Here is a 72,089-nt window from a genome sequence, read left to right on the forward strand (position 1 = left end):
TGAGTGGGTTGCGTTTTAAACGTGATTGTAGCGCAGTGGATGATGCCGGCTAAAGAGCATGCTCAGGACATCAATCTTTGGTTGGTAAGGCCAATTGAAGTTTACTTTTGAGCGTTTCTTTGAGTAAAAACTTGTTTTGATTTTTCTCATTTTTTATATCAGGTGTTTTTCCTGTGGACTTTTTGGTTCTCAAAAACATTAGTCTTTGGTTTGTGTTATCTTGGAACTTCCTAGGGTTTCAGGTGGTCTTAAAAAATTTTGATTTGACTTTCAAAAGAGAAATTTACCCAGTTAAACCCAGGTTAATCTGGTTTGGGTAACTTGGGTTTTTCATGTTCATGTTATTAGTGCTAAGTTAATAGCTAACTGTGTTAGTTAGTTAAGCTTAACTCTAAATCCTTCTTCCAACCGGGATACGAGAAAATTTGAAAGGTATTAAATTGATTTAAAGTTCTTATCAGGTAGTTCGCCCACACATAAAAAAGATTTGTTTTATTCCTATCTTATTACTCATTTTTAGAAAGTTTTTACATTGTATGGAAAACTTACTGCATAAGTTATACTAATTTAGCGCTAATGATAAAATTTACTTCTTTATTGAGAAAATATTGCAACTCAATAGCATTATTTACTAAAAGTTTTGGCTAAAGTTTTATTTGGTTTTTTCCTATTTTTAGGATTTTTTGGTGGAATCAAGAAGAAAATTGGTGAGAGAAAAAAAATGTTGAGAAAAATTTTCAAAATAATTAGTAAGAAAACAAATTTATAATTACCTGAGGTCGGGGTCAAACATCTAGTTATTGGGAAAGCTAGCTTCATTAGTAAATGATTGCATGAGAAGCTTTGCGAGCACGCTAATTTTTTTTTAATATGTAGGAGTATCCAAGGAAGCTCAAGTGCTCGGTTTATTTTACTTTCTTTGGGAGTTACTGTGATTTCGTGGTGATGAGGTTATAGATTTTATGGTTCAATTTCAGATTAAGAAAATGTTCGAAAAGTGGTATCCCTACAGGCTGGATATAATCATGCGGCTTGATCATGGGACGGGAGCCTTCAATGGGGAAGTTATTTGCGAGGGGGCAAAGCATATATAACTGGCAAACTGGTTTTTAGTTACGGAGGATGCCGTGAAGTTAAGTATTTTCAAAACAGTTATTGAACCTTAGAAATTGGTGTGAGGTGTAATCAGAGTTAATAAACATGTCTCGGGAATGAAGCTTTTGTGAGGGGAAGCTTTGTAAAATGTGTCTTTGTATGTAACGATACTAAGTGTGCGTGAATTTTAAGCTTGTTTTTAGCATAGCTTCATGCGAGCAGTTGACGTCGCGTTTTGTCGGGACAAGCAAGCTGAAAGTGATTTCAAAATTTTCATCTTTTGTGAACTAAGATTCATTTTCTGTAGTATTTGGAAGTGCGTTGGTAATAACATGGTCAAACTTGTTATTAAGGCCGTCTAGATCAAAAATGTAATCAATTTTGAGGTAATACTTTCAGTTACTGTTGGTTAACTGCTGTGTCTGTATCATATAGTGAGTCTTTGATATAGCGTATGACAGTGTGGTCGTAGTGTGCAATAGGAAATTGTTTAGATTTTCGTGCAACAAAAAACGAATAAGTACAAGCAATAGTCCAACGCTAGTGAAGTCTTTAAGCTGTATAGCATTTGTTAGTAAGCGTAGTGCGTAAATTTGCGTAAATTTCGTTTAGTAAACGTAAATTTCGTCAGCTTCAGCTTTTTGAATGGATATTTTTGAAGATTAAGTAAAATTATAAAAGCATAACCATTACGTAGGATTCGCATTGATTTTGGGGTTCATGATTATTATGACAGTATTGAGGGAAGAATGGAAGATGCTTTTCAAGTAAGATTTCAGTAATGTTTTTGTATCTAGGGTGATTATTACGGAGAATTCCTGATAACGAATGTTAATTGATTAAGAATCGAAATGCTCTAGTGGGGTAATTTCAATTCATGAGGATGTGTTGTGTACGGTGGAAGTATTAGGAATGGATGATGTTGATGTTTCTGATGGCAAGGTTGATTGATCATTTGTGATTTGTCTGTCAGTATTATCAACTTGTTGCTGGTTTTGTTCAAGTTTCCCACCTGCAGTTGAGTCATCTGCATTCCAAAACTGCTGAACATGGGCACGGAGTTTTTTAAGTAGAGCAAGACTATGTGAATTCTCGACTATTCGTTCGTATTGATCAAATAGAGTTTGACTGAGTGAAGCGCCAAGTGAATAGGTTCCGTATTTTAAGTTGAATATAGTGTTGGTCATTGTTTTTGTTCAATGAACATTTTTTCTGCAATAGTGACTCCATACTTTGTATCCTACGACTGTTGTGATTGCGACAAGCAAAACCAATAGATTTGCCATTCCAAATTTGGAAGAACGTCAAGTTTCATCTCATTTTTGCTGCTCGTTTCTTTTGCTCCGCGACAAAATTTACATTATATATGTATATGAGCATCTCTTGGTAATTTCAATTCTAAAAAAGATCTTTGTTAATATTTTGTCGCAAAAACTTTTAGGTTAATTCTGTTATTTTTGAGAGTTACTCACAGTAGAGCTACTCCTGACAAAAATTGAGTGGGTTGTGTTGTAAACGTGATTGTAGCGCAGTGGATTATGCCAGCTAAAGAACATACTCAGGACATCAATCATCGGTTGGTAAGGCCAATTGGAGTTTACTTTTGGGCGTTTCTTTGAGTAAAAACTTGTTTTGATTTTTCTCATTTTTTATATCAGGTGTTTTTCCTGTGGACTTTTTGGTTCTCAAAAACATTAGTATTTAGTTTGTGTTATCTTGGAACTTCCTAGGGTTTCAGGTGATCTTGAAAAATTTTGATTTGAGTTTCAAAAGAAAAATTTACCCAGTTAAACCCAGGTTAATCTGGTTTGGGTAACGTGGGTTTTTCATGTACATGTTATTAGTGCTAAGTTAATAGCTAACTGTGTTAGTTAGTTAAGCTTAACTCTAACTCCTTCTTCCAACCGGGATACGAGAAAATTTGAAAGGTATTAATTTGATTTAAAGTTCTTATCAGGTAGTTCGCCCACACATAAAAAAGATTTGTTTTGTTCCTATCTTATTACTCATTTTTAGAAAATTTTTACATTGTTTGGGAAACTTACTGCATAAGTTATACTAATTTAGCGCTAATGATAAAATTTACTTCTTTTTTGAGAAAATAGTGCAACTGAATAGCATTATTTTTTAAAAGTTTTGGCTAAAGTTTTATTTGGTTTTTTCCTTTTTTTCGGATTTTTTGGTGGAATCGAGAAGAAAATTGGTGAGAGAAAAAAAATGGTGAGAAAAATTTTCAAATTAATTAGTAAGAAAACAAATTTATAATTACCTGAGGTCGGGGTCAAACATCTAGTTATTGGGAACGCTAGCTTCATTAGTAAATGATTGCATGAGAAGCTTTGCGAGCACGCTAATTTTTTTTAATATGTAGGAGTATCCAAGGAAGCTCAAGTGCTCAGTTTATTTTACTTTCTTTGGGAGTTACTGTGATTTCGTGGTGATGAGGTTAGAGATTTTATGGTTCAATTTCAGATTAAGAAAGTGTTCGAAAAGTGGTATCCCTACAGGCTGGATATAATCATGCGGCTTGATCATGGGACGGGAGCCTTCAATGGGGAAGTTATTTGCGAGGGGGCAAAGCATATATAACTGGCAAACTGGGTTTTAGTTACGGAGGATGCCGTGAAGTAAAGTATTTTTAAAACAGTTATTGAAACTTAGAAATTGGTGTGAGGTGTAATCAGAGTTAATAAACATGTCTCGTGAATGAAGGTTTTGTGAGGGAAAGCTTTGTAAAATGTGTCTTTGTATGTAACGATGCTAAGTGTGCGTGAATTTTAAGCTTGTTTTTAGCATAACTTCATGCGAGCAGTTGACGTCGCGTTTTGTTGGGACAAGCAAGCTGAAAATGATTTCAAAGTTTTCAACTTTTGTGAACTAAGATTCATATTCTGTAGCATTTGGAAGTGCGTTGTAAATAACATGGTCAAACTTGTTATTATGGCCGTCTAGATCAAAAATGTTATCAATTTTGAGGTAATACTTTTGCTGGGTCTGTATCATATCGTGAGTCTTTGATATAGCGTATGACAGTGTGGTCGTAGTGTGCAATAGGAAATTGTTTAGACTTTCGTGCAACAAAAAACGAATAAGTACAAGCGATAGTCCAACGCTAGTGAAGTCTTTAAGCTGTATAGCATTTTTTAGTAAGCGTAGTGCGGTTACGTAAATTTCGTCAGCTTCAGCTCTTCGAATAGATATTTTTGAAGATCAAGTAAAATTATAAAAGATTAACCATTACGTAGGATTCGCATTGATTTTGGGGTTCATGATTATTATGACAGTATTGAGGGAAGAATGGAAGATGCTTTTCAAGTAAGATTTCAGTATTGTTTTTGTATCTACGGAGAAGTCCTGGTAACGAAGGTTAATTGATTAAGAATCGAAATGCTCTAGTGGGGTAATTTCAATTCATGAGGATGCGTTGTGTACGGTGGAAGTATTAGGAATGGATGATGTTGATGTTTCTGATGGCAAGATCATTTGTGAATTGTCTGTCAGCATTATCAACTTGTTGCTGGTTTTGAAAAAAAATCACAGAAATATTATCTTATTGAGTGTCTGTCATAGGGCTCAGGATGACAGGGAGAGCGCTACAAAGATGGGAAAGCTATGGGGTAGCATCAGTCTAGGAGGAAACGGAAATTGAGAAGTTGATTACTGAAACTGAGGGATTTAACGGAGTAAAAGGTAGTTGTGAGTAGTTAGTAGTGGGATTCCGTTCGGAGTCGAGAAATTCATCGGGTTTTGTCGATGTCGGAGTTATTTAAGAGCTGTGTGTTTCAGAAACTGTTTAAAGAGAATCATCGAAGTGAAAGTGGGATGAGTTAGGTGAGAAGTTTGAAAAACTAGGACTGAATATTGACAAGGTAGAAGAAGTGAGGTCAGAAATGGAAGTGACATAGTGTTTTTGTTGGACATTGGAATGATAAGAAAGGGAGCGATGGAGAGATTCAAGTTGGCGGCTCATCGTGGGCTAAAACTATGAGCTAAAGGTTGTTCTAGGATTTGTTCAAAGTTTCGTCTGTGTTTTGTGGCTTCTAAGCAATATGCGGCATGGAGTTTTTGTTAATTTCATTGTTTTGATGGAGTTGTGATGGTAATGAAAATTTGGTTCTACAGTTTGTTTGCGGAACTATTTGTCTGATTATGATCTGATAAGTTTCGTGAAAGTGGTGATGCAGTTGGTGTAAAATGTGTGTTGTTTTGTGGACTATCATTTGTTTTTGTTTGTTTTTATCGTTTGTGTTTTTTTTATTAAAATAAAATTTCTCATTGTATTCATTAATTTGTGCTCTTATGATATTTTATTTCTTGTGGTAGAGATAATTCCAGAAACTCTTGCGAAAAAAATTCTTGCTACGCCAGCTCGTCTATTGACTTGTGTATGGATTGCAGATGTGTTTTATGTTCCGTCAAAAACAAAAATAAGAATCATATAAAAATAACCCTTGTATTTAAGATAGTCATTTTTTCTATCTTATAGGGCCATTTTCTTGCAATAGGACCATTCCTGCAAAAGGGCCATCCTAAAACTCACACAAGAAAATGCTAGCGATTTTTTTTAGTTTGAAGAAAACAGAAGATATTGATCGGAGAAATAATTTGTGGGCGATAGTTTTCCCCATTGAGATGAATGTAATCTTTCATTATCATTAAACTATCCACTGTAATCTTGTTTGTATCTGAGAAAACAGCTGTTTCATAGAGTTTCTTAAGGTTTTTTTCGATTGCTTATCTTTGTATGGTGTCCATTTTTGTGAGAAATTTTGGAATTGTTGCGTTCTGATATAATTTTTAGGTCAGATTTAAAGTATATTCCTTTATATTGTGGTTGGGTATTGTTGTTTCTAGCTTTAGCGCGTATACTTTCTGTTGATAGCTTTTTTAAGGTGGCATTAATGTGAGGTATGGTGTGACGAGATAATAACTATCTTCATCGGAATTTAGTTGTACTAAGTTTGGGCTACTTTCTGGTGGAGTGCGCTAGTTTATTGGTTAATACTTGAATCGTAGAGCTCCTCGTCGACTGCGTTCTTCCTCAAGGTTTTTTAGTGAGCTAGTGAAATTATAATATGATATCCATGAAAAAGTTGGTAGTAGAGAATGTTCATTACCAAATTGCATTCATTATTGGTTTTCTCCGTAGTTATAGGTGATTTGGAAAAGAAGGGAAAGTTTTCTACTAAAAATGCGAGTTTTTAGTATGACGTGGCTGATGATAGAGGAGTCGAGATGATGATGGGCGGTTAATGAGGAATTGTGGTGTAGTAATTGGGCGTTTACCTTTGATAAAAATTCTTTGTGCGCGTGTGGCGACAATGTGGACAGATGGGATGGATGATTCGGATGTTGAAGCGGAGTGGGTTAGTTGATGAATAGTTAATGAGTTAATGGTCTAATGAATCTGTGGCTGGTCAGTAAGAAAATTGTCTAAATCATGTTCTAGCTGATCATCTCTGATGGTCTTGGGACATCAGGTGCATTACTTGAAAAAAAGGAAAAGATAGATGTGGCGCTGGGCTCAGAATCTAGGCATTCATCGGATGTTTGGACTTCTGAGTTATTAAAACTAGAAATAGTATTGAAAACAATTTGGTTTGAGTCGTCAGATTTCAAGCGTGGTGAGTTAGAAGAAATGGGTAGAGGGAAAAGGTGAGGCCTGAAGTTGTAATGAGAGAATCGTGACCTTAGAGGTTAGATGGATAGGAATGGGAACGGTTGAGGTATCCAACTTTCGGCTCAACGTGGGCTAAAAAAATGATTGTTTTGAGAACAAAAACTTAAAATGTGCTGTTGTTCAACATTTTTTTTCGTGTGTATAATCGATGGTGGGTTGTTTAAATATTATATGAGATAGAGGGCTAACTTAGTGGTTGCTGTTTTGTGACATTCGTCCGGCTGTAGAAATTATATTTCGATAACTTTGTGGGATTATTGATAGAGTGTGGTTGTTTTACAAATTGTGTAAATGTGATGGTATTGTTGATGTAGTATTCGTATTGTCTTGTGGAGTATCGTATGCGTTTGTTTTTGAGGATAATTTTTTTTTATTCGCTTATTTGTGCATCAAGAAGAATTTAGTTAAAAGAGGTGGAAAAAATTCCCAAAAATAACCTGCGGTTTAAATTTTTGATACGCTAGCTTGTCCAATGACTTGTTTATGTAATGCGCATGTGTTATAGAATCTTTTAAGTAATGAGAAGAGAAACTCTATAATGTTAAAAATTACATATAATAAAGTCAACCTTTCTTTGATATAATAGGGCCATCCTAAAATGCTATGAGTTCATTTTTGATATTGAAAAAAAATTTAAAAAATCAATCGGTAAATTATTTTTGGGCAATAATTTTTGGGTTTCTACATTTGCGGAGGTTTCTTCATTTAGGTGAATATAAACTTTTTTGTCCTTAAAACATCCACTGTAGTCTTATCGATAGATGTCTGAAAAACCTGCTGTTTCAGCTAGTTTGCGGAGGTTTTGATCATTTGATTGTCTTTGGTTTGTATCCGTTTTAGTGGGAAGTTCATAAAATTGCTATTTTGGAAGGTGATGTATTATCTAATTTAAAGTATATGCCTATAGAATGCAGGTCTCTACTTGGGTTGCGAGCGATTGCGCGTATAGTTTCAGGTGAGAATTTCTTTAAAGTTGGCCTTAAAGTAGGGTATGGAGTGAGAAGATAAATTTTATCTTTTTTTGGGTTGAGTTAAACTTGAATATGGCTTTTTTCAGATCCACATGGGACAACTGTATCCCCAAAAAATGTGCGGCGTGATAATATGTCTGCAAAATGTACTTTATTTTCTTTTAAATAAAATAGGTATGCGTCGGTAGCATCTCTTATCTTCAAATACATAGAGTGGTGAGACTTTCTAAGAGCAAGCGTAGTACCAAAGAAGGTTTCCCTCACAATCATTGAAGTTAGAGCGGTTGCCTGATAATATGTACCCTGCACAAGCCATTTTGAGTACGGCTAAAGCGAGAGATTGTAAGATTTGTGTTCGTTCTAGTTCACATAAATGATGTAGTGTTTCGAGTTCGGAAAAAGACATTTCTTGAAAAATTCTGCTATTTGTGTAGTCTAGTTTCATATCGAGGTGAACGTCATAGTAAAATGCGCAAAATAAGTGTAAATCATTAGTGATACTTTTTTCATGTCAAAATTTATTTTATATTCGACAAGATTTCTGAATTTTGGGTTCGAAAAAGTGGTTTTGGGTATTTGCATGCCACTTCAGTTTCAGGGTAAAATTTGAAAACGCATTAGTTTTTTCTATACCGTGTATAATCCTATTTTGATTTCGTTTTATCTTGTTCGATCAGGATTTATTTTATCAAAGGGTATAGATTCTATAAAATAATTTCGGTGAAATTTTATCATTCTTGCGTGAAAACTAGCGACTTCAAAAGTGATTCATCTGCCTTCAGGGAACCAAACAGTGGTTGACTGTGTTCGTGTAGTGAGATCGCAATATCGATGATCAGTTTTACAAGGTTAGTGAAGGCCTTGATTTATTATATTGTTGTCTTTTGAATCTCGTGTGAACTGAAATTATAAACATTTTTTCTTGATATCCAGTAATTTTTGTGCTAGCTCTGTGATTTGTTGGGTCAAGTATACCAATATGAGTATCCAAGTCTTATCGTATTTATCGCTCATTAGCCGTCCGTGTGCGCCATGATAGGGATATTTTTAGTCGAGTCGTTGATTTTGTTCAAGTTGATGCTGATGTGTTGAGTCTGGGAAAAAAGTGAAAATTTACTAAGCTTGATTGTGTTTTTTCTGTTAAACTAATTTTGAGGAATTTAGTTCATTTTAAAAATTTTTGGTATGAGATGGAATAATCGTTCATTATCACTTAGGTAATATGATTCGTGATCTAGTCTATTTTTGTTTCCTTTTGATACTTGTGAATAGTATACTTTCTTTTCAGAGAATTCTCGTGTAAACTTATAGCGTACAAGAAATGTACCACGGGTTTTGTAGCGCGGGTGGGTAGGAAAGGTTTGTTGCGAACTGCTCATTCTAAATGTGCAAGAAGGTAAAAGATATTGAGTAATGACAAAAAGAAGAAGACATGTCTATGGTAGTCCTGAAAATGGGTTGTAAAAAGATTTAATTTTTCCTTTTACTGTATCTATAGTTCTTGTAAATTAATTATGTACAAATAGGGGGACGACGCTAAGATTGTAAGAATAAATGTTATTGCGATAGTGGTATTGGTTGATTTGTAAAAATAATCAGTTTTTTAGTTATTTGTAAACTTAAAACAAGATTGATTGTTATGACCATGTCTCTCCTTGTGAATATGAATGTCGTGTTTATTTTATAATTGGCTTAGTGCTAAACAAGGAATCGGGTGCTATCTACATTTTAACCAAATGAATGAGGCGAGGCTGCAAAGGTGTTTCAATCTAGTGGTAAGGGTTTGTTATTATTTTGTAGTTCTTGATATCTTCTACTCAAATGTTCTAGCAAAAATGTAGGGAAGGTATTTAGAGATGATATACTCAATAATAATGGTCTCGATGGTGGAGAAACTATTTGTGGTAGGGTTGATTAGGTTGTACCTGAAGAAAACTCATTAGCTAGGGTCGTTAGCTTTGTTTGGTTCACCGTGGGGAAATATGTAGTTCAACCAATACGTAAATCTTTGCAAAAATGTTGGCGGGTTGAACGGGTTTTCTTTTATTTGTTCAGAGGATGGCGTGGAACATAGAAATCTGATGTGAACTTTGGTGTATTCTCAGTTGAACTTACACTTGTATGTTGGGGATATTTTCTCTTGTTGTTATTAGGCTTGTGAAGGAAAGACGCAGGTGCTGAGGTTTTGTTGAATTGTACTAGTGATGTTATCAAGTTCCTGTTACGTCGTGGATGAAAAACTTGTATTTTAATCGGATTATTTCGATTTTTGTTTTGACAGTGATGTCGCGATCTGCTTAAGTCTTGTGATAGTGGTGTGTAGAGATTATATGTTTGTTCCTAATTTAGTTCACAAGTTGCCTTTTTGTGTGCTATAGTTAGTGGTTCTCAGCAATGTGCTTGTCTGTGTTAAAAAGTTTTTGCGTTTTCAACATATAGTTTGCGGGTAAATTTTTGAGAATAGTCTGACTGAGTGCTTGAATAGTCGATTGTTATGGGATATTGGCTCGGAATTTGGAATGGGTTAGCAGATGGGGAATCTTATGGGGGAATCTTATGGTGATTATGGTAACTAAAATTAACCGTTAAGGAGATATATGATGATGTAACAAGGCATTGATCAGCACATTAAAATTGATGAGGCAAATCTAAACAATTAAAACCTTTAAGGCTAAGTTTTCGATTCTGAGCTTTTCGAATTTTAATACTGATGGTCAGAACTCTTAATAGTTATGAGATAAAAGATGGTATAAACTGGCTTTGACGAGTGGTACTACATATAATGAGTCAGTGCTCGAGCAGTGCATTTTTGTCAAAAATAGTTTTGGATACTGAACAATTTTAGTGTTCGGGTCCAAAAAATCAATATTCTTTGAGAAATAAAACGAAGTAAAAATACGCTGATTATCCATACTACATATTATTAGACACAACTGAAATTTTTAAAATTGCTTAGACATAGTTTTCATGTTCAATCCTACGGTCAAATTTGAAGTAAAGGAGATAGTAGATGATGACACCTGACCTTGATGAGGCATGCTACATCTGATGAGGCAAAACTTGAATAGTGCCCATAATTTTTCTATCGTAGTTTTGGATGATCCGCAATTTCTTTGTTCATGCCCGTGTTCAAAGACTCCATATTTTGAGATATAACGTAACGTGATTTAATATGACCCTGATGATTCCTAATTTTTTTACCGGGCAAAACTTGAACAATTCAAGTAGTATTGTAATCCGCCGTGTGTCCTTAGGGGGGGGGGTCTTTTCGACGGTAGGGGTGTTTGGGGTCCTACCAAAAGTAGGGTCCAAAAGGACCCATCTTTTTTAAAGACCCCAAAGTACCCTGCCCGAAATAAAAAGACCCCTCTCTTAGGACACCCGACAGACAAAATACTTTGGTATTTATTTTCGCGCGGTGGTTAAATTTAATCTCTTCCAAACTTTCTCACTGTTCAACTAAATAAGTTTGAGACCTCATTAAAAACTGACCTGCTTGAGAAGGACGAAGGACGTGACAAATAATAAGAGGGTAAGAAGGTAAGGAGGACTTGATAAATAATAGATAAAATAACATATAAAAAAAAAGAAAAAATAAAATAAAAACGGAATGTTGACAGGAGTACGGATAGGAGAGCAGAGGAAAGGTTTACGGCCACATCCGCATGTCGTCTTCGGGATCCGACCAAGGGACATGAAGAATACTGACTAGACGCTCCATTTGAAATTTGAAGCGCCACTCAGTACTCTCGAATCCCGCACCCAGAGACTCGCACAGCCAGAAATTTTCCATGCTCCCCACATCAACACACACATTCAAATATGCCCTCCTTTTTCTCAAATGCATCCTCAATGTAATGCAGCTTGAAATTCGCTGCAGTGGTGGCCGGGGTAAACTCTACGGTCACACCAAAGATATTTTTGCCTTCGTGAGTTCCAGATCCCACATAAGGCAAATCAATGGGTGACCCCGTGGAGACCACCAAGGGGAGTATCCATCTAAACACATGAAAATAGGTTGAAATCATTAAATAGAAATTCTTTAAACTACAGTTCATTAATAAAGTCCCCTTAACATCCATTTATAACGATTATAAACAGTCAAACATTGGATGTGAAAATATCTTCTATAGAAGATAAGGACATGTTGATGAAAAACAAACTCAGCGAAATTAGTTTATTAGGAAATTGGCATACTGAAGATAGTGATAGTGAACGATTAAAATTCTCTGTTTTTTCAACTGGTTCTTGGTCAATCGTGAATAGTGTTTATTTCTCGGTGGAAAGAAGTGGCAAATCATACATTCAAGGAATACGAGCAAAGTTGTAAAGAACAATTTTATTTGAGCGAGCTATTGCAAATAACCTGGTGCATTTTTGCGAAGCAGAAATATGGAAAAGCGACCGATCTATTGATTGTTACTTATGAAAATGTTTTTGATTACTCGTATGATTTTGAGTCAATTCTGATTGAGAAAGGACTGGAAAATAAAATTCGACTTTGTTTCAATAAACTTTCGAAATACCGAAAACTACCCGTGGTTTACTTAAACATATATCAAAGAGATATAGGAGTGAGTAAGTGGTATCTAGAAGGTTACTTTCATTTCCACTGGCTTGAAATTCAGCAGGTCGGAGAAGTGCTAGAAAAAATAAAAAATGAAATTGGAAAAACGTAGAGTTACTTCAAAAGACTTGGAAATTATTCATGAAATTTTTATTACTTTGAAAAAAACCTATCCGGAAAACACCAACCGTCGAAATTATTTCTTAGCTGCATGTTCACTGTTCTTCTTCTCAACTACTAATGATATAAATTACGATGTTGCTATCAAGTTGAGACCCTATGGCGGTCTGATCGGTATAGACAGTTCTTCTTTGGATAAATATTTAAATGATTCGAAAATTTTACGAATGCATGCTATTTTACACGATGCCGCCGGTTTTGTCCGCGAAGTTCATAACACTGGTCCCACATACTGCTATGTTTTACCATGGAAATGCAACAGTAGTCTGATTGGTCACTTGAGTGGAATTACGTTTTGTTTGTATATCAAACTGAAGACACCGAAACTCTACCATTTATTAGAATGCTGAAGGAAAGATCAGTTGTGTTAGATTTTGAGGGATTTCGACACAAGAAAAACACATTTATAGTAAAAGAATTAGCTATAACAACTTCCGACTACAGTGATTCCCTAGTTTTTCTACCTCCAGTTAATTTCAATTCCCTTCCAAAATCTGAGCAAAAAGCCTAGAACTGGCTGACAAATTATTTGCACGGACTTCATTGGGATAGCGGTGATTATTTATACCTGAATTTGAACCAAATCATTCAAAGTTTTGTCTTAAGAAACCCCAATGCTGTATTCTACGCCAAAGGAAAAGAAAAAGCTGATTTTTTATCCAAATACTTAGACCGCAAAGTTGTGAATCTTGACGATTTGGGCTGTCCACGAGTCGAACAATTATATTTCAAGAATTTTGTGAATTGTAACAAACACCTACCGCACCATAACTCTAAAAATCAATGTGCATTAAAAACGTCGAAAGCGTTCTATGATTGGTTGAAATGTGAGTGTCAACAACGAGCGTCAGGGGAAAGTGGAGACATACATATCTCCAAATTCAGTTCTTTGTGCTTGGATGACACCAGAAAGTAACATAAAGATTTCATTGACCAGGATTGAAAGCATTGATTGTAGAGGCCAAGTAGTTCAACGAAAAGAACAAGTTACACTTTCTGAAGAAGAGTCGGCACTTTGAGGAGGTTCTTCCCCGTGATTGACCAATTCATCTACTTTCAACGATTCAAATACATCGGTAACGTTACCCAGCAAGCGCGGTCTTTGTCTTCCCAAGCTAGTCTTAGTGCCCAAACGTCAACCAGGAGTTCAAATGGATCTAACCAGCAGTGAACTACCCAATGAGATTCAAAAAATAATAAGAGAAGATTCTGAGAAGAAAATTGTGTATCATGCCAAAACTGATCATGTCCCAGCCAATTATGTTTTGGAAATGCACTATGATTTTGATGATGATAATAAACCGAGTGTCTATACAGGTTATACACGATATTATATTATACTGTTCAGATGCTTAATTAATTTTTTTATATATGTATATATATTTTTCATTCTGCAAGTTCGAGAGTGAGAGAAAGCGGCAGGGAAATTGAAATGAATGACACAGTAGTTGACGAGACTGATGGAACTATAGTTACCGATTTTGTGTATGACGAAAATCATATGGAGAAAAAATCATTCAAATTTTGCAATAACGTGACTGTACCACGATCTGAAGTAGTTTTCATGTCACAAATGGTGTTAATTCTGATTTTATTGGCATTTTGTATCTTTAAACTTTCATTAGCGCAGTTAACTTGTGAAGAAACCGCAGTTTGGTTCTCAATTTTATCGGGTTTAGTTGCTTATGTATTACCAAATCCAAGAATATGAATAAAGTTATTGATACATCTACGAGACATTTTTTAGCCATCGTGGGCCCCTCGGGTTCTGGAAAAACAGAGCTTATATTCAAATTGTTGAAAGGAAAAACATTTTATCCCAAATTTCAAAGAGCCCTATGGTTTTACAAAGAGATTCAGCCTCTTTATAGTGAAAAATCCAATACCCACAGCATTGATCTAACTTTCATAAAATTCAATGGCTTTGACAGTTCGCGAAACCTTGAAAACATTCTTCTAGTTTTTGATGATTCATGCGAAGAAATCTATAACGATAAAGACTTTGTCAAACTTGCAACAGCAGGAAGACACCGGGGACTAGATGTAATATATGTTAAACATAATTTGTTCCAACAAAGCAGATGGTCTCGAACAATTGAATTAAACACATCACACATCATTCTGTTCAAATCACCTCGTGATAATCAGCAACTTGATCATCTTGGAAGACAATTGAACAACACAAAATTTTTGAGAAACTGTTATCAGCTCGCTACAAAAGACACATACGGTCATCTTTTAATCGACTTGGATCCGCGTACATCCGATTGTTTGAGATATTGTTCAAACATTACACCATCTGGTCCCTCAATTTTTTACTTACCAATAAACCAGGCAGAGGTTACACCTCTCACAAATGAACGCGAAAAAATTATCTATTCTGCAGCACATGGTACAATTGAATCCCAACCAGCTCCGAAGCTTCATTAGAAAAACAACAAATCCTCAAGTTATTTCAGTTATATGTGAATGTAGTCAATGGCAATGTAACTGTTAATATTCCAAACATTGAAAATTTCGAAGTGGCATACAAACTTTTAATCAGCCGAAAAACAAAACTTGAACAAAAACGAGCAATTATTCTAAAGAAACAAGGTTTCAACTTGATCAGACTGATACTTTACTTCTGCTACAGATACTTACCATCAGCATAAAACATGGCAGCAGAAGAGTTTGTTTTAATTCCAAAACATACATTTATCCGTGAGCAGCCGCATGCATCACAAGTGCTACTTAACAGTTCAATTAAACACAAAAAGCCCCAGTTATCTTACTTGAACCGCATGAGACCTCTAATACCCACGAAGCAAAACTCAGTATCGACTGAAACTCTTCCACTACTCCTTCCACCAACACCTCCCTCAACGCCTCTTGTTGACCCTGGGGAACAATCAACAGGACTTTTTACAGAAGATGGGACTAATCAATATCAGGAAGGTGGGGAGGAAGAGGAGAAGCGGATTGTGGATGAGAAGGAGCGAAAGGATAATAAAATAAACTATGAACGCATTCTATTACAATTGCAAATAATGGAGGATAAAAAATTCACGAGAGCTAAAAATATCCTGGAGGTTATCAAAAGCTCAACTCGAGTCTCAACAAACGCCATGGATGAAACAATTTATGTTGACAATGTACCAACCGGTCTCAAAGCAGCATCGTTTTTGTATGATATACAACAGCAAACTAAAATACTACACAACCCTGCTTACATAATGATTTTGTCCGCTCTCGAACTTACCGAAGAGTCTGTTATTAACAAGTATGCCAAACACGCGGTTCAGTCAAAGATTAAAGAACAGGCCCAACGAAGAACCAAAAGTCCAACCAAATCTCCGTCAACCTCGGGCAAAACAAAAACTCACGACAGTAGTAAGCCATCATCAAGTTCAAAACAAACCAAACGACTCAAAACAAGAAAGAAAGCCACCACGGAAAGAGTCAAAGAAAGAGAGAAAGACGAAGACGTCACTGAATCGTACGGTACGCCCTATAACGATTCAGTTTCTTCAACTTCAGAAAAGACGGAGACGAAAAGTAAAAGATGGGAAACCTACACCAACTGAGGAAAAACTTTTGAAAAAAAAGGTACACAGATAAAGGACCAGCCTTGTTCGGCAGTGTTAAAACTTTGAAGGCTACAACGGGCATACCAAGACGAAAAGTTAAACATTTTTTACATACAGAACCAGCCTATACAATATACCGAACAGTTCGCCGCAAAATACCTCGGCTTAAAGTGATAGTTTATGACATAAACGAAGTATGGTCAATCGATTTGGCATATGTTGATAAACTAGCAAAATACAACAAAGATATCAAATATCTTTTAGTTGCAGTAGATTGCATGTCCCGTTATCTTCGCGTGCAGCCACTGAAATCAAAGTATGCCACAACAACTGCAGAAGCGTTCAATCAAATGATAAAGACAGAGAAACCGAAAAAAGTCTGGGTAGATAAAGGCACAGAGTTCAAGGGGTCATTCAAAACTTTATGTGAGAAAAAGGGCATCAAAACATACACAACAGAGAGTGAAAAGAAGTCCGCTTTCGCCAAGAGGAACATTCGATCACTAAAAAATTTGATTTATAAGTATTTGGAGGACAAATGGACCTACTCTTACATCGATAACCTTCAAGACTTTGTCAACACAATAAATTCGAGAACAAACCGCGTCATCAAATTAGCCCCCAATAAAGTGACAAAAAAGGATGTTTCACGCTTAATTTCATTAAAGCGGAACAATCATTGAAACTAGTTTGCCGACCAAAGCTCTACGTTGGCAATTTTGTGAGAATAGCAAAAACTGACATCCCTTTTCGAAAAGATTATAAACAATCCTTCACTGACGAAGTTTTTGAAATATTTGACGTACAAACAAAAAATCCTCCGACGTATAAATTTATCGACGCTAACAAGGAGCCAATTGAGGGAAAATTCTATGAGCCTGATCTAATCAGAGTAGTAGAAAAAGTAGAGCAGGAAGAGAAGGAGGAGGAGGAGGCACAAGAACAAGAACAAGAAAACCGGCCATGACTAACAATTTTGATGACGCTATCAATGATTCCTTTACAGGTACTTTGGTGTCATCGGCGTCTATGAACATTTTCAGTGAAAACTCATTGGGCAACTTTAAAAACCTTTTAAACGAAGAGATCAATCTCCAAGATGAATGGAAAGTAGCACTGACAGAAATAACATTCCCCACTCATATAAACAATGTAACAGACACAACGCTCATATACTACAAAAAAGACAAAGTCAGAGCAAGTCAAAAAATTAATAAAGATAAAATTTCCAGGCCATATGATGGTGAACGAGTTGAAATTACAAGGGGTTTATATGATGATGTTAAGAAAATAATTAACGAAATCAACTTGAAGACGGAGCTTGAAAACTTCAGTTATGATATCGATCCGATTACCAGACACCTCACGTTATGGATGCATTACTGGGAAAGAATTACGTTTGAGAGTCCTCAGATTCTCAGTATTTTGGGTTTCAAAAGCATAAGGGATGGAACAGGATACCACATAGGTTACAAACGTTCCAGCCAAGTACATAGCATATTAACAACTCAAAATTTGATCTCTGACTATCCCGTTGACATGACTGCCGGTACTCAATTAATGTTTATATACTTGGATATCATTCACTACCAAATTGTGGGGGATACCAAAGCTCCGCTATTAAGAGTCATTGATACTAATCGGCGAGTGAAAAACGGTAACGTGTGTCCGATCGAACCTAATCATCGCAAAGTTTTCAGCAATTTAGATTACAAGAAACTTCTAGTAAATAATATTCAAAGCATTGGAGTAAACTTGCGAACCGAAACTGGTCGTCTTGTCCCATTTGCGGGTGGAGGAGGAAAAATTGCTCTAACTTTAAAATTTCAAAAATTTTAGAGCTGGTATTAAATATGGATGCGTATTACCATAATCAAGCTACTATTCCGCACATCTCAGGGCACTACAGACAACGAGGCAGTGGCTTTGGTGCCTTGGCAATGGGAATTGGAAGAGTTGCGCTTCTTTCAGCTCGAAAATTTATAATACCTGCTGCAAAACGAATCGGAAAAAAGTTGCTTGTCCAAGCTGCTCCGGAGCTTATTACTATAGCCACTAAGAAAAAAACGCCCAAGCAAGCTTTGAAAAGTGCAGTCAAGAATACGATTAAAAAACAAGTTGGAAGCGGAAAAAAATCTGCTCGCAAGATCAAGAAGAGGAAGACTTCAGTGAAGAGACTCGGAAGAAAAACCAGCGGTACCATTTCAAAGAAACGAACTCTACCAAGAAGTCGCTCTAACTTCTTCACCAGAGTGCGAAATGATTTCTAATTTGATACCAACTGAAGCGACCCACAGTTTTCTAGATTTGTTTGAAAAACCTCCTCTACTTGTAACCTTTGAAAATGCTTTTACCCAAAAAATTGGACCATCCTACTCGCCTGATGGTCCTATGCTTGAGTTTAAAGTTTTGGGAGATCGAAACAACTTCATTGATCTTCAGCGCACTCGTCTTGAAATAGTGCTGAGAGTTGTACAAAACAACGGAAATGTTTTACGAACTCATGCTACCGATGCGGGACTAAGAGACACACCATATTTGGTCAATAATCCACTTTCATCTTTGTTTTCCGAATGCACGCTGTCTTTAAATGGCGAAAAAATCTCAACAACCAATGCTAATTTTGCACATAAAAGTTTTATTGAAACTGAACTTTCTCACGGTATTGACGCAAGAAAAAAACCTGGCTTGCTTGCCAAGGCTATTACTATGAGGATAATCCCGCAAATGTGGATGGTACGGCTGGGAGAGCTGTTAATGTTGCAGAACGTAAACGTCTTGTAGCAGCATCGGCCGAGTTGAGGTTGTTTGGTAAAATAGCATGTGACTTCTTGTCTTGTGACAAGCATTTATTTAGTGGTGTCACTGCCCGTCTTTCTCTGAGACGTTCTCCTAAGGACTTTGTTGTTATGTCAGAGGACAATGGTAAACATTACCAAGTTCAAATCACTGAAGCTAACTTATATGTCCGAAAAATGACAGTGACAGACTTTGTGTTGTCCTCGATAGAAAAAAAGCTGCTGAAAAACCCAGCAATTTATAATTATATTGAAGTCCTACCACGAACATTTTTGGCCACTACCGGAGTACAAAGCTGGCGTCAAGAGGATGTTTTCGCGAAAGAGCCAGTACGAAGAATGATTGAGCACAAATAGATCAAATCCTTCTCATTACCAAAAATTCAGATTGATCGAAATCATTGTGTACAGGAACGGGCTACCTATTGCAGGTACTCCAATATCTACAACTGATAACAAAAGAATTTACTATAACACATTGGAAGCTCTGGATTTTGTTTTCAACAATAGTCATGGAATCAGTCTGGCTAATTATAGCAATCATTAAATTATGGCATTTGATCTCACATCTACTCAGGAGGCTCCACATGACTTTATTCATCCTGAACTGACCAATTGCACAATATCCGTGGAGCTTAAATTCGACGCTCCACTCGCTGGGAATATTGAGCTAGTTTTCATGGGAGAGCGCGCATCAACAGTATACGTCCGTTCTGACAGAAAAATTGCCAAAAATACTCTCATGACCTAGAAGAGAGAGAGACAGAGAGAGAGAGAGAGAGAGAGAGATAGAGAGAGAGGGAGAGAGAAAGAGTAAAAAACGGGAAAAAATGGACAATGTTCAGATATTTGAGCTCATCAATCGATGCAAACATTTAAAGGTCGATTTGAAGGTATTGGACCAGCTAATTGTCCATTGGCGTTGAAAAAGGTTAAAACATTTTTAATTGTGAACGCATCAAACTCTGATCAACCGGGTACTCATTGGTTACTGTTTGCTCGAGCTGATGGACAAGTTTTCTTCGCTGATCCCCTTGGACAAAAACTAACAACGTATCTGAACGTATACAAATATGCGAGACGCTTCATGAGTTTACATGACGGTGACACTAATCAAATACTGATGATCAGACCTATTCAATCAGCAATCTCAGTTTTATGTGGACTTTATTGTGTTTACGTGCCCATTTGATAATAACATCTAGATTTCCTCTAGGACTTAAAGTGAATGATCATGATATGATGCGATTTGCAAAACATATGCTGATATAATTGATTTGATGTTATGAAGTGATTTAATTTATATGTATATTTTTAAACTTTTTTATTCCAATATCTAAGTCAGCGGGTTCTAGAGCAATCTTGTTAACAAAAAAAACAATCAAAATTCAAAAGTCTCCTGGAAATTTTTCTATCGAGTCCCAAAAAAATATTGAGGCATGGGTCGCTACGCTCCTTGGGAGCGCCTTTCGCTGGTGTAGTCAGTTTTTTTAGGGTTTGATTAAAAAAACAAAAGGAAAACAGATTATTAAAAATTGAATATCTTTTCCAAAATAAATTTAACAAACAAAGTTTGTGAATCAATTTCTAAACGACCATACCCACTCAGAATAATATCAATAATTTTAGAAAACTCGGCGGCATTGTCACCATTCAAAATGTTAATGAAGCGTTCAATTGTTACATTAGTGATTAAATCAGTTTGAGTTTGAATGGATCGAGTTTGTGAAGCAAAGCAAACTTGTGGCAATCTTCTTCGTAGAGGAGCACTGCCAATGTCAGTTGAGTTGTTAATAGAATTGATGTAGTTGACAGCAATTTTTAATTTTTCCATCAGGGGTCCCGATAGGTGAAGTTTACTGCAACCCAATATTAGATGCTTGAAAGATGAGAGTAGACAAGGTACAACGAAAAAGGTTCAGGTCATCTTGTTCACTACGTCGACACAATCCTTGGTTACTTCGATGAGAACATGGATGTGGGGATGGTCATTGTCGAGCAATTGGGCGCAAGACTCGTTCTGAATTGAGTGGGTTGCAAATGCAAAATTTGTGTTTAGAGGGAGTTGTGAGGCGTCGGGTTCGTTGTTCAGAATAAAAAATTTAAAATTCTTTCGAATTTTTTTTTAAAAATTCAGGTGACTGCTCATACATTGCTTCAACCATTCTGCTGGTTAAATCAAATTATTCAAACGTTTTTTTTTCTGTTTCAGGCAACTCTACACTTTTTATTATTCGAGTATTCATCATCCGCATCGTGTTCATCACCACTTTCAGCACATTCTTTTTGGGGACGGACTGATCGTTTTGACGTGTATCGTCTGTTATGATGTTTTTCATTTACAGCTGAGGAGGATGAGGAAGAAGATGAAGTCTTTTCACCAGTTTGTTTTTTAACCAATTTTTTAATCTTTGAATAATTATCTGCCAAACAATCAAATTCTCTTGTCGTTAAGGTCACTGCTTGATAACATTTAAATACACCATCTTCATTTTTTTTATATAACTTAACTGTGGTATATGTACCCGTTTTGTCAAAAATTTTCGTTCCAACCCGTAAACTGCGTTTTTATCCCGAAGATATATCTTGAAAATCATCGTAAAAGTCTGTATCATTTTCTAGCGACGAGTACATAGTGGTGGTGGTAACGGTAGTGACTTGTTGGTTCAACTGTTTGATGATAGAGTGAAATGAATAATGAATTGGATAGAAGATAAACAAATATCTGTGGATTTACTTTTATGGCGCCCCTTCAGCCTATAGCGGGAGAATTTAATTAGTTTTTGCAATTGGATTTGTATAAGATAAAAGCGTGTTTATTGCATCTGTCATTTCTGTCTGGAAAGCCCCTGAATGGGTCATAAATCTCAGTTAATGTTACATGTCGGCATACATGTACTCACTTTGAAGTGGAGACTTTCATAGCCCGTCGTCCGGGGGACATAAAAAAAGGCGTCATGCACTCTATTTGAAGTAGAGATAGCAATAGCTTGCATCTTTCTGGCAAATTCCCGTTTTAGCTCTTTTTACCCTACCCTGGCGGCATGCATGTTATCTCTTTGAAGTGTGAAATTTCTGTCATTTTGTGCTTAGGGTATCATAAAAAGGCGCTATGCTGTTTCTTTGAAGTATAGATTTTCAAAGCGTTCACATTTCTACTTTAATTGCAAAAGCCCTGATAACATAATAAAATTTCACGAAACCAGATTTATGGTAATTGGTTAAATCTCAGACCACCAGCAATAAAAAATTAAAAGTGGTAAGTCAAACTAAATCTACTCACTATTTTTATTCAATCTCTCAAAATCAGTCAATACAAAATTTTCAACGATGGCAACTCCACTGCAAATCATTTCAATTAATTCTCTTGAAAGAGCTATATTATACCAAACTTTTACCAGAGATTCTATCGTAGTGGTTCAACAGGAACGGAAAATAAGTCATCGAAAAGCAAGTCCTTTCAACGATCTTGATCCAGGAAGCAGAGAATTCGATGAATGGGTCACTAAAAACCATATGATGTTACCCAATTATTTGCTAGATCAAATTGGTATCCTCATACAAAGCAGAAAACAGGTCTACGAGAGTTGTTGTGTGACTGAATTGTATCCTGCGCTGAAGCGCACAGATATTCAAGACCCTACTTGCCTTGATCGTTCACTGAGAAAAATACTGTTTAACTACGATTACCAATCGATCCCCTTTTACGAAAATCAGGAAGGATCCATTAGAGATTTAGCAGAGCGAGAAAGCTACTGGAACATTGAGTCGATTGAATCACCAGATTCAACAGAGAAAAAAAATGAGGATCAGCAGACGCCCAAAACCCCAATAAAACCGGATATTTTTTCAATCACTCAACAACAGCAGCAGCATACTTCTTCTACTTCTTCTTCCGGAGTCAAAGTCCCACTGCACCAAACTTAGTAGCTGAGACGCCGCCTATCAATGCTTGCTTTGCACCGAAAAAACGCAAACTGCAATTTAAAGATCTCTGAAAACTCAAAAAAACTTTGTTTCCACCGAGAGTGCACCAGTTTGGGGGTTTAATATTTAGTTTGATAAGTTTTTTTTACTATTGTGGCTGAATCTTTGTTTACGTTTTGTTTATGATTTTTTTTTCTAATTTAAAGTTTGCTTTGTGATTTTCAATCAATAGAAAGGAAATAAAAACAAAAGAAAAAATTAATAGAAGAAAAAAATCAAAATAACTTTAAAAAGTTGGCATAGAAGTCTAAAAGTATAAAATTTGATGAATTTCTCGTCAAATCCAATTTAATTATATCAGTTTTCTTTAATGCTCATTTCGAAAAATCACAAAAGATAAACAGAATACTCTTCTTAAGATTTTATCTAATGATGTTAAAACAAAAAACATAAAAAAGTTTTTGTTATGTTTTTTCATAATAGTTTTCAAAATAAAGATATTAACACAGAAAAAGATAAAGAGAGAGAGAGAGAGAGAGAGAGAACTGACGATCCATAAACCCCTTTAATATCCCTTTTGGGATGTAGATTTTTCAAACGAAAGCTATTTATGGATGGGTCCAGCAATTCTGCCGGTTAATCAACCATAGTTATTTTTTTAGCTCTTTACACTCTCTATTTTTGTTTCTTCTCTCTCTCTCTCTCTAATATGTCTACAGCCTGGTGGGGTTAGCCAGGACTCTTAGGAGTAGACTTTAGAGAGTGTATGAGCCAGTATAAAGCATTATATAAAATAAAATTACTTGTCTATAACAGATTTCACGTTTAATAATACTCATTTTCAGGTTGAAATGGTTAAAAAATTCTAAATATGTTTTTTTTCTCGATTTTTCAACATGGGTTACAACCCTGTCCAATAAATCACGACAAATTGATTGGACTAGGTTTCATTGGATTTGGAGACAAAAGTTTTTTTTTGTAATTTTTATTTCACTACAAGAATATGTACTAAAAATGAAACATCTCAAATTTTTGACCCGACATTACAGTGGAGCAAGCGTTTCAGAGGTTCCTAATGAATATCAATGCCGGGTAGTTATTGCCTACTGCACCAAACGTTCCTGCATCAATCTTTTGATGAACTATATGTGAAATTTGTCATAGAACACTAATTTATTTGAGAAATGAACAAAATTCTCAACTACCCTTTATCATTTTTGTCAGGTATGTTTTACTTGACTTGATTGGTGGTTCTTCCTTGCTTGACTTGATTGGTGGGTTATCATTTTGTTTGAAACAAAAAACACGGCAAAAAAAATTCAAATATATTTTCAATATTTAGTCAAGTTGACTAAACAGGGAAGTTGATAACAGCAGTGGGTATTAACATTCACACACTTTAGGTTAAAGAAATAACATTCCCGAATTATTCCCTCCATGGAATTGTCAACTACTCTAACCACAAGTATTTATACTGTTTAATACAGTTGAGTCAATTACCCAAAATCGAAGTGACAGTCATCTCATAAAACCATATAAAGCCCCAAAACTACAACCACTTCAAAGCCACGTAATTGAGTTTAATTAATTGAGTCTTGATCCAAATTTTGTTTTTGAAAAACTTTTCACTCTTCGCTTTTGCTTTGTCAAAATCAGCTTTGGTAAAACATGAAAAATTTCTTGAAAAGAATTCTTTTTTCCTGAACTCTCAATCTCGAACCAACAATACCTAACTCAAGTGGAAAACAGACACCAGTCATTTGTTCGACCTGCTCGAAAGTCTTTAGTTCACCAAGGAACTTGAGACGACATGAACAAAATATCCATAAGATATGCGCAGCCCCACCGCCACCAACTAAATGTGACGAATGTCGAGAATCCTTCAGCTCGCTGGCAGAAGCTAGGGAGCATGTCGAGCTAGCTAACAACGTCTCAACTGATAGTCTTTGTATCTACTGTCATACAATCTTCCTCTCGGTTGAGAAGTTCCGGCAACATATGTCGAAAAACCATCAACTACCCATTTGGACTCCCGGAAATGAGGTGGGAACATCAACTGCTCCAACTGAATCTGCGTTTAGGGGAAAGTTAAGACGATACGAGTTGAGCGTTAGGGAGGATGAATTGGATCTGATGAATATATCGTGCGAAACAAAGAGGAAATTGATGCGTTGATAGACGAAAGAGTGCAGGAAGGACCCTGTAAATTTCAACTGCATGTGGACGTGAGTATGATAAAGTTCTCGAGCGATACAAACGAAACTGGTGACAGGGAGTTAGGCCATGAGAAGACAATGTTATATCTGAATTCTAAGATGATCAAGGTCTTCTTCAATGGAATCGAGAAAGAGACATATTTGGAATTGATTGAGCATATAGTCAATTCCATCAACACGTTCGCTTCTCACGGTAGCGGTTGGATTGTGGAGCGCATCGAAAAGCTGGCTGTAAGTTTTGCAGCATTTTTTCCTATCCGTGCTGGCTCATACATTGACCTTCCCAATTCATTGAAACCGGTGAAACAGAGTTTCACCAACATTAAAACGAGAAACGATCAGAAGTGCTTTCTATACTGCTTTGTGGCCAGGTACCATGATCGATATTCAGAGACCACAATTGCTCTTTATCCTGCTGCCCAAAGCTACCAACATCAAAACAAACTGAAAAATTACAAGCTCTCCCAAGAACATGTTGTGAAAATTGAAGGCTGGTACGAGATGCCAATGGGACTATATGATATTGACCGATTTGAACAACTTAACAACTGTCAAGTCAATGTATTCTGGTGAGCATTGTTTTTTTTTTGACAAAACATTTGTTTAATCATGTATAACACATTACGTTCATCCAGAAACCCGAGCACTCAATTGTTTGTTTTCATTAGGTACAAAGATGGTGAATTGCTACCTTTGAGAGTGTCCAGCAAATACTCAAGTGATCAATGTGTTGACCTACTACTACTCAGCAACGGACAAACTCATCACTATGTGCTGATGACTGATTTGATGAGGGTTGTGGAATATGTGCGTGGAAAACTACACCGAGACCGAAACCAGATTTGCCGCAAATGCTTCCATACATGTTCATCCATCGATACACTACAAAGGCACCAGGAAATGTGCTACCAAGACGAGGGAGTGGTAGTCACTATGCCAAAACCGGGAAAGGACACTCATCATTTCAAAAATTTAACTGCTCGCTGGTATGTACCGAGAGTTATTTAGTTTGACCTCGAATCGCTACTACTACCCGTATACGGACCGCAACCCGAACCCGAAAAATCTAGCACCCAAACACTAGAGATTCATCAACCATGCGGTTACGCTCTGGCCGTTGTTGAATTTGGGAAGCGCGAAGTTTTAAAGTTTGAACTGAAGAGAGGAGAAAATGTTATGAAGGAACTGATCGCCTCGCTCGAATCTTTGGCGAAACAAATATACCTTGAAAAACGAAAGTATTACACGTTCACTGGCACACCAAGTTGCACGCGTGAAGAAGCGCACACTTGTTGGATATGTGAAACAGAATTTGCTGACAATGACCAAGTTGTACTTGATCACTGTCACTATACCAACAAGTTCTTGGGGTGGGCGCATAACGAATGCAATATCAATCGAAAAACGGCAAACTATATACCCGTAATAGCGCATAACTTGTCAAACTATGATCTGCATTTCATTATAAAAGCGCTCTCAAACATTAACCCCGAAAACACTAACTCAGTTATCCCTTCCACTGAGGAGAAGTATATATCACTCACTATGTCGGTCTATATCAAATAATACACCGATAAAAATGGAAAACTCAAAAAAGTGTATTAAAATTTACGTTTCATAGACTCCTATAAATTCATGCTGTCCCCCCTTTCAAAACTCGTCGAATACTTGCCGGAAGAAAAATTTTTCCTACTGGAAAATTACTTTGAAGAACTTGGTTACTCATCAGAACAGATAGCATTGCTAAAACAAAAAGGTTTCTACCCGTATTCATACTTAAGCAGTTTTAAAAAATTTCGAGAAACCCGACTAACACCTAGAAAAATGTGGAGCAACACTATACAGGGAGGGGAAATAAGTGTTTCGAAAAATCAGTACAACCATGCCAATAAAGTTTTCGCCGAAATGAAATGCGCATCACTAGGCGAGTACCATGATGTATACCTAGCAACGGACGTACTACTACTCGCTTCAGTATTCGAAGCCTTTCGTGAAGTTTGTTACGAAACGTACGGATTAGATTGTGCATGCTACTTCACGGCTAGTAACCTCTCGGGCGATGCATTCTTAAAAGTCTGCAATGCAGACCTCAAGTTACTTACTGAAAGGGAGCATTTGAACATGGTTCAAAAAATAATACGGGGAGGGATGTCATCGATATATGCACGCCGTTTTTTAAAGCCAACAATAAATACCTCGAAGACTACAATCCTGAAGAGACCTCTAGCTATCTATTGAATATAGACGCTAACAATTTATACGGGGGTATTATGAAACACTGTCCCCTTCCCATCAAAGATTTCTCAATAGTTGAGGAAAGTCTCGAATATATTTTGCAAACGGACGATAAATCTGAGTGGGGATACATTTTGGAAGTGGATCTCAGCATACCTGAAGAACTTCAAGATTACTTTGCAGACTACCCGCTAGCCCCCTCACGTGAAGTTATCGGCACGGATAAACTAAGTAACGAACAAATACAGATGTTAGGGGAGATGGGGGTCACGTCGCTACCAAAGGTACCAAAACTGGTTCGAACATTAGATTCAAAGGAAGGCTACGTTCTGCACTACCTTACATGAAAACTCTATATAGAACTAGGCTTAAGAGTTACCAAATTGATTAAGGTCTTAAAATTTCGTCAAGGTAGATGGATGGAGCCCTTTGTCGATTTAAACACTCAATTGAGAATGTCAGCGCGCAACAAATTTGAAGATAACTTTTACAAGCTCATCGTAAATTCAGCATTCGGTAAAACTATGGAATCAAAACTAGGACGCAAAAAACTAGAAATTATTAGAAACGAAAGAGAATTGCTTCAAAAAACAGCTTTGAGCACGATGAAAAGCTTCCAGATAATCGACGAGAAGGTTGCTACTGTTTGTTTTGCTGTAACGAGTATTTTGTGGGACAAACCCATGATAATTGGTGCAAGTATTTTGGAATTGTCGAAAAGATTCATGTTTTACTTTCATTATCGGCAAATGAAAGCAAGCATGAACCTTGAACTGCTATACAGTGACACAGATTTGTTTATTTATGCGATAAAAACCGAAGACGTATACGCAGATCTGCAAAAACTGAGCGATAGTTTCGATTTTTCGAACTACCCAAGCAATCACTACTTGTTCAGCAATGTGAATAAGAAGGTTGTATTGAAATTTAAGGACGAGGCGGCGGGAAAAATCATTGCAGAATTCATCGCGTTGAAACCAAAGCTCTACTCGTTGAAATATGTAGGTTAGTATTGAAAAAAAAGCACCTCTCCAAGTCCCCTCCATTTCTTTACATCAAGGGTTCCCTCCATTGGGGTTTTGGATCTTGTTGGGACCAAATTAATAATTTTGTTCATCCCTGTCAATTTAATTAGACATAACTAGCCCTCAAAGGCTCTGATTCTTCATTTAAAAACTTAAAATGGAGAACCATTCATCATTTAAAATGTTTTAAGCAAATACTCACCACAAACGCATTTTTGTAACTTTTGACGTGAACAAATTTAAAATTTTGACATGAAATGATTTTTTGATAATGACACGATTTGGAATTTTTATGATTTGGAATGAATTAAGATATTTAAATTTTTCGAATTGAAAAAATTGGAATGTTATTAGATATTGAGTCTTCAAAATATTCAGATTTGGGAACCGTTTTCGTTATTAATACTAGAGCTGGGCTTGCGAATTTTTATGGGCTTACAAAGGTAAAATAAGTTAATGGGCTAATCTTTGTTCTTCATTTAGATTCAACTAGCAAGAGGAGTGCAAAAGGAGTAGTGCAACACTCCCAGCAGCAACTTACACACCAGAGGTTCAGGGAAACATTACTGAGTGGAAAAACCCTTCGTATATACAACTACTCAATAAAATCGAAAGCCCATACCAACATAACCATAGCGCAGAACCGAATTGCCCTTTCACCCTTCGATAGTAAGCGGTTCTTACTATTCGACGGGATAGCTACATTGCCCTTTGGACACAGGTCTACAGAAGAAATTGTGTTCTTCGAGGCCATTGCGGAAGAAATTGAGTGGGCAAACTCACAGTTGACAAATACCCAGACTTATAGCAGCGAAAACAGCGAAAGCTGGCAATCACCGGAATTCCGGGTCCCAGATTGGGGCTTTCTTCAAGAAAGCTATACGGAGGAAGAGCTTCAAGAAGAAAGCGCAGCTAGCAGTTCAAGAGACCCTCCGCCTATCAATAACCCATTCATTCTAACAGAAGCGTCTGTTCGTTCTAGTCAGAAAAAAGGAGAAAACTTGATAAAACTGATCAAAAAAATTTTTTACTTGAAAATGTCGGCTGAATTGCCTTGTCACTTGGAATTACGGCTGTACATTTGTAAATACAAAACATTCAACAAACATTGTTTTAAGTTAAATAGACCGGCGCAAAAGAGACTGGTAATTGCAACTTACCCTTGAAGCAGGAGCGGAGGATTGCGTATTTAGTTTCCCAAAGTAAGCTAATAGTAAGGCTAAAAGAATCAAAATGGTGCAAGTCGAAAATTAGGGAGACTTGGAAATAAGTTTGAAAATAAAATAAGAAAGAGAAACGAACAATAATTACCAAAAATTTTTAAAAGGAAATATGAATGGTACTTTATGTAAATTCATTTTTATATGAACGAAAAGGATTAGCTTTTAGATAAAAATAAGCGAGAAAACCGCAGCCGGATATACCCATACTTATTTAGTGGTGGGAAAGTTTAGAAGGGATTAAATTTAACCACCGCGCGAAAATAAATACCAAAGTATTTTATCTGTCGGGTGTCCTAAGAGAGGGATCTTTATTTCGGGCAGGGTACTTTGGGGTCTTTAAAAAAGATGGGTCCTTTTGGACCCTACTTTTGGTAGGACCCTAAAAACCCCTACCGTCGAAAAGACCCCCCCCCCCCTAAGGACACACGGCGGATTACAATACTACTAAATCATAAATTTTTGCACACATTTTTTTGATGCTGAGCAGTTTTCATGTTCATAACTATGACCAAAAACTTAACAATTAATGACATATAAAAAGAAATTTGATCTTGATCAAACATACTACATATAATAAGGCGAAACGTACAAGATTATCTATGGTCTTGATGAGTCGTACTATATAAAATAAGGCAAAAAATTTTGCAAACATATCTCTTGAAGGCGATTAATTTTTGCGTACATGCCCGTGTTCAAATATCAATAGCCATGGAGTTATAAGATGATGTAATATGATCCTGATGGTTCATATTACGTATGAAGAAGTCGTTGTCACTTGATGCTTCTTCAGAGAAGACAACCCTTACCTCACTACTCGATCAAAACAAACGATTAGTTGAGAATGCATGTAGTCTCTGCACGTAATATCTGCAACTTCCGTACGATCTTTCTGATTCAAAACAATCTCTCAACCTCAATAGGTCTCACGAACAATTTCTTCACTGACACCATCAATCAACACTCTCCTCAAAGAATCCTGAAGACTCTCCATCCATCCCTCACAAGAAAAACTTAGATTTTAAAAACCTCCAAAACCCCGGATAGGTGGAACCAGTTAAAAGAAGTATTTTTTGTGTACTTTAATTTTTATCACTGTAAAATATTGAGAAGTAACCAATCTTGATCCACTATTAAAGCGTATGATAATTTTTAAAGCTGAAATGCTTCTTAGTTAAAGCTAGAGAAAAATATTTTAACTTAGCAAGCAGTTGCCTCTTTCTCTCTTCTAAACTCGCAAGATTACTATTATATACTAGGAGATATAAGAGTGAGATTAGGATTGGTATTAGTCTAAGAGAAGAGGTTGCACAAATCTATCCGGCTGAAATTAGGATAGCGTGACGAACAGACAGTGTACCCTGTCCGAAATTACTCTATGACACGGCCAACCCGGACCTTAACTCGTATCAGATGGCACGCAGGCATACATGATGAATATAAGTTGAAGCTGAGCCAAAAAACTTACCTGCGTTTCAAGAAAAAGAATCGATAAACACTGATCCTTATAGGCAAAAATAAACATGATTATCGGCTTTGTCTCAAATTTACGTCAGCTCATGCATGTTCCGAGTAGGATGAAACATTCATTTTGGGGGGATTTTTATTCAGAAAAACTTTGACTTGTGAGCTATCAATATCTATGGTTTTTAGTACTATCTGGAAACTGATGTCAGCGCTCTGAGTTACGAAGACAACTTTACTTGCGAAAACTTTCTTTTAACTCGTGCTAGTCTTAAGATTGCCAATGCCTCCAATTTAGGATACAAAATGCTCGCAAAAAGAAGACAATTGAACAAAAATCAAGATCACTCTAAATTGAATTAATACACGTTCGATTCGTTCAAATATTACATTTATATGCACAAAATTTATCACTGTGTTCATTGCTGATCTAGGTTATACGGACAAAAGCATGAAACTTTAAATTTGAAACGTTTTTTTTTCCTCAAATTGATTCGGCTTCAGACGAAAACGAAGGAGACAAAACTTGCTTAGATTCTTCTAATAATTTATTGCTGTAATTTAATTTACGAAGTTCGGGCCCTTAGTTTTAAACCAAAACCGATCAATTTTGCCTTATAATTGGTTACTTTTCACTTTTATAGACACCGAAAATCAAACTCAATTTTATTTGGTTTTTAATCATGGAACTCCAATGCGGGTAGCTCAATTATATTTATTTTGAATAACTATCGCAGCAACTTGGTTATCGAATTATATCGTCCCGTTGAAACAAGTCTAACTGACGCGTTAAAAAACAGGGGCGGATTTAGGGTGGGGCGGGGGGATGGACGTTCCCTCCTCTAAGGTATTATTTAATGAAATCCAATTTAGGCCGACTAACCCTAAAACTTTTCTAAAGCCGCCTTATTTTTCTTAAGCTGCGGCGCTAAATTTTTGGTCAAAACACGGCCTTTATAGTGTTCTGGGAGTGCTCGGAAAATAAATATGGTCGATCTAATAAAAAAAGGTCGACAAAATTTTTGAAAACTTTTTCCTCCCCCTTCGAGAAAATCCTAGATCCGCCCCTGGATAGTTGTAGAAAAAAACTTGCTAAAACAACTCCAAAAAGTTATCAAATCGCCGATTTTTAAACTTCTGGATTATTTCAATACAAACAGCAGACTAATTTTCTAACGTTTGCGCTCACGGCTTGGATATTTTCAACGGGATAGTAAATTGATAAATTTGTTCTGAATTAAAATCAAAACTACCTCGAGCATAATTCTTCCGCACTTGCTCCTGGTGTCAAAATAATCACAGACATATTTGACGTTTTGGAACTGGTTCTTCCGACTTTCAATGAAGATTTGAAAGGGTGGTTTGTTATTCGGTCAGATTTCGGTAATCAACTAAAAGTCTTAACCAAAATGATTCTTAAAGCTTTTTGAAGAAATCGACTCCGAGTTAAAACGAGAAAAAAGATACTTTACATGCGTATAATTGTTGTGACGTTCTAGTGGTTTGAATATTGCAAGTTTGGTCATGCTATGGACCAATTCGCATGCGCCATGAGGATTTTATTTATGATGCTGAGAGCGTATCGCGATTTGCTTATCCTGCTCTACAAAATCGTTCAATCCTCAATTGAGGCATACTAAACGGGTGGCGGAGTGAATAGCATATGTGCCGATCAGGGCTCGTTAATTGCTTTATCTGGGTGTGCTTTCAGACGAAAACAAATTAGCCGGAAATTTCAAATAATTTTGAAAGCCACTTGATTTGTTAGAGAATATGTAAAGTTTCATTTAAGCCTTATTAAAAAATCGTTACATGGGCATGCTAATTGAGACAGATGCTAATAGGCAGGTGTCCGGCTAAGTGTTTGTATTATTTTCGCACTAATAACTTTTTTACACGTGATGTTTGATTTCGTCCAAAAATTATGGTTATTTATTATTTTTTTTTACCGACAACTATTTGATATCGATCAAGGGCGGTCATAACATCCAGGGTTTTACCCTGATATACAAGCAGTCTGGGAAATTTATTTTATTTCTTATTGCCGCTCTTTGGATTAAACTAAAAGGGCAACAAAATAAAAAAAATCGAAATTACTCATTTGAAGTCTGCTCATGTAGATCGATCTGTTGTAAAACTCCAAATGAAAACGGTAATACCAACTCAAGTGCACAGAAAATCCTTTTGTAGGAATATAGAATGGGCCGATATATTGAGAATTTATATCGGGAAAGTTTCTCCGAAAGTTATATCGGGAGGTGATGAATGCTTAAACCTATGCATGATTTCCACTCCAAACGAAAAAAGGTTTTCTATTTTTGCTTTTTCCACCATATGTGTTCGAGCAATTCAAGACAGTTTTGTTGAGACCCTTGCGACTCAAAATGGGTAAGATGCGACTTTGCGCAAAAAAGGTGTTTAGCGCGACTTTTTTCGACACAAGAAAAATGTATTTTGCGAATTGCACGCTTCAAAAAAAATATCTTGCAAAAAACATTGCGGCTCAAAATGGTCAGGCTAACAGTTTTCGTGACTTTATTTGGCCAAAAAAGATGTACCGCGACTTTGCGAGACTAAAACAAGATTTTTTCTTACCCTCGCGGTGAGTCAAAAAGTTTATCATGCGACTTTGCGAATACCTGGCACAAGGTCAGGGGTTTATCCGGCCCAACACTGTATGTTGCTACCTTCGCTACTCCAAATTCGTATGTTGCAGCTTTGCGCGCGCGACCAAAGTATTTTGCACATTTAAGCGGCCCAAAAGACGTATTCCGAATTTGCGAAACTCAAAGGAGATATGTTGCGACTAAAAACAAACATCTGTAAACAATAAATCAGGGTTTTCACTTTAAAGTGTTTATTGTGTTGCAAAGTTTGAACACAACAAATGTATGAACTCAAACTAATTAATTTTTTTACACTCCCTACATTTTATACAACCCCTCAATTGTGTGGCGGCGTAAAATTTTCAAAAATTTTTTTCTTTTTTTAATTCTTTTTACGCGCCCACAATTTATGATTTCATAAAAATTCTTGTGGATTTTTCTTTAGTATTTAAATTTTGCTATTCATGTTTTAAATCCTAACCCAAAAAAAAACAATTAGACTCTTTTTGGGAAACATTAGTTCAAATATAATCATTTGAATAAACTTGCAAGCTATTTAGGTTTCATCGCTTCCAAAAAGGTCACATTTACACTTGAATATTATGGATATCTGTAAGCAAAACCTGCATATTCCATTTCGCCAAATTGACAAAAAATTATTTTTTTTCAACCTCTGAAATGCTTCAAAAATTACGGCAGGCTAACTCATTAATTATTTGAGCTCATGGCTTGAATATTTTATCGATTTATGAAAGTGAAGAATTTGGTCTGAATTATTATCACATAATCAAAACTACCTCGAGCATTAACGTTCCGCAGTTCTTTTAATTATCAGAACAATTATAAACATATTCAAAGTTTTTGAAAAAATTGTTTTGGTTTTCCTTGGAATGCGGAATTTTAATCCGCGAGTTATTTTTATTTATTTGATGAAGTTATACAAAAAATAGTTTTTACCAAACATTGTTTTTACCAGATTAAAATTTCTTTTTAAAATTGTTTTTTGTACCATTTTGAGATTTGAAAATGGTCAATTTGGCCGTGCTCGGGACTAATTCATGCCAGCTATGAGGAGTTTGTTTATGATGCTAAGAGATTTAGGAGATTTGTTATTGCATGGCGAAGTATCCCGCACAAAAAAAATGTTCCAATTTGAAATGAGGCAAACTAACTGCTCGTATTGCTTTCATACTAACTGCTCGTATTGCTTTCATGTATCCCAAATTTGATGTTTTAGACTGTCAGGAATTTTTGTTTTTTTATCAACTTCTTTGCCAATAACTAATGGATACCAAATAAAATAATTTACAGTTTTACCTAATTTCCTTTAGCATCGGCAACGCTTGCAGCTGTGTTAAAATTCTCAAATCAAAATGGTAACATCAAACGAGGTACAAAGAAAACAAGTTTTTTTTGTTAAATAAGAAACTATATCGATAATGAACAACGCCAATGAACATGCGTAGAGATTAGTCGCTTAAAGCCGCGCTAGCAGAATTTGAAACTAAATTTAATAGTTCCAAAATCGACTGTGAAAGTTATTACGATTAGTCAACTTACTTGTTGGTAAATAAATCATGGGCAACGATAATCAGCGGGAAACTGAAACAAATGCTTTCCGACACTCAAACAAAAAATATTACAAATAATTATTCCCAATTGCTCGAAAAGTTACTGATTCGAATGTTAAATTTTTTTTAAACAGCTTATTGTTTATTTGGAAGAGAAAGATGCAACAATTTAGCAACTATGTGGAAGAACTTCAGCAAGTGGTATTATCACAAGAAATGTATACCTCAAAGGATTGCTTAATTATAGAAAATTTGCCCATGCAAGATGACAGATTACTTTTGATAGTTCAAGATTGTGCTTTTTTTAAAAAGGTTTTGCATTAGAAGACTTCGCCCAGTAACTTCAAGTCTTCTCATTTACTTAGGCCCTGGAAAAACTATAATTATCCACCTGCAGTAATTGTGATGTTTTTATTTCATGACAAAAAATGAGAGTTATAACAGAAAATTGTGGCTCGCCCCTGTCAAAAATCCAATAAATCCTAAAATCATATTTGTAAAAGAGCGTCTGCCCCCTGCAGACAGGGAAATTAAACGTTATGCGGATAATATTGGTTTGATAACGAGCTGCTACAACTGCCAGGTGAAGATTTTTAAGAAAGAAAATGAGAAGTTTCAGTCAATTACCGTGAGTTCAATTAAAGCAGTTGAATACTGTAAATAAATTGGTTTCGGAAAGGACACATCACGCTATGCGAAACCTACTGAACCCACTAATATCTCCCAAAATAGTTATGATTATGGAGTTAATGGTGCCTTTTCAAATGCTCGTACAAATTCTAAGCCAGTGAAAACGTACCAGAGTTTCAACGCTGAAAATAACAAAGACGATTTTGAAACACCTTAGGACTTCCCCAGATGATGAAGGCAAACGAATTCTCCGCAATATATGTAAACCAGCAAAGTTCACTAAAACATTAAATTAAGATGAAAATGACAGCGATAACTCACAAAAAAACATAATCTTTTAGGACGCTACAGCATGCAAAACTTTTCTCTTAGTTTGGCTTTTTAAACAGCTAATTATCATTTCCGTGACTAAATTGATAAATGGGTGTTATTCAGGGGAGCAAAAGGAGATTTTCAAAGGATGGCTGCATTATTTTTTTGAACATACAATCGTTGCGATGTCATCATGATCTAGTAAAAAATCATATAGAAAAAATAAACGTGAAACCAATCGTTTTAGCGCTCTGTGAAACCTAGTTGACAGATGACGATCCTCTTGATATAGAAAAAGTACCAGGTTACTCAATTTTTGTTTTAAAAAACAGACAAAAGAAAAAAGTTGGAAGTATAGCTTTCTTTGTACGCAATGATTTAAATTTCGAGGAAGTGAAATGAGAAGGCAACAATGCTTCAGCACCAATAAAATTAACAGACAAAATATATCAAACGGATAATTAGTATTGTCTGTTGACCACCATGTCTCAGATTTAATAGTTTCTAAGATGATTTTAAGTTTTTACTAGAACAACATACCAAAAGCTTTTAAAAAAGCTATTGTCGTGGGTGACTTTAACATAGATACGTTGATTGAAAGCAAGCTACAGAGAGATTACAAAAAAACTCATTGAATCAATTGGGCTCCCTGTTAAAAACAACGATGCTACAAGGGTAACATCATCAACTAAAACTTGCATTGATCATTGTTTATCTAGGGATTATATCAAAAAAAAATCATGAATCATCAATCAGTGACCACGACGTGCTTCTTGTTGATACAGGCTTAAATGAGTTGCATCCAACAAACAAAACGTTTACTGACTTCCGGGATTTAAAACAATTTAGAAAAAACTGACAGTTATTTCTAATTTTTGTTTAAACTAATGCAATCGTTAGAGGGAGTTGAATCAATTGGTGATGTTAACTTGAAATTGGCTCAAATTATAAAATGTCTGAAAAATACCTTGAACAATATGCCCCGAAGAAAAAAAAGTCAAAAAATCATGGGTTACAAAAGAAATAAAACAAAATATATCAAAAAAAGATCTTTCGTTCAAAAACTGGGGAAACTCTTCCAACAAAACTTACCACTAGCAGTACAAAAAGAGTAGCGAAGCAAAGTTACCATTATGACTGAAAACGCAAAAGTAAACTATTATGAAACTAAAATTGCTGGTCGTGTTTCATTTAAGGGTCTATTTTACACGTTCCGATTATTATGCGATCGTGAGTCTTCCTATCAGCAATCCAATATCAGTGCAGAATCATTCAATAAATATCTAAATTCTGTTGCAGCCGATCTAGCTGTCAAATTTGAAACTGAAGCATACGTTAGATCTAAAATTGAAAACGTCCTAAAGGAAAACGTTTGCTCAGTTTGGCATACAAATGATGTTGTTAAAGTTATAAAAGATTTTCAAAATAAATCCTCTATTGGTCCTCATGGCATTTCGAAATTAATTGCCAATTATAAATTTTTATATAGCCGATCTTATCAATCTTTCAGTTTTAGAATGATTTTTTCCAGATAAGTTATGAGTTGCAAAAAAAAATTTGTTATATAAGTCAGGCGCGAAATCGGATCGACGGAATTATAGACCGATTAGTCTCTTGAGCTCAAAATCAAAAGTTTTTGAAGAAATTTTTAACAAAAGAATGCTTTCATTTATCAAAAAATATAAGATAATAAACCAAGCTTAGTTTGGATTTCAGCCATAAAAAGTCATGTGTAGATGCTCTTTCAAAATTCTATCGAATTCATGCGCTCTACGATTGAAAATAAAGACTATGGCTCAGCTTGTTTTTTGAATAAAAAAAAGCTTTTCATACACTCAATCATGAGCACCTGCTGGAAAAACTCAAATACTATGGTTTCAGAGGAACGTTTTTTGACATTCTCAAGTCATAACTTTCAAATCGGGAACAATTTGTACAAATGAATGAAACATCATCACAACCACTGAAAATTGAGCATGGCGTACTGCAAGGCTCAGTGCTCGGCACCCTTCTTTTTCGCTTATATATTAATAATTTACCACAAAATTGTTTAAAATGCAGTGTAGTACTATTTGCTGATGACACTACAATTTTTCATTCTCAATAAAATGAAAATGGTGTTTTGCCGCTGAAAATTATAAAACAGTTAATTGGATGAGTCAAAAAAGTCTGAAAGTAAACTACGATGAATGTTTTTTCTTATGAATTTTGGTAAGACCTATTATCACTAAGGTTGCATTTTTCCGGGCAAGTGCTGAAAACTGTTGATCGTTCCAAGTTTTTAGGAAATGAAATAAACTAAAAATTGGGCTACAAAAGTCATTTTGAAAAAATAATCAAAAAAAACTTTCGCACTTCAGTGGAGTCCTTAAAGAATCTAAAAATTACTTCTGACAAAAACAACTACCAATTTTTTTAAAGCACTTTTCCAGTTAAAATTAAATTATGGGATTTTTGTACAGAAGTACGTATAAAACGTACTTAAAAAAAATTTTGAATCTTCAAAAACAGATCGTTAGAGCAAAATCTTTTGAACGAAGTTCTGAGTCATTCGTCGACTTTATGGAAAATCACAAGTTTTTGCACTGTTTTCGATATTTTTTGTGTGAACTATTCCAAATGCTTTTCATGAAATTCGTGGCCTCTCTCAACATAAGTTTCTTAATCTAGAACAGTTTCACAGTGGACGACATACAAGAAAAACTATAAAATACATATTAATTTCTGTATACTGTGGAACCTTTCAAAAATGGAAATCAGATAAATATCAGCCATTTTTAGCTTGTCATTGGCTGATCAAAAACAGTTTTCAATCCTAAAAACTTGTTAGACATGAGTGATAAAGATTTCTCATTTTTTTTCAAACGTTTTCCATGGTTGTACCTACGTAATATTATGTATCTTTTTTCAATTTTCCTTAATCAGTAAGTTCATGTCCCTCACAATTGCTCTCTCACCCTTACCCAGGGTCATTACTCGTTGAGTTGAAATATTCTTCAATGACCTTTCCAGGCAGTTTATAGTTTAATAAAAATTATTTAACTTTTGACTAAAGCTGGTAAATGAATTCAAATTCAAAGATAGTGATGAATATTTAGACCCATGCAACGCTAACACACTATATGATCAAGCTTTTCTAGCTTGCTTTCGTCGCCATCTGGACCGGACGACTCAGATGGTATATATTGGGACTAGATATTTTGCAGCCATTGCGACTCAAGACGGGTATGTTGCAACTTGGCGAGACCGAAGAAGTTTTTCGCGTTTTTGTTTGAACCAAAAAAGCCATGTCGCGACTTTGTACGTCCCCAGAAAGATGTGTTCTAACCTTTGCGGCTCAAAATGGGTTCTTTGAATGTCAGAACCTATTAGCTTAGCCGTTTATATATTTGCCATAGAATTAAAAATTTTGCTAACAAATTCATCATAAATTGAAAATAAATTTGAATGGCAGAACCTATTAGCTTAGCCGTTTATATATTTGCCATAGAATTAATAATTGTGTTAACAAATTTATCATAAATTGAAAATTTTCGAGTAAAGTGATGCAATTTCCAAGTTTTTAGTATAAAATATTGATCTTTTTCAAGTCGACCCAACTGTTTTCCCGGAAAAAGAAAAGGCCAAATTTTCCAAAAAAAGTGTATCAAAATGCATTTTTTGAAATATTTTTTGACTGAACTTCACTCTTTAATGTTATTTAAACCTGTTTTGGGTTGTGCAAAACTGCGCAGAATACATCGGTCGGCCAAAGTGGCACTATTTTTTGGAAAATTTGGCCTTTTCTTTTTCCGGGAAAACAGTTGGGTCGACTTAACAAAGGTCAATATTTATACTAAAAACTTGGAAATTGCATCACTTTACTCGAAAATTTTCAATTTATGATGAATTTGTTAACACAATTATTAATTCTATGGCAAATATATAAACGGCTAAGCTAATAGGTTCTAACATTCAAATCACAATTACGAAATGACCTTCCTTGCAACTAGCTCTGATTGTCACATTTTGAAAGCTAAATATTAATTTGATCGGCTACAAAGTTTTGCTTGAAATTTTTGTGACTTACAGCTATAATCTTAGGTAGCGAGCTTTCGCTGCAAAAACAGAGAATGGTACTTTTTCTAACATGTGTGACTTTTTTTCTAACGGTTACTATGATGGATTCACGTGCTCTCAATTTTGAGGTCGAGAATGAAGACCTAAAAGCTGAATTAAAAGACTCTCTTCTTTCCGAAATCATCGCGGGACATCCGAGCCCGTCGCGGCCCTTCTTTGTTCGAGTTCACACGAATACTCACGACAACAGGCGCTTAACGTGTGGGGGCACTATCATACATCAATATTTTGTGCTCACAGCCGCTCACTGTATTTTAGACGCAGGTACCTTTTTCCATTGATTTAATTCATTGTTCCTGTTATCCATACGGATACAGTAGGTACCGATATGAACTGATATCCATTCGGATATATTAGAACTATGTCTACCTAAGACAGTATATCCATCTTGAGTGCTAACCATATATACTTATGTAAACTGAACTATATAGAAGTCTGATCTAAATTAAGTACCTATTAAACCTAACACCATATTCAATAGTTATTTATGAGTCTCTGTCTCTCTCATGATTTCGAGGTCAGATTCGAATCAGACTTAACTTTCGTAACTGAATTTAAGTTGTTCTCTATCTCTTCGTATTCTATTCTCAGTTAGCGATCAAGCATAGACTTTGACTACATAGATTACACAGTGTATACCTCACCCAACGGTTGAGGGTATAACATGGCGCAGCCAGCACTTACAACAAAAAACCCACTCGGCATTGCCCCATTCTGGCAAAAAGCCTCGGCGGAACCGCCAACAGAGTGGGAGAAGTGGAACCAGCAACTCTACTTAGGAATTGTCGCAAAAGATGGCATAAACCTGCAAAAGTTATTACGAGATCCACCTGCAGTGAGAAAACCGCAAGAACCCGGTTATGAACTCCCTATAGAAGGGGAAACTCAAGCACAAACCAGGGACAGGAACATTCGTAACCAAGAAAAAAAGATACAATGGGACAACCAATGTGCCCAACTGGACAACTTGGGACCCACCGTGGATGGAATACCATGGGAGGAAGCCGACATAAAAGTCAGAAGCTACATTTACCTGAGTCTTGGTAACGAAGGTCAAAGACGCCTAAACCAACACTATCCAGACATAAAGATACAAGAAATATCAACGAGAGCATTCTGGAATCGATTGGAACACCTTTTCATTAAAGACCGTAATGTTACATTTGATAGATACGAGGCCTTCACAAGAAAGCAGAATAAAACAGAAACGCTGGAACAGTTCCAATGCGGGCTCACTGAATTGGTCATAAAAGAAAACTTCAAATGTCCCAATTGCAACAATAACACATTAGAAACAGAGATTATTCGAGATTTATTCACAGCGAATATGACAAATGATGAAGTACAAAAAGATCTACTAGCCGAGACCAAATCCCCAGAGCAAGCGTTTGAATACGCCATACGCAGAGAAAAAGGGTTGGAAAATCAAATCCAAATCCGCAAGCAGGGTTCCACGACTAATCCTTCTCAACAAACGGGTATAAAAACAGAACCAGTTGGGTTCATTCAAAGAAGAGGAGGGGACCCGTACCGTAATAACAGAAGAGGAAACAATAGCGGTCGAGGACAAACACAGCGGGGAAGCTCGCAACGACAAAACAGAGACAGAAAGCAATCTTGTTTTAAGTGCGGTAATCCGTGCGGACCCGGTCACCTCCAACAATGTCCAGCAAAAGACAAGATTTGCAATAAGTGCACAAAAAGAGGACACTACGCACGACTCTGCAACTCTTCCAATGTTAATGCTATCAGCGAAGAAGCAAATCTCGAAGTGAATGTCCAGGACACCGACATAGCAGCGTATCTCGACTATCTCCAGGCAGGGGATGTCGTCCCGGGATGGGAATTCATAAATCCAGATGACAACAGCGTAAATGCGGTACACTACGAAGAAGAAACGGCAGGAAACTTAACAACAAACGACTTAATAGGACACCTTATTCGAGTTAAAATTGGGACAAACAGCATTACCTTCATTGCAGACACAGGATCCCCAACATCGTTTGTAAATAACAAAACAGCGGTCAAATTAGAAAATACGGTGCCACGAACTCGACGTATTCAGCTCAACCAAAATGACGAGGCAAATAGAATGGTCTGCTACAACGGTTACAAAATCCCTGCGTTCGGCAGGCTGATTGCCCCTATAGAATCAGGAGGGTGGACAATCAACACAGCGCCATTCGTGGTGGTTGATGATAAACGAGCAAACATCCTGGGTCGCAATTTTCTCCCGCAACTAGGCATTCACCTTCAACAGGAAAAACCAACTGGTAAGTCAATCAATTACATTACAGATCCAGAACAATCAGACACGGCCATCACAAACTGGGTTAAAACAGCATACCCAGGGTTGTGCACCCGTATCGGCCGATCTAAAAACCATGAAGTTCATACGAAATTTTTACATGACTTCAAGGCACTTCAACAAAAGGGCCGCCGAATCCCGATTCATATTCAGAAAAAAGTTGAACAAGAACTTAAATCTTTAATTGACCAAGGCCATATCGTGAAGCTCGACAGTTGTAGCGACAAACAATTTATTAGTCCAATCGTAATCACGGTAAAGAAAGATCAGTCAATCAAGTTAGCCATGGACTCAAAACAAATCAACAAAGCGATACATAAAAACAAGTATCAGATGCCTAACATCGACGTTCTGCTCGACAATGTGGCACAATCAGCTCAGGAGGGAAATGGCAAACCAGGCACAACATATTTTTCTACCATCGATCTCCGATATGCATATAGCCAATTGAAATTAGATGAAAAAACTAAAACGCAGTGTAACTTTAGTATAATCGGTGGACAAGCGACGGGAACCTATCAGTTCCAAACAGGATTTTACGGGCTCACGGACATGCCCGCAGAATTCCAGAAAGCCATTGACCTAACGTTAAACAACGAAAAAGATACTTTCGCGTTTCTAGATGATATATTAATTATATCTCACGGAACAAAAGAACAACACATGGACAAACTGAAAAAAGTATTAGATAAACTGGATCAGGAAAATATGGCGATTTCTTTAAACAAATGCAAATTCGGCTGTAAAGAGGTCGAATGGCTGGGATTCATAATAAATGAATACGGGACAATACCAATGCACAAGAAAACCGAAGCGATCACTAATCTACAACACCCTAAAACCTTCAAACAACTAAATAGTTTTATGGGTTCGATTCATCATCTAAATAAATTTATAACCAACCTGGCACAATTGTGCACACCATTAAGGCCGCTCTTATCATCTTCTTCTAAATTTCACTATGTTTGGAACCAAGAACATGAAAAGGCATTTCAGACAATCCTGACAGCGGTGCGAAACATCACAGAAAATCGTCACTTTGTGAGCAACTGAGAAACACGGATAGTCTGTGACGCCAGCCGCGAGGGTATAGGAGCTGCTCTCGAACAGGAAACTCCAGACGGATGGGGTACGGTGGCGTACGCGTCCAGATTCCTAAATGCATGTGAAAATAAATATTCAGTAAATGAATTGGAACTCCTAGCTGCGGTATGGGCTATTGATCATTTTAAATATTATCTGTATGGCCGCCGCTTTACACTAATTACTGATCATCAAGCTTTGGTTAGTGCCCTAAATAGCAATAAAAGTAATAAAACTTATCAAAGTCGCCTAACCAGATGGATTGACCGTCTTATTCCATTCGATTTTGACATCAAACACCTTTCCGGCAGTAAAATGGGCTTAATAGACTATATTTCGCGCCATCCGGTAGGAAAACCACAACCTCCCGCATATTGGGATGAACATTTTGTTGTCGCACTCATAGACGATTTCATTTCTTGCCTGGAATTTCAAGACAGCACTATAGCTAATATCGAAATGATTGAAAATCCATACGGATTTCTAAGCACATTACAGCTCGACCGGAACGAAAACTTTAATCGTTCACTTTCGCACACAAAAGAAACACATTTCACTGTTAATGATCATTCTCTCTCAAACAGTCACTCTCCGTCACGATCAAAATTTTCAAATTTCTCTCAATCAAATCGAAACATTTCAAACTATAGTCCGGATAATTCAAACATTTGCCACCAGCCTTCAACAAATCAATTACGTAAAGAAGAAATAGCAAGTAGTCATCAACAACAACAAGTGTATTTTAATTCAACATATATTAACCCAGTCGCTAACAACATGAGCCGCCAATTGCAGACAGGAATGTCATTACCCCCTTTCAAAAGAATCATGAGGAAATGCCACAGCGGTCAACAGACAACTTTATCGTTTCCACCTGCTAAACATACGTCATTCGCTGAAATGCCCGTAGAACCAGGCCAATCCACACTGTCCTTTAGCGATGTTCGTCATCAAGTAATTCCCTCACAAGATAGCTTCACATTCGTCAGGAAATCAGATCAGCTATGCCAAATGGACCCAGAGGAACAAACGGAGTGTCAAGCAATCTCAATGGAGGACGAAGATGTGCCCCTCTTCCGAAAGAATCTCAGAAAGGCACTGGACGTGGATTTCATTGCGGCCGCCACAAAACGCGACAGAAACCTCCAGCCTCTGATCAACATGATCAGAAACCAAAAGTGGGAACAAATAAAAGCCTGTTACGGCCCTTATTTTTATAACGTGCGCGACCGTTTGTCAGTCCGAGACAATGTGCTACTCTATGACGACAGAGTAGTAATCCCGAAACAACTTAGACAGATTGTATTGGACTCAATTCACTTAACCCACCCAGGACAAGGCAGTATGTTAGAAGCTGCCAAACATATTTGGTATCCATACCTCCACCGGGACATAGTGACGGCAGCACAGAATTGCAAGGAGTGCCGCACCAAAGGTAAGAACCTTCGGGTGATCTCCGGGAAAAAACACTATACTAGTCTTGACGCCGTAGTAGAACCGAACGAGGAAATCCAGCTGGATTTTGCTGGACCGCTACCGGATGAGAACGATAAAGACGTGTACATTCTGGTCGGGGTAGATAGGTTCTCGCGATTCCCATACGCAGAAGTAGTAGCGAATAACAAAGCAGACACAATCATAAGATTTATGCAAACACATTTGGTCAACCAAGGGGTACCAAGAAATATCCGGTGCGACCAAGCTCAAGGGTTTCGGGCTAAGAAATTTATGATCTACTGCAAAAGCAATAACATTAAATTAATATTTGCTCCAGTGGATGACCATCGCTCCATGGGCATGGTGGAAAGACTAATTAGAACTCTGAAAACTCGTCTCTCTATAATGAAGATAGATAAGAATAACACACCATACAAACTAGCGTCAGATGTGGCGGAATTAATCAAAACACTGCGCATTACCCCACACGCCACAACAAAAATTACACCGTTTGAGGCGCACTATGGGCGTAAACCAAACACACCATTAACTAATATTTGCACTACACCTAAAATTTCTAATCTATCATGGGAAAATACAAAACTTTCGTGCCTAGATGAGAAGATGCTTACAAAATCCGCTCTCACGCCTGAGGCCATCTGGAATAGGGATCTCAATAGCGAGGATGAGCTCAGTGTTGTGTACAAACAGACATATCTTCCTGAACCCTCTTACGAACCAGCAGGACCATCGTCACAGGTGGTAGGAACCAGGACCCCAGGACACACAATCCCTAAACGGGCCATCCCTGAGACAACGAAAGAGCAAACGAAACAAACGCAACGGAAACAACCCTTACTGTCGGACACAGACGACGATGAACTGTTCGACCAGGCCCTGCTACGTAAATTCCCAATAGGTGCGCACCTTCCACTTAATAATATACCCTATGATTTACAAAAGGTTAAACGGTCGTTTCTCGCCGAAAACCCCAAAAATGACATAGCAAATATTAGAACACGAAAACCAATTCGGTGGCTTACACAACAAGAAAAACAAAGAATCGAAAGAGCTCCCTTGGTGTTCCTAAAAGATCGGTTTAAAGGACCCCAAAACACCATAGATCCGGTGTTAGGAAAACGCATTGAACAGGTAGCGCGAAAATCGGGCACCATAGCACGCAAAACAAAAAATCCTGGGGTGTTTGGGCCACAATTCAAAATCATCGAAAACGGGTCAATCATTAATTATTCCCCACACACTGCATGGGTCCGGGAAGACGGAAAGCAACCAAGGGTCATAAGACACGACGGTCTAGCTTTTGTACCTGATCCACGGGTGTATGGAAAGTGTCGACCGGCACAATTAAAGGATTTCGTAGCGTATAAACACTTACCAAGAGCAAAATCCCGTATTTTAGACACAGAACCCAAACAGTGTGAACCAACTGGCTCGAAAAACCCGAAGAAGAAAATACAACAAGGAAACCCGGCGGGTAACACCTCAACGCCAACAAGCCCAAAACGAAAACCGCCCAAAAATGTCGAAGAACTTATTCGACAAACGACCAACAGAAGGAAATTAGGACATGATCGGATTCACAGAACGAACCCCACAACCTCAAAAGCCCCCACGAGGAAAATCCAGACAGCGATAATTAGAAACTTAAAATCACCGAGCCGAAAAGGACAAGGTAGTCCAAATAAAACGCGCAAGGAGGAAAACAAGACCGTCGAATTTGACTGCGATACATCAATCTCCATCTCATCCGACGACTCAATCATTCAAGACTTGAGACCAGCAACACACATGCCACCAGCCAAAAAACTAGATCGAAAAAATACGCCACCCCAAGACACAAATGAGAGTACCAAATCAAAGGATACAGTTCCATGCCGTCGATCCACAAGAACTAAAACAAGCGCCCTGGCCCTAAAATTCGGAAATGCAATCCCGATCAACAAAATTGCCGGAAGTAATTCCGACACTGAAGTATGTCTCATGACGGTGCAACAGGATAAAAGAGAACCAACTGGCCAAATTGTCACTGTTCACGAATCCTCAACTGATATAGAGTGCATAGAAATTGATTCAAGGGACAAAGCATCAAGCCAATCCTCTGAGAAAACACCCGAGCAGCTGAGAGTTACAGCATCTGGCGAGGGAACAGGCGGCCCACTCGAAGCGGAGTACGAGCCTACCAATACAGTGAAAACACCGACCCAGTTATCCACACATACGCCGTCCCCACGGAGTAGTCCAAGAGCAGAATTAGATACGTCATCTACGTCAATTGGCCTAAATGACCCACAACAACGACCGATAAGCTCACGTTACGTCATTGGCAGACCTAACGAAACGACATGCTCACCGGACAAATCCTTCATCGAAAACTTCAATGATGCAATGAAAATTCTGCAGTCCATCTCTCCGCCCAAAAATTCAATGACCTTTCAACGGGAATACGAGATACAAGAACTATCTAAACGCCCAAGTAAACAGGACAACTATAACAAGCCAGGCACTCCACAGACATCATCGGAACGAAACGCTCAACAGATATCTCAAGTACCTTTGATTGAAAACGACCCCAAATCACAAAATGACGCTGCGGACGATATAAAGAATATATGAGATGTATTCTTCATATAAGAAAAAGGGGAATGTTATCCATACGGATACAGTAGGTACCGATATGAACTGATATCCATTCGGATATATTAGAACTATGTCTACCTAAGACAGTATATCCATCTTGAGTGCTAACCATATATACTTATGTAAACTGAACTATATAGAAGTCTGATCTAAATTAAGTACCTATTAAACCTAACACCATATTCAATAGTTATATATGAGTCTCTGTCTCTCTCATGATTTCGAGGTCAGATTCGAATCAGACTTAACTTTCGTAACTGAATTTAAGTTGTTCTCTATCTCTTCGTATTCTATTCTCAGTTAGCGATCAAGCATAGACTTTGACTACATAGATTACACAGTGTATACCTCACGCAACGGTTGAGAGTATAACAGTTCCGACCATTGAAAATGGGGACGAACTTTGTAATCGGGTGCGTTTTAGATTTTTTTCTTTTATTTTTTTTCACGCAAAATTAGGTACAACTAATAATCATCGGACTGGGTTGAGTGATATATCATATTACAAACTTTTCATTCGTAAAATTTTTGAAATTCGTAATTAAAATATTTTGAAAAAAATTTCGGCGTCGAGAAAAACCAGTTTGAAGTTTTTGACTTTTGGTCTAATTTCAAGCTAATAAGAAGAAGCTAAGCAGGCTTACAAAAGCTTATTTATGTTTAATTTAAGGCATGAAAACTTAGTTTTACTAGATTAAGCTAGTTTTTGCGGCAATTTGGGAATCAAAAATTAAGACGGTCGAACAAAGCGGCTTAGGTCAAGCAGTTAAGTCAAGTTATGGGTCAAAAAGGATCGAATCATGGGTCAAACCGGGTCAAATCATAGATCGAGCGGGTTCGAATGATGGATCGAACGGAGTCGAATCATGGGTCGAACACCCCGAGAACTTAATATTGTTTTTTAACCCGACGAAACTGTTATTATAGAAAACCACCGCCAACTAGAATCGCTGTTGTGTGCGGCCACCCCCCACCCATATTTATACTAAAATGCCACCGTAGTGTCAACCAGCACAACCAGTCTAGAAAAGCTTGAGTTCAACCTTATTTAGTCTTTTTACGGTAGCTAGTTTTTCTATTCTGGTTTTAGCACAGTGTCGAAAATGCGTTAATTTGCCACCATTCCGATAAAACTTTTACGTAATTTGTCTCATTTGGGTGAACAAGTGATGATGATTTTTCAGTTTCAGCTTGACTTGTATTTTTAGCTAATAGTTACGTGGAGGAGGGTGACTTTGCATCAGGGATCTTCAAAGCTGCCCACAAATTTCACTCCGTCTCCAAATTCTACATTCACGAACGGTAAATTTCATCAAATTTGATAGGAAACTTTTTGTAAAACAGGGTCAGCTGATGTTAGAGAAAGGCTCCTCGCCCTATTTAAATTGTTTGCAAACTGCCTTTTCGAGTTGTTCTTTCAAAAAAATTTAACTGCAATTTTTGGTAAAATTAGGGTCTTTATAGTGTTCTGCGAGCGCTCCGAAAAAAATCGATTTGGTCGACCAAAAAAACTACCTAAAAATCCGCGTATGGGTCGACCAAAAAAACTACCTAAAAAACAAAACCACGATTATATTGTCATAATATGGTCAGCATCTATAAAATGACAAATTAATTGATTATAATCCGTTAAAAATGGATTATAATCCTAATATTTTTTATCCCAATAAAATCCATTATAATCGATTATAATCGATTATAATGGATTTTTTCGAGGGGTTATTCAGGAAACTTACAATTTTGTTCAAAATTATCTCATTTCCTGTTTAGTGTAGTTGCTACGTGTTATGTTTCGTGAAATGTTACATTTAAGAAAATAATTTATACGTTTTTTGTCTCTACTTTTTCTAATTCATCGCAGTTTAACGCTTCATTTTACCCCACCCCCCCCCCCCCCCCCTCAGCCAGTTAAGCCCCCAGTACCCAGTATACTACCACCCACCAGTTTACTATCCCCCCTCCCCAGTTTACCCCCCTCCCAACATTTACACCCCCTCCTCCAGTTTACCCTGCCCCTTTAGCTGGGGGGGGGGGGTTAGAAAGCTTGAGGGGGCGAGGGGAGGGGATGACCAGTTTAACCCCCCACTCCCAGATTTATTTTAACCCCCTCCCGGTTTACTTCCCCATCCCCCCAGTTTATACCCCCCAGTTTACACCCCTCCCCCCAGTTTAACGTGCCCCTTTAGTTGGGGGGGGGGAAGCTTGAGGGGCGAGGGGACGAAGTTGAGACATGGCATTCAGTAAAAGACAGGGCATAAAATCTGCAAACTTCTCGCAAAATTTATAAAATTTTGCAAAAATAATCGAATTTAGTTCTAAAAATGAAAGAGATTATAATCAATTATAATGGCTTATAATGGATTTTATTTCAAAATAATCGATTATAATGGTTTATCTTGGCAAAAATAATCGATTTCAGTGGCAAAAATAATGGATTATAATAGATTATAATGGATTATAATGGATTATACTTGTTCAAAAATAATCGATTATAATGGCTATATAATCGATTTCGTGGTCTGAATTTTACATCCGTAATGGATTATAATCGATTATTTTTGTCTCGGGAATCCATTATAATCGATTAGAATCCATGGGCGCTCGGTGCGGGTATTACATAGGTTTTGATATAACAATCGAACGATTTCCGAAAAAGGAAAACAATTTGTTTTTTTTTGCAAATTGTCCCCAACATGCTACAGTTAAAGTGTACAAAGTGACATTATTCACAATCAGTAACATATCAAACAGACAAACCGGCATGCTTCGACTAATTTGGGAATGATTCATGATCCGAGTTAGTTTACCGCTTACGCGTAAAGGATTGAAACGTATGGAATGGTATTTGGCCAAAATTAGACAATTTAGGCGCTTAACTTCAACGAAAAATGATCAATAACAAGGAATCATTACCAGGCCAAACTGCGCATTTGTGAAATGTAAGCGGATTCCGGAACATGGACGCTCAATTTGTTTTTCTTTTGTTCTTTCATTTTCTTTGACTGTTCCGACAAAATTTTAAATATTTTGAAAGTTCTAGGGCTTGTCTCTGAAATCCAGGAACAAAGAGACACAAAATTGGGTGCCTATCCAATGCACAGTTTGGCTTGGTAAGGATACTTTTTTGAATGGCGAAACAATTATTCGCAAAATTTAAAACCCAATAAAAACCTAATGTGCAGGTGCCACCCTCTTACATTTGCTACATTTTTTAAAAGACTTACTTTATTTAGCTATGACAGAAGGAGAGTTCAAAATGACATTGCTGTCGCACAAACCGGAGCGTTTTTTCCGCAGGAAAAAGTCATCCCTCTTTGTGACAAATCGGCAAAACTTCGGACATTACTCGGAACCTGTGGGCTTGGCCGAATCTCAATTGAAGGCTACAGAGATCCGGAAACACTTATGGAAACGTATTTCAACGAAAACTTCTGGTGGCGTTTTGTACGCTGGTTCCTCCGAAAACCAGATATTTTGCAGGCAAAACGGATCCTCGGTGACAATGCCATATGTAATGGAGATAGCGGATCACCCTTGTATGTTTTGAATGGATTGTATAGGGAGCCGCAATGTGTTTATGGAGTGACTAGTTACTTCACAGGCTTCAAGGGCCAACCTGATTGCCAAGGAAGGAGCTTTTTTGCCAATGTTGTGTTTTTTCGAAAGTGGATAGAAACTATAGTTTCTCAAAACTCCGATGAATGATTTTGTCAATGACAAATTTTTGATCAGGACAGTTATAAACCCATTTTTTTAATCAAATGCTCAAAGTTAAGACGTTTGGAAAACCTCGAAATATCCGACTGCCATTTAAGGTCTATGATTTTTTTTCATTAGAAAATTTAAAAAACACTCGATAAAAAAACATAAAAAGTTTAAATTTTGCGTTTTATTTTTTTTTCAAATCTTCTACCCACACATGGCTAAAAAACAATAACAAATAGATCCAAAAAGCTTTAGTTTGTTTGGAGTGAGTTTTGAGTTTATAGGAGGAAATATATGACCCGTTAGTTCTCCCAAAATGGTCAAACTGACCATTCTCATAGTCCTCTTTTTTTAGGGAAGACAATTCAAATTCAACACACTTTTTCAAGTGGTACAAAAAACTTGGTCAAAATTAGCATTTTATGAATTGGACCTTTGTACGAGGCGAAAAACTACAATGATCACTATTCACTATTAGTCAGTCAGTTTCTTCAAAAATTGAGCAGCAAAATATGACTACAGTTGCTGTAATTTGCTGCACATATGCGCCAAAAATGTTGTTGGAAAAATCTCAGCGTTCGTACGGTTTATAATCAAAATATTTTTTTATCAATATATCCATTATATCGATTAAAATGGATTTTGAGAGGTTATTGGTGAATTTACAAACTTTGTTATTTATCTCACTTCCTGTTTAGTGAAGTTGCTACGGATTACGTTTCATAAACTTAAAATTTTGTTCATTTAAATCTCTCTAATTTTTCAATTTGGCAGCTTAAAATTTTATTTAATTGTTATATTTTTAGGGATGAATATGTTTTTTGGGTTCTAATTTTGGAGAACGTTGATTTTTCAACAATTTGGTGTCATTTTGATGTAATTTTGCAAATTTGTCATCCAAATATTTCAAGAGTTCAATTAGCTGTAAGCAGTTTTCTGCAGAAAAAAAATGATTTTGTGGCCTGAGAAAATTGATGGTATTGTCGAAATAATCGAGTTTAATGGGTTTTCAATTGTCAAAAAAAATCGATTATAACCCCCTAAAAATCCATTTTCATGATAAGATGGGTCATGAAAATCGATCATATGGGTTGAGTTTTTTGCCAATATAATCTGTTCTAATCGATTATATCCCATGAAACTTCAGTGCGGGCAAAACGCTCGTCTCAATTTGATTTGGAACAATTTCTAAGACAGCTTAAAACTCCGCTTACTCATTAATATTGCGCGTTAATTGTCTCAAATGGGCCAAACTGGCAAACTTATAATCCCATAACTTTCAAGAAATTAATCACCGGAGAAAAATATTTTTAGTTTGAGATTAGGACAACAACGAAAAGTCAGGTTAGAAATTAGTCCAACGTCACAAGCTGAAGAGAAGATTTTTCAACAAATTATGATAATAGTTTTTTACATTTTGGTTAATGGGGGAATTAATTTTAGTTCGTGCTGTCACATTTTTCGGATTGTACAAAAAACTTGTTTGAAAGTAGCAGTAAAATTGACTTTTGTCTGAAGTAAAAAAAAAACTACTGCCAGAAAACTACATTTTGAAAAAAGCAAGCTTTTATGGAAGAGAGTTCTACGTCATTTTGAAATTTTCGATATTGCGTCCATGGTTCGTAATTTTTTGCAGTTTTTTGCTTATGTGACATTCAGCGAAACAGGAAAATTGGATCATCATCTAAGAATTTAGTGAAAAAATTTGTCTTCTTAAGGAAAAACATTATATAGTTGCTTCTTGATCCCACAGAATAATCGTGGTGTAAAAATTTGGCTAGAACACTCATAAAGAACACATAAAGAAACAAGGGTGCTCGCATCAGGGCGACACCCTGAATGTTAGTGGTGCCAATTTTTAACCTGGAAAAATCTTTATAACCATCAAACAACGAAGGAATCGAAAAATTTGATTGGCTTCCAAACACAAATTTCTCGCTTAAGAAGTGGCCGCATTTCCCAGTTCTGTTAACTCCCCTGACTCGAATTCAAAAACAACATGGATGTGAAAAATTCGTCGAAGGTCGCTTTTGATTTCAAATAGACTACGAGTTGACATAGTAGCTACGCTTTCAATTGAAAGCTAAGTGAAAAGGTGCTTTCACAACGTTATAAACAGCCTTAATTTAACGCCGATACTTCTTGGTATGGAAAAGGGGACAGGTGTGAAAAGGGGACTCGTCAAAAGGACTCGTTTGGATTTACATCAACAACATTGGCTCAAGGTAGATGAAGTTTTTTGATAATTTATGAAAAGTAAGATAGCATTATGAAATGAACAGTAGTACAAATCATGATATCAAATTGAATTTTTTGAGATTGTCTTCCTTGTGAACCAATATTTCTGCCATTTGTTTTATGCTAAAATAGTTTGACAATGAACGTGAGAACAATCTTTGACATAGTTGTTAGAATGATTGTGGTTTGAAAAACATATTTTAAACTGAAAAAAAAACTCTTACTAGATTATCTGTCCATGTCAAAAGAAACAAGACTGCTCGTATGAGGGCGAAGCCCTGATTGTTAGTGGTGCCAATTTGTTATTCTGGAAAAATCTTTATAACCATCAAACAACGAAGGAATCGAAAAATTTAATTGGCTTCCAAACACAAACTTATCAATTAAGAAGTGGCCGCATTTCCCAGTTCTGTTAACTCCCCTGACTCGAATCCAAAAACAACATGGATGTGAAAAAACCGTCGAAGGTCGCTTTTGATTTCAAATAAGCTACAAATTGACCTAGTAGCTACGTTTTCAATTGAAAGCTAAGACAAAAGGTGCTTTCACAACGTTATAAACAGCCATATTTTAACTCCGACGTGGTGAAGTGGTTACGTATCCGCCTCTCAATCGAAATGTCGGATGTTCAAGGCCCACCATGATCCGTGCTTGTTGCTTGAGGGTGAAGCAACATTACCCAGCCTAGAAAAATAACCAAAAAAATTGCATGTAGTTCTTAAACAGGGGCATAACAGCGGTTCGCCGTGATGAGCTGTGCTGCTCTTGTGTTGGTGTTTTCCCCCGTGGATAAATGGTATTTTATAAATATATATGTTTTTTTAATATAGTTGCTATAAGTAGCAGTAAACGCCCAAATTATTATAACGGCCTTTCAAAACTGAGTAAATTTTAAAACATGGATCAAATTAGACGTTTGCTGGCTGTTCGGACTTTTGGAAGAAAAATGACAGAATGTTTTTGGCTCTGGTGGACTTTTTGCGTGCAAGGTTGAAAAGTTGATTGCGACATGGTCGCAAAACTAGTTGCGGCATAGTCCAAAAAATAGTCGCGGCGTCATCGAAAAAAAGAATGCCAACAAATTAAAAAACAGTAATCAATTAAACAGAAGAAACAAATGAAAAAGAGTGATCGTATACCTGAAAGCTAAAACTATTTCGATTTTCTTTATAACAATATTTCAAGTCTTTTGATTATAAATGATGGGTCCACAACTTAAATCTAACAATAAAAATTTGTGCGAGACCACAAAAACTTACAGCGAATAACCCAACCAGAGATGAAAAATTAAATGCGGAGGCGTGACAGTTTATATATATATATATATATATATATATATATATATATATATATATATATATATATATATACTTGTATGCATGTATTACTCACTTTAATATCACGGCAAAACTGAAATAGATAGAGCACCAATGAATTGAAGCTGCTAGGTTTCCCGTACCTAGAAAACTTTCTGTGCAAGATCTGAAGTTATTTATTTCTTACGTAAGTTGATTCTCAGATCTGAATTTTTTTTATTTCAGATCTTGATTAAAATTTGAAAATTTCAGATATGAAATTTAGAATTGAAAAAGAAATTTTTAGATCTGAAATAACCTTGAAAAAAGTTCAGATCTGAAATTAGAGCTGAGAAACCCTTTATTGAGTTATAATTTATGTATTATTTTTCGATGTTTGTGCAAGGCACAACTATGTTTGGATTAACTAGCGGTAAAAAAAACTTCCGAATATTTTCACAAACAGTTTTTTTTAATTATTTTTCTTATTCAACGGTGTTGAAATGTTTTCAAAAACTGTCAGAAGACGTATCAATTTTTTAATTTTCATATGCAAACTATCTGTTTCCAATGTATATCTTATGCTTGAAGAGTAATTTTTGTGTGTCTCTCTTTTGAGAATTTGCTGAGTACCTGCTAGTAGCTAGCAGAAGCTATCAAATCCTTAAGAAACAAAAATACCAAAAATTGTGTCAAAATCATTGATTTTTCAGACCTGAAATATTTAAGAAAAACTAATTTTTAGATATGAAACAACCAAGAAAAAAAATCAGATTTGAAATTTGATCTGAAATAACCCATCCCTAAAGTATCCAAACGTTTTTTCAAAAGTTCACAATCATTTTAGATCTGAAAATAATTATTTCAGATCTGAATTAGAACATATGTGTCAAAATGTCACACTAGATACAAACTATGCGTTCCAGTTTGCAAGACAATCAAATTGAAAACAAATGACTCTTCCTATTTCTTCTATTTATGGTTCATCTGACTTAGAAAAAAAATAAATTAGCAAAAACCTACTGTAAACTTACTGAAAAGACCCTAACCGAACAGAATTGGTCAGAAAATTTTGACAAGCTCTTTATCGCTATATTTAACAAAAAGATGGGCCCTTTATGGCTTTATTCACCAATGAAGACACCTAGTTTTGAAAAAAATCTCAAAAATTTAAATTAGATGTTGAGCAGTTGGGGAATTTTTTCAAACTCATGCATTGATAACCCCAATGTGCGCGAGACTTCACAAAACGCACTGAACTTAGCCCAACTGCACCTTTTAAACTTTAATGTAAAATCCAAAAAATGCATCGAATGCGTCAACGCCGGTAAGCATTCAAAAAATCTCCACAGTTTTTGGTCTTGAGAAATAAGGCCACCATTATGAGGCCAAACTGTGAATTATGTGCATTGTAAGCGAATTCCGCAACATGCCCAAAACAGATTGGTCGCGGAATCTGTAACATTGCTACATTTCTTTCATAATCTTTGCTGTTTTGGATTCCACAAACAAATACCTAAAACACTGTACCGCTCAAAATCGTTCCAAAAATAGGCAAATTTGCGGAATCCGCAACCGTATTTGCGGAATCCAGAACAGTTTGTGGAAACCGCAAACAAATAATGAGACATGTGTATAGGTGAATTGAGCTGCTGCGGAATTGAGCTGTTTAATTGATCTGTTGCCCTGCCGTTCTCGAACCGAACAAGAAAAAACCTCGATTTCTCCGGCTTTCTACCTAAAGACTAAGAAAAAATTTTGTTTTTATGTGTAAGGATCGTTTTTCACAATTAATCTCGCTACACATCGCTAGCAGCAAACACATTCCTTAATTTTTTAGAACATTACAAAGCATCGCACGGCATACTTAGAAATATCAAAACTGATCAAGTATCAGGCTTTATAGTTAAAGAATGCAACGATTTTTGTCACATCTAACGACACAGTCAAAAAAGCTTTGGGGTTCTTTGGGGAGTAAAACTGGTTTTTTTTGGGATACCTAGGACTGGTTGAAGACTGGTAGAAAACAAATAAAAAGAGACTCCTAATAACGGCACAAAAAACTAATACCACAATTAGAACTGGTCATGGTGAAATCTAACAATACCTAAGTTTTTACGGCAGCAATGATTAAATTTCCCGCCCCTTGAAGTGCACTTTGGCAGAACCAGGCGCGGATCTAAGAATTTCTCGAGGGGGGGGATTTCAAAAATTTTGTAAACCTTTTTTAAAGTCGACCAAATTGGTTTTCTGAGCTCTCCCAAACCACTATAAAGACCCTAATTTGACCAAACTTTCTACACTGCAGGAAAGTTTTTGAAAAAAGGTAAAAAAGCGGTTTTGGAAAATTTCGACCAAAAAATCGCCTTTTTTTTCTGCGCGCGCCCCCATCTCAAAACTAGGTTATTTTGGCGCCAAAAGCGCCTTAAAACAATGTCAGGGTCAGTCAGCCGAAAATGGATATCTCAAAATATTAGAAAAGGGGTACCCTTCGGGTCGGCAGGGGGTCGAATCCCTGAAGAAAAAGGCGTCCGCTAGCGCCTATTACAGAAAAACGCAACATATCGCTTTTTATCATTCCAAATTGATCAATTTCGCCAACTTTCAAACCCCCATTACTTTACAAAAACTTATCAAAGGTGAAAACTTTTAAAATTTTAGCTCAGGATAACGATAAACTTCAAATAGCAACAAGACTGCTCGTATGAGGGCGAAGCCCTGAATGTTCCGACTGCCTTTTAACGTTTTATGGAGCAGTAATATCATTAAAAATTTAATGTAATAAAAAAAAATTTTAAATTTGAATTTTTTTTAATGAAAATCCTCCCCCCACACGCCATTTAAAGTACAAAAAGATAAATTTAGCTCCTTGTAACAATTCAAATATGGCAAATAAGCTTCTTTCAACCAATTTGGAACGATTTTAAGACGGATTAACTCTGCGCTTACGCGTTAATAGCGCGAAATATATCGCGCGTTAATTGTCCCAAATTGGCCAAAATGGCAATCTTTAAACCCCCATAACTTTACGAAAAGTGATCACAGGTGAAATATCTTTTCAAATTTGAGCTCAGGGCATCAATACCTTTTGAATGATTTTGAAAAATTCCGTCAAAAAAGGCTAGTTAAAAAGTCGAAATTTGTCTGAAGAAAAAAAAAACCCACCACGAGCACAAATATTTCGTTACTTTCGTATCGAAAGTCGGAACAAAAAAAATTAAAACGCCTAGATTAAATGCCAAAATTCGACTGAATAAAGAAAACTACCTCAAACATAATTATTCAACAAGAGTAAATTTGTGTGGAACGACGTTGCTCTTTTTGCTCATATATCGATATTCATCGGGGTTGTCGTATTTGTTTCCTTCCCTCTCCCTCCAACTTCGAGCTTGAGGTTCAAGCCTCTAAAAAATCCAGCATTTTCAGAAAACAAAATATTATCAAATTTAATTAGTTTGAATTTTGCGTGAACGTTTTTTTTTTCAATATTTTTTTCGAAAATCTACGTTGTTGAACAGACAGATGCTTCTATCGCAGTTTCGGTGGTTAGAATTTGGTCATTGAAAGCCAGCCGCGCAGCAACAGAAACGTTTCAAGTATTTGGAAAAGGGCTATCTACTGGTTTTCCATACCATTCTTCTAATTGGTTCCTAGTTTGCTCGCCTTTCTCTTTTGAATTCGCACATTAATATAATTTTCCTCTTTATTTTACCGTGGAAATATTTTCTTCAGGCAGCAAATTTCGATTTACGAATTGATTCAGCGTAGCTTATAGCATAGTCCGATTTGATCTGGTTCATAACTCTAGTTAATTAACTTTCATAACTAGGTCATTAAAAATGGGGGATAAAGTGCAGAACACCAGGTGAGAATAGAGCAAAAATCAACATATCTTGAAATATTTGACTTTCCACCAATTTTTCCATCATTTTTGTGACCAATAATTCAGGAGCTAGAACTAATTTGATTTGCGTAAGTTTTTTGGAATGAGACACCTTTCAGTTCAAAAGATCAAAGATTTAAATGTCATCAGCCGAATTTGGCCAGAAATAGGTCTTTTGTCAAATTCTGCCCATTTTTGATAACATATCAATCAGACGTTTTTTATTGCTTGTCCAATCACAGACGGGTTTTTTGTTTGATTTAGAGGTTTTTAGCACCGTGGTAGGGCGTTCACCTTAGAGCATTGGTAGGGCGTTATCAGATCATGACTAGCTCTCAGAGGACCTATAGCTTCAAGCCTACCACAGCCTGACTAATTTAGACAAAAATAGGAAAACCCGTAAGAATTCATGGAGTCGAAAAACTAACGATATAACTCATTCTAAAACGAGGTATAATACTCTTGGTTAGAGGTGTTTGACTTATGTTTCGACCAAATTAGGTCCAAAGAAATGAAAACATAGTCTAAACATACTCGAAAGCTATCCGAGTCTTGTTCGAACATAAAATAGAGTCGGAACATAGTCGAACACAATATGCAGTCAAAAAACATTCTCGAAAATTAGTTCATACTCAAGACTATTCTAAATGTGATTTTGAACAAAAGTAGCTGAAGCGAAATTTTGCCAATAAAAGTAACTAATAATAAGCTTTTCATGTATTAGAAAAAGAGTTTCCCACTTTGGACAAATCCAAATGAAACCAGAAAAGTAGCTCAAAAATAACTGCATCTATATATTAACCAGGAGCACAACAACAGTTCTCCGTGAAGAGCTGATGCAGATAAAAAAAATTTTTTTTTTCGTAAATGCCATACTAGTGTCCAGTCAAGAAAAATGGGTATTTATTTTTTAAATCTTTGCACTATCACAGCAGATTTAGACGGCCGATATTCGCTGCTTTTCAAATGATATCATTTAATTTTTGCTGATTGTATGCTTAACATACGATTGGATAAGGTAGATGACTAGTGCATTTTTTTAACGAGTTTTGATTAGAAAAAAAATTCCAATTTATAGGATTGTTTCTACTCTGCAGGCCATTTCTCTTAATATTACTTTCAGTTTTCTGGAACAAAACATTTTGGTCAAAAATGACTTATAGACATTCGACGTTGGTTTTCTATAATGTTTGGTCTTATGAGTAATCGAAAAATTTTCAATCTTTTTTTGAAAACTTACTAGTAAAAAAATTCGTATTTTAGAGCTCAATCGTTTCATTGACTTTGAAAAAAAGTTGACAAAGTTTTGCCTCTGTTTTCCAGGTCTTATTAGCTAGATCAGCATTTGGATTATCGAAAAAAAACCTTGTTGAATTTGCTCAATATACTACTTTGCAAGGGTTAGATAATGGTTCGTTTAAGTAAGAAATTTGGCATATTTTCCGGTAAATTTTTTTTTGTTTTCGGTTGCTGATAAAATTGTTTTTAAAGATCAATGAGCTGGAAAACTCAAAAATATATTCATTATAGTTGCAGGAATTTGTGATCAAAGAAATCAAATGCCGAAAGTGTCTAAGAAACTTCTAACAAAGAGCAAGCAACCAATAATTTGCTATTGAAAGATTTTCTAAACAATTTTTTTGAGGAAAATTTTGCATCAATTATATGTTGCCCAATAGTTTCTGCGATAAAAAATACTGACTTTTTGTTCATATAAAAGCTTTTCAAATGATTTCGTTGATGCTTGTAATTTTGAGTGAAGTTTCTTTGAGTTAATTCTGTCAGTTTAAGGTCGTTGTAAATTGGTGTTCCCTCGCGTTTAACGGCCGCGGAATTATTTTGTTTTTCAGATATTCATCAAAAAAAATAAAGTATGAGCGTGCATATTGCATTGCAACCGTCTCTAAAACCCAGGGTACCGTCTTTTATTCAAACGTTTTAACTTCCAGATCAGAAGATTGGCAAAAAAAACATAAACCCATGGTACTGTCTTTTATTCAAACGTTTTGACTTCCAGATCAGAAGATTGGCAAAAAAAACATAAACCCATGGTACTGTCTTTTATTCAAACGTTTTGACTTCCAGATCATCAGAAGATTGGCAAAAAAAACATAAACCCATGGTACTGTCTTTTATTCAAACGTTTTGACTTCCAGATCAGAAGATTGGCAAAAAAAACATAAACCCATGGTACTGTCTTTTATTCAAACGTTTTGACTTCCAGATCAGAAGATTGGCAAAAAAAACATAAACCCATGGTACTGTCTTTTATTCAAACGTTTTGACTTCCAGATTGGCAAAAAGCATACTTTTTTGGCAAAAAGCATACTTTTTTCGTCAATTTGATTGTTTTCGGTCAAGGTGCTTTCAACGCGGTCAAACAAACAGTGTCAACTTTGGAAATTAATATCAAAAGCAGTCGAACTGTCTTCCCGAAGTAGTCGAAGGCATCAAAGTTAACAAAAGAGGGCGACAATTCGTTACAAACGGCAATTTTAACACAGCATTGGCAAAGCTCAAGCGTTTTGCTGCGCTGCGCTTTTATCCGGCATGAGAAGAATAGTGCGCGTGAGCCAGTGTTCCTTGCTTAACATGCTGTCGCGGTTTGTCGTTTCTTACGAATTGTCGCCTCCCCGAGTCGAGGTGATGACTTTTATGTTTCGTCTTTCAAAGTCGAGTACATGCCAATAAATCGGAGTCAGACACAACATTTTTTCGAATAGCATCATACTTGTTTGCGTTTCTGACTAAAATTGAAAACCAGAGTATCCATTGGATGAAAAATAATAAGCCCAGAAATAGTGCATCTATACGAACATTCAAGTTGCAAGTAACACAATAATTTCATTCTGATAAAAAACATCCCGATTTATTACCCAAAAAGTATAAATTATAGTTTTTAAGTTTGGATAACTGATGATAATTGAAGTAAAAAAAACACCCAAATTCGGTCTAAACGGTCGAAATCTATCAAAATTTAGTCGAGACAGTCGAAACATATAGTGAGCACTTCAACCCGGATCACAATGAAAGGCGATATTTAGGCTGAACGGTCCAAGAAGTCTCGAAATATTTGTCAACGCGGTGTCGAAAAATAAACAAATCGTCACTCTATTTTTTGATTTAGTTTCCAGCTGGTGGATGACATCGACAGGAATGATTGTGAGATTGGAGATCCGGTTGAGATGCTGGACCAGATGGCGGATAAGTACAAGAGACAGAAGGACATGTACCGAGAGGCCAGAGACTACTACTTCAAACTCAACCTCTGGGTCTTCTACCTTCCACTCCTCATAGTCCAAGGCTAGTAAACAGTTAATAAATAAGTTATATAAAAGGTACATAAGTTAAATAAGCTACGTGAACAAAAAGAAAACGATTAAAAAAATGTGTGTTGATACTTAAAATAAACATTTTGCTTTTTGATGGATCACTTGACGGGTTTAAATAAAAATCTTTTGATGTACACTCAGCAGACAGGGGCAGATCAAGGATTTTTTCGAGGGGGGCGGTTTTTCAAAAAAATTTAGAAATTTCTGTCGACCTTTTTTTGTTTAAGCTTGACCAAATTGATTTTCCGAGCACACCCAGAACACTATAAAGACCCTACTTTGACCAAAAATTTAGCGCCACACAGGTCAAAAAGCCGTTTTTGGGCACTTTTGGAAACGTTTGAGCAAAAAATTGCATATAAAATTATGTTGGTTCCAAATCAATTTTTAATTTTAGCGATTATTGTAAAAACATATGGTTATACTTGAAAAATCATTGGCTCTTAATTTGCTACTGAAAATGAAGTAGCTGATGATCAAACAGGGTACATCAGGGTATGATCAATTGCTTGTAAGTATAACTGGTTATCTTAAACGCTGCGATTGTGGTTATCGGCGAATCCATAGACACTTTCCTTAGATTTCTTAACCGAAATACACCGAAAAAAAACTTTAGAAAATATTTGAAGTGAAAGGAAATATCAAACAAGGTTGCTCGTATACCAGGGTGAAAACTCGCGAGTTCCGACAACACTCAAAATTCTTGGGTAAAAAAATTGATGAAAAATTGATGAGTTTTTTCTGCAATTTATTTCCTTACACGCTAATGTAAACTAGAAAGGAATGTGTTTAGCGTCTCACATTCTCACCTTAAAAACAATTCTCTCAATTCAAGGCGAAACCGCATTAATCAGCCGCCTACGCGTGTTGTAAGAACGCAATATATCGCCTGTTAACTGTCCCAAATTGGCCATATTAGCAGTTTTCAAACCCCATATCTTTACAAAAAACCAACACAGGTGAAATATTGCTTACATTTGAGCTCCAGATAACAATGTTTTCCAGATGGTATAAATATGTTTGTGAGAAATGCTTAGCTTAAGAGTCATAAATTGAAAGAACAATAAAAAACAAATATAATTATACCAATTTTTCTACTTTTAAGTTGCTGGTATACATAATTATGCACTGAATCATCCGACTGCACTTAAAGGCCAACTATAACGTTCAAGGCAAATTTTAAAAAAGTGATATATTAGTAGAATAAAAATGTTTTTCTTTTCAATTTTTTTTTTCAATTTTTGCCCATTTACGCTATGTAAAGTACAAAAGGATGTAGTTAGCATCTCGTAACCAAAAATTAGCCTCAATTTAACTGGAAATTATTTAATCCTCCGTTTACGCGTGCGATAAGAACGCAATCAATTGCCTGTTAATTATTCCAAATTGCCCAAATTAGGAATTTTCTAACCCTTTTTTGCAAAAAAATGATCTCAGAAATTTTTGTTTTGAACAACTGCATTTATCTCTAAGCAACAATATTTTCAGAGGAAATAAAAAAAATGTCAAAAGAGGTAACTCAAAAATTTTTTGATTAAAAAAATCACTACAAAAGTTAAAACAAAAAATTGCTCGAAGTAGGCCAAGACTCTGAGTGTTTTGTCTCCCCGTTAAAGGACTTGAATAATCTTTGGTGAAAATTTTCGATGATATAATGATTGAACTAGATTAAAAATGATGCGCAAAAATTTGAGCTAGACTCACTTACTGAAAAAAGTTGTGAACAAAACCTACTCAAGTTGTCAACTTTAGAACTTTCACGAAAAATGTTTGTACGAGAGATAACTTTTAGAATTCGGTCTTAGTGTACAAACATCTGGCAGATGGTTAGAAAATTTGTCAAATATTCAACTAGAAATTAAAAGATGGTCTGATTAAAAAACGACCTGGAGATAAAAAATATTTTTTTCCTCGAAAGTAGAAACACTAAATTTTCTCGTATATTGGCAAAATCGCAAGCAAGGATTTTCTTGTTACTGTCCAAAATAGCTCAGAAGGTTTCCACCGCATTCTTAGGTAACAGTCAAATTAGTGTTGCTTTTTTTCTGTGTGGTGTTATGAAAAGATCCGAACAAAAAAACTAAAATTTAGGCATACTCGATTGGAAACAGTTAAAACATTTAGGCCAATTGGAAACAGTTTTTGTAGAAGAAGACTAAAAATAAAAACATCGTAATTTTGTTTTTCAATCTCAAAAGTTGTTTCTAACTTTTTTTGCATAATTTTTTGAGTTTTTGAAAATTTTGATTCCCGCAATGGCGCTAAAAAGCTCCTAAAACTAACTTTACTCGAGTAAAACTAAATTTTTACGGCTTAAATTAAGCTTGAATAAGCCTGCACGCTAATTTTACTAGATCAGAATTAAACCAGCAATCAAAACACTGAGACAAAATAACGATTTTTTAAAAAAATTTTCTTCAAATCACGAATGAAAGGTATTTAAGATGATATTTAATTCGAGCTCTCTAATGATTATTTGGGGCACCTGATTTTGCGTGAAAAACAAAATGAAAGAAAAGAAAGAAGAACTAAAATACGCACCAATACAAAATTTATCCACACGTTTCAAATGGTCGGAACATTAATCCTGTAGGTGTTTGCAGTAGTTTTGCTTAGAAAAACTGTAAAACGATTTAAAAGAATTTATATTTTCATTATTGTTAAAAACTTTTCCAAATTTAAAAACAGAGTGACTTTTTTGGGCTTTTCTTATGGTGCAGGAACCGAATTTTAACAAACCTTAAGTGAACCACAATTCTCTAAAACCGTATCAAGTTGAGCAATTTACGAGGACAACCGAAAGCCAAATTAGCAGAATGTAACCTGGCGGGAAAAACTTTTAACGAGTGCTGGAAAAATCGTAGTCAAAATACTTCCAGAAAATCATTACGAGGCCAAGCTGTGCAGTTTATCAATTGTGAGCCGATTCCGCAACAGGCCAAAAACAGAATTGCTATTTTTTTTATTTCCTTCGCTGTTTTGGATTCCACGGACAAATAGCTAAAACAGTGTATTGCTGAAAATCGATCCAAAAACAGGCAACCTTGCGGAAATTGCAGCAAAAGTTTTAGAATCCGCGGCACAATTTGCGGAATCCAGAACAGTTTGCAAAATCCATAGAAAAAAAATAATAGACGTGTTTGAAAAACTTAAGCTGTCGTGGAATCCGCAACTGCAAAGTGGATCTGCAAATTATAAGTGGAATCCGCAAACTGTAAGCGGACTCCCCAAACTGTGAGCCGAATCCACAAATTGTAAGAGGAATCCGCATAAATTTGCGGAATCTACTCACAATTGCTGAATCCACTTACATTTGCGGAATCCGAAACAACTACCTATATTCGCTCGTTGCGGAATCCGCAACAAAAATTTTGTACCGTCAAAATTTACTTAACATGTTTTTTTACGCCGAATCCACTTACATTTTGGAGCATGTTTAAAGATTTATGCCCGGAATCCAGAAAAATACAGACGCAAAATTGCAGTGCATATTTTAGCCTCGTAACGATCATTATTAGCCTTTTTCTTGCTCAAAAAGTCTCAAAAACCTGTACAACTTGTAGGAATAGCTTTTTTGCATAGAGTTGTATGATAAGCCATTTTATTCAAAAAGGTCACGCTGCAAGCATACCCTGTTGAAGGTCAAGTAGGCAGCTTCTTGCCCAGAAAACTTTAAAATGATCCATAAGAGTGAATGGAAACTATTAGCTCCGGTTGACCTTCAAAAACCGAGAATGCTTATCTTACAATTCCATACACCAAAAACGCTTTCCATGAAAAATAGCTTGTCTTAGAGTTTTCTTATCATTTTCTGTATGCATTTTTTTATATATGAAAATTGTAGGATAAATATTTTTGAATTAACAGCTGAGTTTTGATTAACAGAAAATTCATGCTGCAAGACAATGGCATACACCCCCCTCGCTTTATTTTATTTAGAGGAAAAATTAGTCACGCCCGGATTTATTTAACTATATTTCCCTCCCTGTTTCATCATATGATAAATTCGTTACTATAGGTACAAATGCGCATAAGCTTATTTCATTGAGTTCTTTAGTTCTAGATGTGTTTCTTATGTACCATAGCAGGGGAGGGGCGTGTAAGCAATCCCCCCACTCTTTAATCTTCTTGTGTCTATGCAAGGAGGGTATGAAATGACCCCCCCCACTCTTTGATCCGCTTCGTATGTGTCTAGGTCTCACAAACGTGCTCACCCACACCTCCATCCGACCTGACTTCGGCTATGCGAGTGAGATGCGAACTACAGTGGCAATCCTCAACGCACTCGTGTCTGTCTGGACTGCCGCACAACTCAAACTGGGGTGAGCAGAGAGAAAAATCCTCTTTTTCACCCCACACCCCCCACCAAAAAATCTCGATTTTTATCAAAATCGGTTTTCTCAAAAACCTATTTATTTCATGAAATTGTAAATTTTTTTACTTTCATGCAATTGGGTTTTTCAACAAATCTAACGCAATTTCGAATTATAACTAACGAAGATGATGTCAAACTAAAAAATAGCCGGAACGAAAACCATGCAAGAACATAGGACTACAGTACTCAATAAAATATCTGGACGAAACGAACGGAGTTGAAATATTTTGAACGCGTTTTCTCAGGTTGCGTTGACATTAGACAGTAAAATGAAGAAAACTTAAAGTTGTTTAGTGTTTTACCAGATTACTACTGTCCATTATAATTTTGAATTTCGGACCCGAAATGTTACTCGAAAACTGGTTTTTGTAATTCCCTCAAAGAGTACTCTCAAACTACGGAGTTAGTTGTTAGGCACAATGTTTTAAAATGAACGTTTTGTATAGCTAAACAATATTTACGAAGGTTGTCACCACCAGAAATTTGTTAAATGAGGAAATGTTTTTTATATAGAGCAATTTCGAAGTTTTGTACCGTTAACATCAAATATTAGCTTTTAAAACATGAGACTTTTCGACTTTAGAAATTCGAATGTCCAAGTAGCTTGCTTTATTGTTCCGACTTTCGATACGAGGTGGGTTTTTTTCTTCAAACTAATTTTGACTTTTTAACACTAGCCATTTTTGACGGAATTTTCTTAATACCATTCGAAAGGTTTTGTTGTCCTGGGCTCAAATTTGAAAAGATATTTCACCTGGGATCATTTTTCGTAGAGTAACGGGGGTTTAAAGATTGCCGTTTTGGCCAATTTGGTACAATTAATGCGCGATGTATTTGGCCTGTTAACGCTTAGGAGGAGATTTAATCCCTCTTAGAATAGGTCCAAATTGGTAAAAGGAAGCTTATTTGCCAGAAGTGATTTGTTACTAGAAGCGAAATTTATCACTTTGTACTTTATATGGCGTGTGGGGGATTATTTTCCTAAAAACCTCAAATTTAAAAAAAAAAAATTTTACATTTATTTTTTTTCATGTTTTTACTGCTTCATAGACCTTAAAAGGCAGTCGGAACATTCAGGGCTTTGCCCTGATACGAGCAGTCTTGTCTCACATTGGATTGTTTGATTGCAGGGTGAGATGCGAACTTTCACCCGCATCTCACCCACTTCGCATCACAGAAAACCTCATCAAAATGCTCATAAATAAGTGCAGTACAAAAAAACGGCAATTTTCAGCCTCCAAAAGTTTGACCAAAAACTACCACAGATAAAATATCTTTTTTATCAAACCAGGGAGTAGATACAGTCAAGCAACAAAAATTTTTTCACGTTTGTGCCGTTTTCTCTACAATTAAAAACTATTCGAGGTTGAATTTTTGACATTTGATAGATGACACTCTTTTTAGACAACAGCCGGATAATCACTTTACAAAAAATTATTTTAAGGCGCCATTTAATAGGGGACGACCGAGAAGTGTTCTTAACGCAAAAAAATACCTGTAACTAGTTAGCGCAAGCAGTTTGAAACTTTGGACCTAAAATGGACGTTGGAAAGTATTCTGAGGATCTCAGCTAGACCCTCATATATGTTTTTCCTTACTTAAAAAAGAAAACACAAAAAAACTCAAAGCTAAGAGTAAAATTAAAAAACAAACAGTTAAATAAAAAACATAACCTACATAAGGGTCCAGCTGAGATCCTTAATTTTCCTACGAATACTTTTTTAGGTTCAAACTTTCAAACTGCTTGGGCTGTTTACTGGAAATTTTTGACACTTAGAACAAGTTGCAGTTAGTTGCAACTTCTATGTCCCCTGATTGTACTTTCATAGGGTAACCCTTACAACTAGCAAAAAAAATCCTAATAAAAGACCATTCGCAAACAAAATCTAAGGAAACCACCAACTTAAAGTAAAATTTGTATATAACCCTCTGATGGCAAGCTCGCAGCACGTTAGCGCGTCTGCAGCGCTGAGCATATTGCAAGCTGGCTTTTAATGCGAGTTGTCTTTTGTTGCGAGTTGTCGCCTTACGCTTCGTTGCAACGAATGCGTGTGTTTCAGAAGCATATGTATGCCGTTGCATTTTTCGAAAATTGGAAACAAGTTGGCATTTTTGGCTGTCAAATAAAAATATTCTTGAAACAATGTTTGAAAAATTATGCCACCCCTAAACTTTGTTGGGGATAAATTAGAACTCTCTCACTTTCTCACAAAAAATTCAACAATTGACCCGGCTGTTTCAGCGTAACTTTTGATTGACTAAAAAAAGCCAAAATTTTAGAGATGAAAACTTGAGATTTCGATTGCTCTGCAAATCAACTAAGCAATTTTTTTTGTCATTTTTTGTCTGATAACAAACCAAAAAATGCTTTTAAAATTCCAATTTCATTTGTATTGTTGGATTATTTTGAATCAGCACTGTATTCTCATGACAGTATGCGAGAAAGATTTCGACCAACTAATGTCTAAAACATGTTGCCGGTCGATGAGCAGAATGGTCTAAGGGTAGAAGTGTGAAAAAGCGGAAAAACAGTAAAATAGTGAATTATACAACCTAATAAACAAAATTAAGTTTTAGAATGCTCAGTACTTCTAATGAATTAAACAATTTATACATAAATTGACTTATTTCAATAAGTTGTTTTTTTGTAATTTAATGAAAACAAAATTCAATGAAATTTGTCAGAAGTCAACTTTTTTCTGTTTTTCTTATCTCAGACTTTTTGTGCTCTTAGATCATTCTGTTTATTCCTCAGCTTCTTTCTAAAACAGAAAATCGATCTATGAGGAAAATAACTTGAAAACTCCGGCATTCACTCAAACAGACAGGCTAGGTCGGCTTTTTTAAGAATTAGCTGAATCAAAAAGGACTGAATTAATTTTAACTAATCGAGTGCGGCTAGTGTTTCCCGGATCGGAGGTTGTGATTTATGTTTCGACCGAAGCGGATCGAACACATATCAGAGCTCGACCAGACAATCATAGTCGAGAAGGCCATGTAGTCAACTGAAAGTCGAGTCGGTTGAAACATAAAAATTCGAAAGCGAAATCGAAAGATAAAGTCAAATTAAAGTTGAACACAAACACCATGTTGAAAAACATAAAGTCGAGTCGGTCAAAACATTAAGTCGAACACGCATTAGCAACAAAGTCTGTTCTATTAGCATAATTTGTTCTTGCTTTATACATTGACTTCACAAATTTTGAAACTTGGGAGGAACAAGTAGAAAAAATCCCTGTATTTTTGAAGAGTGTTGTTTGAACTTATAGATGGAATATTAAGACCCGCTCGGCCAGCTCCACCCTGACCAAGTACAGAGAATTGAGTGGACAAATCGACACCCTCAACATCATCCTCAGATGTCAACAGGAGAAGTGTAAGATAACTATATCTAAGGGGGGGGGGGGGTGTTTCTTCTTGACGCAGTTAAAACTTAAATGATATGTTGATATGATCCTAACTATATGAGTTTCAATTGAATCAAACTGGTCATAATTGAGTTTTTCTTGTTACTTTTTGAGAACTACAAACTTGGACTAAACGAGAGCAACAATGATTGGACTAAACGAGAGCTTTTCTTCTAAAAATCCAATTTTTGGCATTTTTTTAAATTTCTGTTTGTGGTTTTCAAAGCAAATTAAGCAAATTTGTGAGTTTTTGTTCTAAGTACTCTTTAAACCCAACTGTGAGCGAAATATTATTAAAAGTAGAATTAAAAAAGTATTTCCCGCTCCGTTGACAGTTTTAATCTATGTTCGTTTCTTTCTCGGAAAAAAAGCTGAAAACAAAAAAGCAAACATCGGTCAATCAGAGTTGCGCTGCATTTAGTTCATTATCAGCGTTGTAATTTTTGGCATTATTTAGCCTAGTTTTGGCGCCGATTCCGGCGGAAAATGTGCGTTTTGGCAATAAAAATGTATTTTCGGAAAACTTCAAATTTCCACTAGATTATAAAACAAAAAAAGCTGTACTCTACAAACTTAAACTTGCATTTGTCCAAAAATTATACTAGATCATCAAACTTTTCTTTTTATTTGAGCAGTGATTCTTATATAAATGATAAACTAATTGAATCAGTATTTAACTATTTCTCACATAAAAACTGAAATGATCCCCCTTTTGTGTTTTTATTTCCAAATTTCGGGGAACCTCTGTTTTCGGTATCTGTTTTCGGTACAAAATGTTATGCATTTGTCGGCATTTCGGCTGAGCCGAGAAATACGATTCCTGTTCATTATATTATTTGGAAATTATTTTAACCGAACTTGAATTAAAAATTCTAACCCACATTGTGAAAAAAGTTCGAGATAAGTCCAGATTATTGGGTCTTTTCTGTTATACGGCCCAAATTAACAGGGTGTTCTGGGTGTTGCAAAAATCTGGGTGTTCAATAAAAACAAAAGATCAATTAACAGTTCTGATAATTTTAGGTTGTATAAAAGAAAATACCCAGATGTTTTAGCAAGAAACTCAAACTGGTTGCTTGAACTAATCTAAAAAAGATTCGTCCAAAAAAGTGTTGACCGGAAATCGGAAACTTTCCTAGGGATTCTGTTGATTCCTTTTTGATTTCCAGGCACTAAGGGAGCCATTGACTTTGTGAACACCTGCTACGAGAAGGAGAAGTCAATAATGGAGAATGAGATTACCATCCCCACCTTCATTTCCAAGAAATACGCTGTCAAACACCTGGAGCACTTAGCAGAAGAACAGGATGAGGACAGTGATAACGACGCGGAGTCGAATGCCGAAGTGTCGATTGACCTCCATTCGACCGATTTCAACCTGGACGAAAATGAGAGTATGGTTGACGAAGAACAAGTTGACGTGAAGGAACAAGCACCTGTACAAGCGGCAGTTGTTCCTCCAACTGTCGATGGTAAGAAATTGTCTTGGGAAACTTTTCAGCGCGATGATGATGTTGATTGGTGCCTAAGTTTCTCAAACAAGGGGTTGGATGTTCGAGGCCCAACATGGTCTCCGCATGTGTCTTGAAAGCGCAACAAGTTTTCTTTATGAAAAAAAAAGCTTGTAGACGGCTCGTAATTTTGCTTTGCTTAGCGTACAACTTTTCTTTGAATACTGATTTGCAAATCAATAATCGAAAAACTCATGACAGATACTGATTTCCCCTAAATTAGAATGTACAAATAATGCAAAACGCGGATACACAAGTAGTAGAACTTTTGCTGCTATATAGTTGTTTGGAGCTACAAAAAGACAACGAACATAATGATAACTAGCACCATCGGTTTTTTTCTCCAAAAAATACTCAAGCAGTATGTGTTGTTATTGTTGTATTCTGAAAACAATTTTTGCGTTCCTTGCAATTCACAAAACACTTCTACCGGGACTCCAAAAGAACAATAACTTTTGAGAAAAAATTAACTTCCAGATTTTTTTCTGGTTTTATTTTCTTTATTTTAGATAGATTTCTAGCCCTCAGTCCTAGAGTTTAAGTTCAATGCAAGTTAAGCAAAACATAAATTAATAAGATAGATCAAGTTATAATTAATTAGTTAGTTAACATTTTTTCCACCAAGATAAAGAAAGCACTTAATTGCTTGTTTAAGACAAAACCAACCCTGGA

General features: G+C 36.2%; 1 protein-coding gene and 1 long non-coding RNA gene across 2 annotated transcripts in view; both read left to right on the plus strand.

Annotated features, from left to right (window-relative positions):
- The first annotated feature begins 40,064 nt into the window (after window positions 1-40,064).
- LOC134854618 (uncharacterized) lies at window positions 40,065-51,393 on the plus strand. Its single transcript, XR_010164418.1, has 3 exons — window positions 40,065-40,449; window positions 48,880-48,973; window positions 50,905-51,393. It is a non-coding gene; the product is annotated as an uncharacterized LOC134854618 (long non-coding RNA).
- Window positions 51,394-58,551: 7,158 nt separating this feature from the next.
- Window positions 58,552-72,089, plus strand: part of LOC134854218 (uncharacterized) — a 19,245-nt gene continuing 5,707 nt past the window's right edge. Inside the window, exons 1-6 of the mRNA XM_063870385.1 lie at window positions 58,552-58,774; window positions 61,920-62,095; window positions 66,320-66,446; window positions 69,769-69,875; window positions 71,076-71,378; window positions 72,073-72,089. The exon at window positions 72,073-72,089 is cut by the window's right edge and continues 394 nt beyond it. Coding sequence (XP_063726455.1) covers window positions 58,749-58,774; window positions 61,920-62,095; window positions 66,320-66,446; window positions 69,769-69,875; window positions 71,076-71,378; window positions 72,073-72,089 — 756 coding nt within the window. The 5' untranslated portion in view covers window positions 58,552-58,748. The remainder of the gene's footprint in view (window positions 58,775-61,919; window positions 62,096-66,319; window positions 66,447-69,768; window positions 69,876-71,075; window positions 71,379-72,072) is intronic.

Source organism: Symsagittifera roscoffensis, chromosome 9 (assembly GCF_963678635.1).
Source record: "Symsagittifera roscoffensis chromosome 9, txSymRosc1.1, whole genome shotgun sequence".
NCBI classification, from domain to species: domain Eukaryota; kingdom Metazoa; phylum Xenacoelomorpha; order Acoela; family Convolutidae; genus Symsagittifera; species Symsagittifera roscoffensis.